At 32.2% G+C, this 72,089-nt stretch overlaps 2 protein-coding genes across 2 annotated transcripts; one reads left to right on the forward strand and one right to left on the reverse strand.

Annotated features, from left to right (window-relative positions):
* Positions 1-12,498: 12,498 nt before the first annotated feature.
* LOC123205579 (histone deacetylase 14-like) lies at positions 12,499-18,667 on the reverse strand. The gene is made up of 9 exons (XM_044622565.1): positions 18,536-18,667; positions 17,686-17,930; positions 16,481-16,555; positions 15,405-15,506; positions 15,108-15,179; positions 14,362-14,418; positions 13,781-14,032; positions 13,228-13,409; positions 12,499-12,984 (listed from the first exon to the last, which is right to left on the reverse strand). Exons 1-9 carry the CDS (start codon positions 18,570-18,572, stop codon positions 12,684-12,686), a joined length of 1,323 nt encoding a protein of 440 aa, XP_044478500.1. The 5' UTR covers positions 18,573-18,667; the 3' UTR covers positions 12,499-12,683.
* Positions 18,668-36,317: 17,650 nt separating this feature from the next.
* LOC123205580 (ABC transporter G family member 5-like) lies at positions 36,318-38,595 on the forward strand. Its single transcript, XM_044622566.1, has one exon. The coding sequence runs from the start codon at positions 36,514-36,516 to the stop codon at positions 38,437-38,439; it is 1,926 nt and encodes a 641-aa protein (XP_044478501.1). The 5' UTR covers positions 36,318-36,513; the 3' UTR covers positions 38,440-38,595.
* Positions 38,596-72,089: the final 33,494 nt, after the last annotated feature.

Here is a 72,089-nt window from a genome sequence, read left to right on the forward strand (position 1 = left end):
CCCAAAAAAAAAGTGTTATTATTACCATGAAAGTAATCTAAACTTCAATTTAATATGTGGAAAATACATATAATATTACAAATAATAAGCATTAAGTTAGATGATTATATTTATGTTCTGTTATTGGATATATTATTCTTGAGTAATATCTACACTTAGAAAGTGTTAGGAAAAATTGAATGAATTTTAATTAATAATAAAATTATGTGTACACATTTTTTGTACAAAATTTATGTATATAATTGATGTGTTATCATGTGATTGATTAATTTTAAATTAAAGATAAAGTAACATCCAATCACATGATGACATATCATTTATATACCCAAATTGTGTATCAAAAGTATGCATATATAATATTATTCTTTAATTAAAACAAAGGTTAAAGAGTTGAAAGATGATAGGTTAAAGAGTTAAGAAGGTGAAAGGTTAATAATAATGGTGACATGCAATGTCTTATCCCCCTTTAAGCCTTTAAAAATGGGTTCTCCTCTCATTTGATCACATCAAAAAAATTTTGAGATCTCTCATTTTCTTTTTAATCTCCAAAAGTCTTAAAGTCCTCTAAACAAAATGTTATAACTAGATCCGTTATGAAATATGAGTTTATTCCTTTATATAAGTGTGGTGAAGATGTTGAATGGGTACGTTAACTCTTATAGGATATTCCATTGTATCAATAATGTACATTCACTATGATAGTCAATCTACAATTGAAAGAGCATATAACAATATGTATAGTGGTAAGTCTAGATATAACTATTAGATAACTACTCTCAAATGAAGTTATCCCTATTGATAATGTGAAGTCAAAAGATAATTTAGTGAATCAACCAACCAAAGGGTTAAAAAGAGAGTTTATTGAAAAATCATTATAGGGAGTGAGACTAAAACCCATGAAATAATAAGTTGATATAATGGAAAACCAATTTGTTTTTTTCACTAGAAATCCCAAGATTTAGATTCAGAAAGACAACATAATTATAAAGACTTAGATAGATCACCATAAGAACTACCTTCAATTCATTTATAAATATAATTAAATGAAACAATGATGCCCCTAAGAAAAAAGGTTAAGCAAAAGGCTTTCAATAATATTTATGTGTCAAGATTTTGAGTAGAATAATGTGGGTTACTCTTAAAGAGATCACCTATGCGAGAAAGAAGTAGGGCTGCTTCTAAAGGAATTACTAAGGGTTCAATTCTTGTTAAATTCTTGCAAAACTAAGGATATGTTTATGGCCAAAACGAATATAATTATGAGAACTGAGAATGTTAGGAAAGATTCATGTGCGAAGTATGTCATTATTTACACTAATGACTATTTAGTTTAAAGACATCTTATCTACTAATCAGTAAGTAAAGTAACAATCCTTTTTATAAGGGACAGTTCAAAGGGTAATGTCAACCTATTCTATGTAGGTTTTGATTGTTAAACTCCATCATCGATCATGTTATTTGAATCTATTAAATGAATTTATGTGGGGGATTATTAGGAAAATTTGAACGAATTTTATTTATGATAATGTTAAAAAGTTGAAAGGTAAAAGGTTAAGAAGTTAAAAAGGTGAAAGGTTTAGAATAAATGTTAATATTTAATGTCTTGTTCTCCTCTGGGTAGTGAAAAAATAAGGTTTCTCCTCTCATTTGATCATACAAAAAAAGTTTCTGAAATCTCTTAAATTCTCTTTAATCTCCAAAGTTGTTTCTCTTCAAGACTAAAATTTGTTGAAGTTCTAATTCATTTGAATAAAAAAGTAGTGTTTCTCTTGCTATTAATTCATTGTTGTATCCTAGGAAATAGACATTGTTCAAATTCTTATGTACCCAAGTTAGGGAGATGAATTTGATTTAAAGAAACTATATGTTGCATAGGTGTTGAATTTCAATCTAAGTTTGTTGTATATAATTTTTCTTTATTGGGTTGTTGTCTGTCATATTGAAGGTTCTCTAAAATCTTTTTCTCAAGATAAATTTTGTTGAGTTTTGATTTTTTTTCCTTAACAAAAAACCATTGTCACTTAACATATACATATACAATTGCTAGAAATTTCCTTATGTGGGCTAATATTAATTTTTTTTTTTTTTGCTTTAACAAAACTAAGTAATTGAATAGTTTAATATCAGTTTATATATACACTTAAGTAATCCATAAAAATAAGTCCAATACATTTAAATGTTATGATCTGGGTAGACAACATAAGTATGAGTCTTTAGATTTATAAGTCTCTGCTCCAAAACCTAATGTAATATGAATGCAGTATAGTTTATCCATTCAAAGTTGTCATTCAGGGAGGTTTTTGGAATACAAGACCAAGTCACATCGAAAGGTAATCTTAACACGTAATTACAAAAACTTTGCAGAATCAAATTGCGTGATGATACAAGTATTCCTAAAACCCTAAAGTTTAATTTAGCATTTTGTAATCTATGCGTAGATCATATAGATTAGGATTACATGATTTTATTTATTTGTTCAAGCATAGTAAATCTTACGTGTGGTATCAGAGTAGGACGTGACAAGTTATAAAATCTAAAAATTTTTAGAATTAAAATTAGGATAAACATTATGAAATTAGGATTTGAAAATCCAATTAAGGTATAATTTCAAATTTAAGTTTTTCAATTCAAAAATCAAACAATAGAACTAAGGATCAATAATATGAAATTATATGAATTATAGATTGTAATTCAATCTGGATGTTGTATTTCAAAATAATCATGAAATTTTTGCATAAAAAAGGGGTTTTTCTGGAACTTGAAACCTTGCAATTTACAATGATTTTCGGTGAAATTAGACGATGCTAAACTACCGAAGGTATCCATGTACTCACCCTGATTCTTTGTCAATTGGAAATCTTAGATTCTCAATTTAGCAATCACCAACAGTCTAAAATCATACAAACTTTAACACTACAAGCCATAATTTTGTGGCATTGTTTCACCAAAATTTTGTTGAAATATGACAATTGAATCTGTAATAAAGCCACCACCGTAAGTCGTCCTTTATTTTTCCTTGCAGATTAAATCACTAAGATGGATGAAATATATGAATTCCATCATGTGTATTGCTAAAATTAAGGTTAGAGTTTAAGTAGTTCACAGGTCAAATACGGGTTGGGAAAACCCGAGATCCTACCTATAATCTAATAGGATAGTTTGAACCGGTCAAAAGTCAAATGGGTCAAGTAAAACCTAAATCTGAACCAGGTAGCAACTAGATAACCCGAACCAATTGAATTGGAGCATGAGAACCACAAACATAAAAGGATGTTGAAGGCGTGTCCTACATGTGCAGGAATGTGTTAAGTTTCCTTCTCGGATGAAGGCATGTGGTAAAGAATTTGGAGCACATGAAAGTATGTTCAATGATGTAATAACGCATAAAATTAATCTAAAAGTGTGTTTGGGTGTGTGACATCATTCTGATTGTGCATGTGGCACAAGACTCATTCCAATTTATGCATAACTCAGTGTTGGCAGTTGTTAAAGGTGTCCACAGGCTTATGGTGTGTGCATGTAACATGTAGAGTCTTCTAAAGGCATGTTAATGCATATAAATATTGAATTATATCTAGTTGTTGCATATAATAGTGTGTAATCGATTTTTAATAGGTTTGTCTGCATACATAAAGGATTATTTGGACATATTAGTTTGTGTGAAAAAGGTTTTAAAGTTTTTCTTCTAGGTCACATTATTGCACACAATAAGGTTTCAAAGTTTTCCTAGGCCACACAAGTGCGTGTTAAAAGTTTTATAAGGTGCATGTGAGGGTATAAAGGTTAATTAAGCATGTTAGAGTGTGTAAAAGTCTATAGTAGCATGTGAATGGCTTATAGTGGCATGTAAAGGCATATGAGGTACTTGTAGGTCTCTATTTGAAGTAGAATTTAATTTTAAAATTAATATTGCGGCATAAAGAAACCTTCTCTTATTAGGATTGATGAATTTAAGTATAATATCAACTTTGTCATGTGTGGTTGAGTTACGACATAAGGTTAAAATTATTGTTCGCTAGGTTAGATGTAACAATTTTTAAGGAAGATTGTCAGAGACAATAAGGTATTTTGTCTCATGAAATTTTGATTAAGACAATATTGTATAATTATCATTGGAATATTTTGTGAGTTTTCATAATATTAATCACCAAAGTGGTACATTATTGAGACTTACAAAATTTTTCCTTTGGTAATGATATATTCTTCATTTTTTTTATACATGAGGTTTATTTTAAAAATACACCGGTTTTGGAGAACTCAATATACCTAAAGGTGGTTGCGCTTATTCAATTGACATGCGTTTTCCTATTAAATAGAGGATGAATAGTAGTCTAAGAAGTGTATCTGGCCAAAGGTAATATTTCTTTTGTGTTTAGGATCATAATAATAACTCATTTTTTCTGCCCAAGAGTGATTTAATGATAATGCACCAGGAATCCCTATAAAGTGTGACTTATACGATTTTTAAAGCTACTTTGATTATTGTCTAATATGGTTTTGTTACAAAACTTAAGTAAGATTGTTAGAGATAATTTGGTATAGTATCTCATGAAATCTTAATTTTTGCAATATTATTTAGTCGCAATAGAAGTTATTGTAAGTTGTTAGAATGTTTAATTGGTAAAACAGTGCATTCATTAAAGTTTGCAAAATTCCTATATTCGGTAAAAGAGACATTCTTCAATTTAATACATGTAATTTCTTGTGCAAAAGTGGTTATTATGTGTGTAAAAAATTGATGGTTGCATGAGGTGACTGAGGATTAACATTAGTCGTGAAGATTTCTATTTACCAAAGATGATTGTGATTTTCAATTGACATATGTTTTTCTTTTGGTATAAAAGAGAGCAGTAACTTAGGGGGTTTATCTGCCCAAAAGTGATAGACTTTTCAAAAGTCATTTGTTTTCTTTATTTATAACCTTATGCTTGAGGACTTTAATTGCATGTTGTATTCTCTACTCAAAGGTGATTGTATGATAATGTGCCTAAAACCCTTGTAAATAATAGCTTAGAAGGTTTTGAAGTTATTTATTGTCAATGATATTATTTATTGCATCCCATCTTTAATATAATCGATTATTGTGAATAATAATAATAATAATAATGCAACAATAGAGGTTTTGACTTGTTCTAACTTTAAGATTTAGAGATAAGATTTGAATTTGCACTGTTGATTAAAGATATAGATTTGGCCTAGCAAATAGATGAACCACCCAAGCCCAATATAATAGCGTAATTGAATAAAGAGATCTATATATTGAGTGAGAGAAATCTATCAGATTAAACCATAAATGTTAAGAAGTTCGTCATTAAATTTGATTAAACATCTCATGATATTAGAGATATTGTGACTGGTATGACTCTGATAAGATATGATAGTAATAAAGAAATCAAAGATTAATGAGTATATTTTAAGTTTAAAAGGCACCGTAAAACTCTCATTTGACTTTAGTCAAATCAAAATTAGTATATGGTTAAGAATTAGATATAGGGTATTATTAATCTGGTTTCTAAATGTTATTGACTAAGCGAATGAGAAAAGAATAAATCTCTTGTAATAGATTTAGTTGCTCATTAAGGCCCAATTATAAAAGAAATAGCAACAATAAGAAATACTAGTCTTGTTGCATGAATAAAGTTAAGAGTTTTGAATTTGAAGTTGGTAAATAGATAAAGGCTAAGTGTAATACCCTTGGGTATGTTCCAGGGGTAATTACATCTTTTGACCCTATTTGAAAATATTTCTAATTTTAAATATAGATATATATAGTAACATGTATGTGTGTGTTTTTAGATATATATATAAATATATAGACATATAGAAAGAAAACAAAAAAAAGAAAAAAAAAAGAGATAAAACTTAGGTATATAGAGAAAAAAGTAAAAAAAAAGGCATCTCATACCATTTTTCCATCATTTCCTCTGCCTTCCAGAAAAATCAGCCCCTTCATGCTTGTTTTCTTCATTTTTAGAAGGAAATTGGATGCTTGGAAGAGTTTGAAAAAATAGTAAGGAAAAAAAAGAAGAGGAAAAACTTTTGGAGCTTGGTAACCAAAAGATCTCTTTCTTTTTCCCTTTTCCTATGTTTATATATATATTGGATGCATGTTATATGAATATGTTAGCATGTTTTGGTGTTGATTTAAGGTGATTTTGGTGTTAAAGGAAACAAAACAAAGAGAAAGAAGCCAACTTGCAAAGATTTGGCTTGAAACAAGGTAAGGGGTATCATTTTTGATATGTTGCATGTTTTAGGATTTTGGTTCCTTAGATCTATGTTATAATTGATGATTTTGAAGTTGAGAAATGTTGTTTTGCCATTTGGGACATCTATGTGTGTGATTTTGTTCATGGCAGAGAGTTGCATAATATTTACAGTTTTACCACTAAGTTCGTCCTATGTTTTGGCTGACTTATCTTATGAATCATGGGTGCTATTATAGCTTGTTGGAAATCTCTTTGAATCCTCTTTTCAATGATATATAGCTTGTTTGAATTGGGGATAATTTGGACTATTAAATATTGTATGAACCACAAGGACTGCTTTACCAAATAAATAGAGGAGGCAGTTTTTGCCACTGATTTCATCTCACTTTTTAACTATCTTATCTAATGAATTATGAGTGCTATTATAGCTTGTTGGAAAACTCTTTGAATACTCTTTTCAACTATATATAGCTTATATGAATTAGAAACCGTTTGGACTGTGAAATTGTATGAAAAAGAGGGCTGCCCTGTCAAATGAACAGGGTTGTGAACAATATTTCACAGTTTTGGAAAGGAAAAGAAAGGAAAGGAAAGGAAAGGAAAGAAAGAAGAGAAAAAGAAAAGGAAAAGAAAAGAAAGAAAAGCAAGAAAATGAATTTGGGGCTCAAGATTCAAGGGTCGTCCCAAGAGTAATGTCTGGTGAGTTATGAATAGATTTAGATGGAAGCAAAATTAGTAAGATATAAGGCCGCATGCATGTTATGAACTATGAGGGGACACTTTACACTATACTGCCCGCAGTAGGGCACGTCTGTAGTAGGACACGTCCGTAGTAGAATATAGACCCACGGTAGGGTTTGCTCGCAGTAGAGCATGCTCGTAGTAGAGCACAAGTCAGATTCAAAAATGGTGTAGTGAGAGAAAGGAAAAGAGCTCGAGCTTAGAAAAGTGTCAATCCCTATAGTTAGCTTCCAAAAAGTATCAAATAGACATCATATGGGACAAAGTATGACCCAAATAGTAAAGCATGAACTAAATTATCCCCTCAATTTCTTATAGGGGTTATGAGTAAGGTTGAGTCCCGAGATGAGTTAGAACAGGAAAGGAAATAGTTTACTTAATTCTTTTCTCTTACTGAGTGTTCTTATCACTCACTTCTTTTTCTGTCATGATTGTAGGTATAAGTGATCGAGGTAGCTGCGAGACAGGGTTAGGTCAGCGAAGATAGATCCGATTGGAGCAATTTATCTTTGGTTTGTATTACATGCATATAGTCATATGTTCTTGTTGCTTTTGGACCTTTTTGAGATGATGGTACAATTGTATATGATTACTCCACGTTTTCAGATGCTTTTAGATGAGTTTTCATATGAGTATATACATCTTTTGTTCGCTTCAACACTTTCAGTTTTCTTAGAATAATTTCTAAATATTTTTAGTGATGTGTTTATTTTAAAGTATTTTAAAAGAAAAAAAATATAAATGCTCCGGATATTAATTCGTAACATTTCTCCTTCGGTGGGTAGTATTTCTAAGGAGGGGTGTTACACTAAGTAAGTGGGAGCCCATATTTAGGATTGAAAATCATGTAGATGTTAAAGTTATCAATGTAGGCATAATGAATATTTTGCCAAGATTTTTGGACTCCAAAATGGTGTTGCTGTAAAACTCGATCATGTCCATTAAGTTATGATAATAAGCAAACGTGACTAAGTATCCATGGGGTAAAACAATCAATCAAGGTGGCATAGTATTTTCTTAATGAATTTCTTTGTAAACGTATTTCAAAGATTTCTTTTAGGGCTTTGGACATGAAGAAACCTAACCTAATACCTTCCTTGAGTTTAGGAATGCTCTATATAAGTAAAGATCCATAGGCATGTTGAGAAGAGACTAGATCCAAGAATAGACTGTTGCCAAGTCATTAGTCATAGAAAGTATTCCAAATGACATAATAACTATTGTCCAATCAAGGTACTAAAGTATTTGACTCCTATATAGTATTGTTGTCGAGCTTGAGATTCTCGAAAGTAAATTAGTGAAATAGATCTATCCAATTTTTGAAATGTTCATAAGGTTGGATAGTGCTATAGCCAAATCAATAGTGAAAGTCAATTAAGTTTACAAAGTCTAATGGAATTTAAGATCGCCTTAAAGGATGCTCCCACTAAAAAAATAATAGCTAATCTCATAGTAAATGAGCCAAATACGATGATGTAGTAGTGGAAACTTTGATGAAAAGATTACTATAAAAGGACGTTCCCATAATAAGAATTTTTTTGTGTATCTTAGTAAGGGAGATTATGTTATTGAAAACCTTCTTGAATTATCAATCTAACAAACACCTATAGTCATGTGAGAAAGGATAAAGTTTATAATTTATAATAAAGTATGAAATCTCATGACATTGAAAGCTTATTTGGATTAAATCTACGTAAGAGGGATGCCAAAGTTGTCTCTTTGAATGAGAGTTTTAGTATAGAAGTCTATATGGTGCAACAAAGTTTATTAAAAGCATAAGGAATGAAGCTTTTGGTATACAATCCTAAAAAGTTTATTTATGGTTGAAATAGACTTATTGATAGTGGTGTCTCAGATTTAATAAAGTGCAATTGCTTGTGACTTCATATAAAACAAATTGGACCACTATAAGAATATAAAAATCAGTGAAAGCATATATGTCCTTCATGGTGTGGTTCAATATGTTAGTACTAGAGATATCAATATGTTTCATGAGATCAAATCACTTTCATCCAATAGTTATGATGTGAAAGATCTTGGAAGTGCATTACTTGATTTTAGTATTGAGATCTATTGAAATAGTACTTATAGACTTTTGACTATCTCAACATGCATACATGGAACATGTGCATAAAAGGCTCAACATGCAAGATTGTACGGTAAGCAATGTGCTTGTTATGAAATGATATAAGTTTGACATCAAACATTGAGTAAATGATAGGGCAGAAAGGAAATTCGTGTGAAATGTCCTTTATGATAGTATGATTTGAAGCTTAATGAATGCATAAGTAAATTTTGCATTTAAAGTTTTTAACCCATACCTCTCAAATCAAAGTTTTAATTATTGGTTTATGGTTTAAGAGGTAATGAGATACTTGTGAAAGATTAAGTTTTTTTATGGTTGTAAAGATAATCTAAAGTCTATTTTCGGATATATTATTATATTGGTTGAATGAGCTATATTTGAAAAAGTATTAAGTAGTTGCTAGTAGCAGTTTTAATCATAGACGTTGAAGTCGTAGTTTACCACAGGGTAGGTTTTCAAATTATGTGGTTGAAAGATCACTTTTTGGATTACTTAGTGTCGGTTTTATCTACTATGATAATAGTACAATTAGGTAAAAGACCACCGATAGATTGAGATATATAAAATAAAATATTTTACAGTCAGAAACCTCATAAAGAAAAGAGAGATTAGGATAAAGTAAAAAAAATACAAAGTTGATAAAGGTTAAATCCCTCATCAAAGGAATAACATCTGTAGCCCATAAAATCATGTTGAAAATATGAAGGTGTTTAAGGTATATTATCATGATCATATTGGCATATTTACTTGCCTATGTATGTATGCGTATACATATAGTTAAGATACAGCATGCGTCTCAAGATAAGGTTTCTCTTGAGTATGATTATATGTGTATGTTTCATAAGTCTTGAGCAAGGTTGAAACATACGAGTTTCATTGAAAGCAAAAAAATTTCTCTTGTTTCTTTTAAAACATAATGTTAAAGAGAAATTATAAAAAAGATTGACAAAAACATAATACTGCGTATAATCACCTTATTGGGTGCTATTTCTGCCACACTCTCATATTTTATCCGTGTTGATTTGATTATTAGTAATTGTGATTAAAGACAATCTTATGTTGATAGAGAACATAAGTAATACTTTGATTCGTTATTAGTGTCATATTAACTAATTGTTTATTAAAATGTAATTTTTTTGGACTATTTTGTTTTCTAAAATAATGGTCACTTAAAGTTAAAAATGTTGATTACTCGATAGTCAAAAATTGTTTTCTTTTTCTTAAAATAAAATAAATATAATCAATGTTGCACAAATAAGAGAATATTAGAAATTTTCTAATGTGAGCTAACATTAATTATGCTTTTGGTTTAACAAAACCAAGTAATTGAATAGTCCAATGTCATTTTACAGATAGACTTAAATGATCCATAAAAATAAACCTAATATACTTAAATATTATAATCTAGGAAGACAGTATAAGTGTAGATCTTGGGGTTTATTCGACCTGGACAGGACGTTAATTAACTTACTATATATTGGCTAGATCTCTACTCTAAAATTTAATATAGTATCAGTGCAGTATAACTTATCCATTCAAAATTGTCATTCAAAAAGGTTTCTTAAGTAAAAGACTAAGTCATGTTGAGAGTTAATCTTGATAGATAATTTTAAAAGCTTTGTAGAATCAGATTGTATGATAATTTAGGTATTCTTAAAACCCTAAAGTTCAATTTAGTATTTTATAATTTATGCGTAGATCTTGTGGATTAGGAGTACATTATTTTATTTGTTTGTTTATGCATATTAAATCTTACACAATAGCATACTTGAGACAAAGGAAATTAGAATTCAAGAACAAAGCATTTTCGATAATTTATATTTAAATTATTTTTAATAAAAATAATTTTATTTTTTGATATATGGTATAAAAATAAATTAATTTGTCAGTATAAAAATCACAATAAATCAAAATCAATGTAGTTTTTATTATAATTTTTTTACATATAACTACACATACTAGAAATATATTTCTTTGAAAAAATCATAACAAATAAGCTATTATTAGTTTTTTTTTTCTTCAATTTATAAATTTTCTAACTACTTTATTTAAGGGTGAAATAGTATGATAGTTAAAATTAATACAAAGCCAATTGTGAGGTAACTGGATGCCCGCACTAAAGAAGACATTAAAAACGTAACACAATTATTTCTTTGCCATGAGCTAAGGCATCATATAGAAGTAGTTGGTCCATCCATAAAAAGGATACATTAATAATCATAATGTATTAATCTTTCTCTGGCTTTTTGTTGAAAGACTTATTAATTAAAGCACGCAATAATTAATTTTTTGGTCCCATTTGTTCCTATTTAAGCGCACATAATATTTAAATCTCATCGGCCTTTAGAGATGCCATTGCCTCTATAGAAATTCGCCTGTTGTGGTCGATTTTCCTGTGATGAAAATAATGTTTGATGGAACATTGAGTTTGCCTACAATAAGATTTGGTAATCTCCCAAGAACCCAAATGTTGCTTTTCAAAACCGGCCAAAGGACTTTTTCTCATCCAAGTTTTGGTTCAATTTCAAAAACACACTTGCAATAGATGAAAAGTTCAAACATGCATCTATGAGCTAACTCCTGTTACAATTTTCCGTTAAAGACAAAAGTAAAATCATCATTTTATCTCTAAATCTTAATATCTTAAAAATATATATCATTTCTCCTTTTTAATTTAGAAAACAAACAATTTCCCCATGTAGTTAAACTTTGAAAAGTTGCAATTCCCTCCTAGAGTTTCTCTTTTCTTCTTCTCTAGTGACAAAGTTCCTCTCCGACCGACTTCCTCTTCCCATCCATCTTCTCTAGTGGCAAAGTTCCTTCTCTAGCTGAAGAGTAGCTACACTCAATCGACAATTCGTCTTCGTTGAATCTAGATCTTTAAATCTCTAATCGAGATTCGTGCTCCCTACTGCATCTTCACTCTCTACTATAAATTCAGATCTCTTTTTCTGGATGATGATGTGTCTAGATGAAATTTGTCTAGATTTTTAGACAAAATTCATTAGTTTGTGGTCGAAGAGGTGAGAAGACTGCGATGACAGTGGTTTAAGGTGGATTTGACAAGTCGCCAGAGATGTATATGGCAACTGGAGAAGGGAAACAAATCTTAAGAATGAAATCTAAACTTTTTAAACTTTGAGAATGGGTGAAGTGTTAGTTTTTAAAACCTGGGATAGAATGATATTAATTTTTAAAATTTTATAGTTTAGTGATAAAATGACAATTTAACCTATACCTCTAATTGAAAATTTAAGTAATTAGTGCATTAACGAGATTCAAATTTTTTATTTATTGTAGGTATGCTTTTGATATTGGATTAAAGCTTAGGTGAAAAATAGTCCTTTAGCCTTCAAAACCACAACCCGTCAAAAGAGGATCCCGATTTGCTAGTTCACTTAGTAGGAAAGAAAACGTTTTCATAATAAAGTTGTTTATAATTCATTTCCCATAAAATATCAGTTCCTAAATAAAAGAGACAAATTCTGTTGTTTATTGCACAAATAATACAGATGCTGTTAATCCAGGATTTTTATCTGTGCTTCACCAAATTTGGATGCACTGGGAATATCAAGATCTGCTTATAATTGTTATCTACATTAAGGAAATGATTTACAACTCAAATTTAGCTGAGGGTTTCGAAATCCTCACAGGGAGTGTATGTGTTTAACTCTTTGAATCGCCTGCTTCACTTTTGCAGTGGGTTCTTCAAACAGGATGGCAGGGTTGTCAAACTTGGAGGCCACACTGGATTCGCCAAGAAAAGCTCGAAATGAATCTGCAACTGAATATGAAAGAGACTTGAGGTTGTAACCTCCTTCCAAGAAGAACACACAGCGGCCTCCACAGAGCTCTTTGGCAAGCTGCTTAATATTTGCCGCAAGCATATAGTATGTTCCTGTTGTAAACTGTAGACTAGCAAGTGGATCCAATATGTGACCATCGTATCTGGACAAAGTTCAGTAGCAAGGAATGCAAGCTTTAGTACAAACGATTTTCAGACTTAAGAGAGTTTGGATGTGTATGCAGTATAATTGAAATCATCAAATCACCAAGTTATATCTTTCTGGAACCCTATTTTCAAGTGATCTCATGTGAACATAACTACTCTATACAGATAGTTTTAAAGAAAAATTAGAATGCAGAGTGCAAAAAAATTAGTCTTACACATACGGGGAAAGGGCAACTCACCCAGCAGAGACAAGAATTATATCTGGCTTAAACCTTTGAGCACATGGAACAATGACCTCATCAAAAACAGTTCTCATGGCTACGTCACCAGAGCCTCCTGGTAAAGGCAGATTTAGAGTCGTTCCTTCACCATCTCCATGACCTGCCTCATCAATTTTACCAGTGCCTGGATAGCTTCCATCCTGTATTCATAAGGATTTTATTAGCATTTGATTAGACAATAGGCATAAACTGAAACACTATTATCGACATCTGCCCATCGTCAACATAACACCTAGGTGTTTTAATTTAGGTCAGTGTGCTTAATAGGTAATTTTGAGCATGATTCAGTCCGTGTAATTGACAAAGTTATGATTCAAGCCATTGTATTCTCCATCCCCAGACACAGTGATCTCAATTAAAAGCATGTTATCTTCAGCTTGGGCAACAGATGCGATTTCATTGCCAGTAGGAAAGGGAGAAGGGAATATCATACAGCAAAGCAAGGAATTTACTTCTTTAAATTTGCACATGACAAAAAAAAGGACAAAAGTATGACAATGTCATTGCTTACTTGGTGTGTTGAAAGGAAGAATATGTCTGGATCATCATAGAAGGCATCGTTTGTCCCATTCCCATGGTGAACATCGAAATCAATGATAAATACACGCTTCAATCCATGCACACGTTGAGCATAACGAGCTGCTATGGCCACATTCCCAAAAACACAAAAGCCCATAGGCCCCTTTGGTATAGCATGATGTCCTGGAGGTCTTATCAAAGCAAAACCCATAGGTGGATCTACACTGCTCTTTGATGTAGAAACCTGATATACGAAAATTGTTTTAGGCTGATGTATTCCATATAAGAAGTCTGATATCTGACTGTCATCAAAAAGTCAAATGGTACTATCCAGTTTGAAAACCTTTGAACATCGGGACACATTTCAGATAAGAACTGTGTTTTCTTACAACCACAATGTAGACATCGGTACAATCTGGTTCAAAAATCAATTTGGTGCACATAAAAATATGAGTTTTCTGCATTAAGAAATAAAAAACTTGAATTCCATGTTGTGAAAAATGACATAATTTCCAAATACCTAACAAAAAAAGATTTGTATAAAGAGACTAACATTCTAGATAGGTACATCACCACTGAATCAACAAGGGCAATGCCAGCTCCAGCTGCAATCAGTGATTCCTGGAATGTCTGCAAGAACAATACCAGTAAGAGATAGAAGGGAAGGAAAGAATGTTCTGTTTTCATACTTAGCATCAACATTGAGAATACATAATTTGCAGCTAAAATAATGATGTGGTCTAGAACAACAAACTCTGTACAGAAATTGCATTTTCAAACACCAATCAACAAATTATCACATTACCTAAAATAAGAGTCATTCCACTACTAATAACAAGACAAACCAGAAAGCCTTTTCACCATTACAAATAAGTAATTGATCGATTTAGAAAGTACTTCTGAGACTATAGCACACATTTTATCCTAATTAAACTTAAGTATAGTGCTGCAGAAAATGGATTTTCAAACACCAATCAATAAATTATCATGTTACCATAAAATAAGAGCATTACAAGAACTGCTTGGGCAATAATTCCCCATATTTTATTGAACATAAAATGTTTGTTTATCTTTGATTTGAATGTTTAAGGATAAGAAGAAACAGAAATTATTACATTATACTGGTAAAATTTATGAGAAGCATCAACCAAGATGGTTCTTTATTAATCCACAAAAATTATATTATTCTTACTCAAATTCGTTTTGCTAGATTTTCTTAACAGTGAAAGCTGTATTGTATACATAGTACTTCATAGCAAGTGTACACATTCACAAACACCAAAATCAAAAATTGAGAACGCCTAATGAAATGCACTTACTGTGGCAGTAGCGTATGTTGGTCCAGAGCCTTCAATGACTACAATGCCACGTTGTGATGCCCAATCCATAGCCTTAAATACATTTAACAAGTTAGCCTTTGGTATGTAATCCTAATGCGCCATGTTTGCACATAAAATGATTTATCTTGGGCAAAAACAGATGGGATCTCCCAAGAAAGGGCATTAGTGATACAGAACTGATTCCACCATCAAGAAATTTTCTCTTAGATATGACCAGAACAAGAAATGAAAAAAATAAAACTAAAGGGAAAATGTAGTATGCAAATAGTAAGCTACCTTCTCAAGTCCTGATACATAGGCTCTTGCATGAATACTTGCAATGTCATCTACTGTAGCAGGGTTAAAATTTTGAAGTTCAATGATCTCTGAGCCACGAAACTGAGATATACAGGAAATGACAAAAGTATAAATGGCAGTAAGAAATTGTTTCACCTAAAATTACCATTGTTGAAGGATTCTTTTAAACATTGATCTTATCACAGATCAATTCAACTTATTTTTGGTATAAAATAGGATGTATACTTCTCAATTTAATGAAATCCCTTGGTATCTAGTAATTAATGAAAAGCTTCATTAGGGAGGAATGTTCTATCCTCAGTGTTGCAGCATTTCTAATATATTGTTATTATCATTGCTTATGTTTTAGCCTTTTATTATATATTATTACACAGTTAATGTGAAGCTGAAGCCAATTAATTGAAATAGTAATATCTTTGTCCACTCCTTGCAAAATATGACTGTTTATCAAATTTTGTACTAATCTTTTGTACACATTGAAATAATAACGTAAAGATAATAGTTTTTTTAAAAAAGAATAATCTTAGACAATAATTATGGCTGTCAAATCTTTTCATTTTATTCCCAAGTCAATTATTTTCCTTCCCAAAGGTCTTAATTATTTTGACCTATACAATAAAGACAAACACTTAATATCTAACTACATTATTTGTCCACTTGATGGAATAATTTAATTTGAAGAAAAAAATGATAAAAACAAGAGCACCACATACCTCATTAGTTCATTCTTTAATCGATATTGTCCATAGACAACAAATAGTCTAAACAAGTACCTAGACAATTCTTTAAACTGATATTTGCATGAGATACTTACCATCCAGAGATTTAGATTAATCTAATATACAATATACAATTCGAGAACACATCCAACTTGGGGCAGTGCTATATATTGTGATTATATTATAATCTAGCTCTCATTAGTTTCCAAGAAATTACAGGTGTCGCATTTTGTCAATAACTAAGATAGATGAGAAAAGTTCCAAGTATATAGTCAAATATAATGAGGCAAGAGAAAAAGGTGAGCATATGTTAGAAGACACGTGTGCAGTGAATACCTTTGAGGTGAGTTCCATCTCTTCAAGAGCAGTCACAATTGCAGGGACTCTAAAATGGGATTCTGGATGTGACTCCTGTTAGCAAAAGCAATCCAAACAACAATTAGAGGAACATGCAAACTTTGAACTTGTAATGACAGGGGACATATTAATTGAAGAGGAGAAAAAATGTAGTAGAAATAACTGAATTTTTGGGTTGTCCATGGAAAAACATGAATAAGTGTTATTGCTGCACATAGATTCTTATGATTATGCTATTGATTATGTGAAAATTATGAGCACAAGATATTTCCTTCTAGTTAAAAGCAATCAGCTTTTTCTTTTGGGTAATTAAAAAAAAAAAAAAGCTTGACCTCTTCAGTCTGTTTAATAAACCCCTCAGTGGTTCTTATGTGTATAGAGAGAGAAGTAGAATTTCATTAGCCCCATAAAACAACCCCCACCCCCATGCTTTCTCCTGTCTCTATGATATGCAATCATGCATTATAATTAAAAAGCAGTGCACGCCAACAAATTCAGGAGGATTAAAAAAAAAGCCAATGAACTGAAAAATGAGTTTAATTTTTAGAATGAAAAAGCGACTGACAAATAATCAAGCCAGATGAACCAAATTAATCAATCATATCTCACCCATTACATATCTTTCTTTTTGACCTATCTTTAAGTTTAAGTAAAATCTGAACAGATCCCCCTGCTTCCAAAATTTATATAAATCTCCACTGAAGTTTAAAAAAAAAAAAAAAACCCTCCTTAGAAACTTCTTTTAAGTTTCATAATATTTGAAGTGCAAGGGAGGTCACTTAAAAAAAAAAAAGAAGAATAAGAAGAAAAAAGGTGGAAACTGTACATCTCAACCAAATTACATGAGAAATCATTGAAATCATCCCTCTTCAAAGTTTAAAACTACTCATTCATCACTGTAGCATCTTGCACAATGAAAAACATGCAATGTGAAGAGAAGAGATTATCAAGTCCTGCATAGGTAGCAGAAAAGGTAAAACTTCAAATGTTGTATTTGCCAATATATAAAAAAAAAAAAGTAATTAAAGACTAATGTCTTAGAAATGAGACATGATCAATTAGCCCCAATAACAAAAACCTTGGATTGATAATACACTAAAATACTTCATAACGAGCTCTGTTTATCAATATTCTGTAACACAGTCATTCATCTATATTAAAGTGAAGGAGACAATTTAATATACCTGATTATGGCCCATAGCAGGAGCTACACTGTAAATCACCCGTGCATCACTTAGCTGTACATCTTGAGTATTTCTTTCAATAAACGAACAAGAAACAGAACCTCCATTACTTTTTGTCAAGTATTTCCTTTTGAGTGCTGAATGCTTCCCCGATCGTCTATGCCTCAAAAAAGTGAAATCTATGCCAGACTGATTACAACTTTTCCGCTTACATACATGATGTTTCATCAAAGAGAACACACTTCCTAACATAAGCAAAAGAAATATCTTTGTTAGAATCTATGCATCGACATTAAAATAAAATGTCACAGAAGCCTTGACAGTCAAGCTAATATCAACAATTTAAATTTTCTTCCCTTCACTTCCAAATATAAATAGAACAAAATCTCAACTAAGTCTTTCAGCTAATTTCATCTTCAAATACATATCCTTCGGTTCTAATCTTTGAGTTCATTTCAATTTTCCTTTTCTTCTCGATCAAAAAAAAAAAAAAAAAAGACAGAATTTAGACTACCCAAAAGTAAGTTTAAACATAACCTACCCACAGAAACTACAATGAATAAAAGAAAATTCAACTTTGTTTAATGATATATTCACTGAGTATGTGTATGAATAGTTACTAGTAAAACTACTTTTATTCTGCTCCAAAGAAATTACTAGTATATTGATTGAACTCAACTTATAAAACCAATAATTCAAGAAGATAATCACTAGAATACCATAAGAATATAATAGAGTTTTTTACAAGTTTGTGAAGGGTAATATGATTGAAATGCTACCCACTAAAATTTTTCATCAGAAAGCTTGAAATATTCAAAATTTACACTGAAAGAGAGAGGGAGAGAGGTACCCGCTAAAGATGAAGGGCGTAAAGTTTGAAGCTCCATTGAGAAAATGAGTATAGTAGGCAAAGCGGAAGCCAAACAAAGATGTAGTGGCCACCCGTTTATATCTTTTGTTTTATTTATTTATTTATTTTGGATAATTTTGTTCGTAATTAATATTATATGGGTTATTAAAAAATAGCCATATTTTGAGAGACCAACTCTTCAATGACTAAACCTATATAACCACCGGATTGCATTATGACAAACGCTCATCTCTCCCATTTTCCCTTCTTCTCCAATTTGTCCCAATCACACAAGTCAAAATTCGGCCAAAAGCCATCAGTCTCAACCTGATGTGGACTGAACTAATTGAAGAAGAGACGATAAAGGAAGAAGGAAAAACCAGAAAGAAGAAATTCACAATCAAGAAAGAAGAGAGGAATTAGAGAGAACCAAGAATACACAGAGAGAAAAACAGAGAGCAAAGTTGATTGTATTTTCCAATTCTCCCAATCTGTACAATCAGCCTCTATTATATAGTGGCATGTTTTACGTTTTATTACAACTAAACGACGTCGTCTATTTGGATGGAATTTCAAAACAAAAGTCCAAGACGCTGCCTCTTGATTTATTTATTTCCTTTATTTTGGTCCGCAACAATGCCCTTCCCTTAAGATTCCTTGTCCTCAAGGAAGGATAGTGGGATGTAAACTTCGGTGCTGCATCATTTATTAGCAGTTGCTTCAACCATCTTTGATGTGAATCCAAGGTGTTTCCCATGGTTGTCCAAGCATCATCTCTCTCCAGTCTTTGAACATCTGAATTTTATACAAAGCATTTGATGGAAAGGGGTTTGAGTGCTTCTTTAGTTGGGCAACATCATAACAATTATGTACTTGCTTCCCTTTGTCACCCTTGTAAAGAGGTGGAACACCAACATAAATGCATCTTTTTTCAATCATTTTCAAAGTAGCATTTGTCATACTCTTCACAGTCATGGTCATGGCAGAAAATCGATTAAGAAAAGCACCAACAATCAAACCACTAAGGACCATTAAGGTTGTTGCTTGACTGACAAAAGCATCAAATAAAGTCAAGAACATTAGGATGATTGATTCCATGGCAATTCCATTCCCAATGGTAGTAGTGGTAGTCCTAATAGTATCAATGGCACCGCTTCTCTCACAATTGCAGTGGCTTATTTCACCCATCTCAGCAATACCCATAACAATGTCACCATGGGAACCATAAGCTCCAATGACCAAACCAAAGGCTATAGTGTTGAATATTAGAACTGCAGCCACAGATATACCATACATGGCAGCAAAGCTAAAACAAACAAAAATGTTGGATGTAAGGACAAGATTTGGATTAACTATGGATTTGCATCCCAAAGCAAAGCCAATGATAACATTGGTGGCAGTTCCTATCCTTACACACAAGAAAAGTTTCCCATTTCCTACGACCTTCTGAACTTCATCATTGTTGCTTGTGAATAAAAACGACAAACTAATCCAGTAGACAATTGCAAATACAGTAGCCATGATAAAAGTGGAGATTATAAGTTTCTGCTTCATTTTTCTTTCAATTTCCTTAATAGCCTTGATTTCATACCATTCAATAGCAACCGTAATGGTGAACAAACGTACAGTAATATCTGTAGTAACTTCAGGAAAAAGTGTACTGCCAATTCCATCTTTAGAAGGAACTTGGTGAGCAAGACTATTTTGTTGCTCCAAGACTGCCTTCATCAACTTATCAGTCTCCATTATGTGATGCTCGTTCTCTTTCACCACATCAGTTGACACAATGATTTGCCGAGCCATCTTTGTAAGTTCCTGTTGAATAAATTTCACTTTCCTTTTCTTTTTTCTTACCTTTACTTTTAATAGGTCACCCGAAGCCTTCCGCCGAACCACCAAGTCACCACCATTATGCACTATAGTCTCGTTCTCTTGGACTGAACTACTTCGCATATTTCGCTGTCTCAATGAGTTATCACAATTATGCACCACATACTCGCTCTCTTGGATTGATACCTGTTCCGCATTTGTCCCCAATTCATCTTGCCTAGCTGAATCTTCCACCAAAACTGACACTAAAGCAGGAACAACAAAACCATGTATTGGTACCTGCAAATAACCATAATTCGTTGCCACAACAATTTCTGCAGGCGTTTTCATCTCCGGCAGTTGAATCCTATCTTCCAGATATTCCATGACAGTTTCCTCTTCATTTAACTCAATTTTATGTTCAAGATTTTCTGTAACTTCTTTTGTGTCAACCCTATCTTTCAGATATTCCATAACAGTTTCCTCTTTAGTTAACTCAATTTTATGTTCAAGATTTTCAGCAACTTCTTCTGCGTCTGCTTCTGCTAGGTTAAATTTCTGTTCAAAATTTTCAATTTGTGGCAGAATCGAACCTCTAATCAAGTTGTTGATCTCATCAAAGGACTTCATTAGCAACCTCTGAAAACGTATCTCTGATTCTTGCAACGCCTCTTGCAACGCCTCACGTACATACTGTAACATTTCTTGCTCAAACTCTTGGTCTGTTTCTTCAACCATGGCGGAGGATCACTGCTCTGATACCAATTGATGTGGACTGAACTAATTGAAGAAGAGACGATAAAGGAAGAAGGAAAAACCAGAAAGAAGAAATTCACAATCAAGAAAGAAGAGAGGAATTAGAGAGAACCAAGAATACACAGAGAGAAAAACAGAGAGCAAAGTTGATTGTATTTTCCAATTCTCCCAATCTGTACAATCAGCCTCTATTATATAGTGGCATGTTTTACGTTTTATTACAACTAAACGACGTCGTCTATTTGGATGGAATTTCAAAACAAAAGTCCAAGACGCTGCCTCTTGATTTATTTATTTCCTTTATTTTGGTCCGCAACACAACCACTATCATGTTGCATATTGAACTGGCACGAAATGGTTTCAAACTGGAAGCAGAGGAACTGTGAAGTGGAGACAATTTATTTGAAAGACGTTCGTTCTTACAACACTGTTTGTAGTTTAATTACACGGGTGCGTTTAGCGTTTTATGATTTGCATCTAGAAACGTTGTCGTTTTGGTTGTTGTTTTCTGTTTTTACTATCATCCATACACTATCGTTTGTTAGTAGAAAATAAAGACTTCGACCGTTATACAGGATTGTTTTTAAAGGACGGTGGGAAGAGTAATGAATTTTCAATTTTGAAGAGCCAAAATACTGTGCCAACTTATCTTCCTCTCTAATTCAAATTCTTCTCTATTCTTCTTACTTGCTCTTCTTCTTTGCCAGTACAGTGTTCTAGAAACATCCACAACATTGGTATCAAAGCTCCGACCTAGCCATGGTAGATGGAATACGAGTGCAGGAGTTATGATGTGATCTCATGCAGCTAGTTACTCAACCTGTATCGAATTTTGAAAAGCGATGATAAGAGTTCATCCAAGAATTTGAAAAATAGCAGCAAGAGTTCATCCAATATTCAATTGTTGAGATTCGTAAGTTGACCGGAGGTTTGAGCCTTCAACAAACAAAGGTCCTTTTGCAATCACAATTAGCTAGCAACAAGGAACAAGGAAGTAGTTCCAGAGGGGTGCACGAATTTCAATCACCATGGGAAAAGGTAACTCAGTTAGACTTTTCTCAATTTAATGGTGAGCATTTAGATAGTTGGATCACCAAAGCAAAAGATTATTTCAAAACTTGATAAAGAAACTTACGTGAAACAACGTGTAGATCTCGTTGTCATAGGTTTAAAGCGAAGAGTGTGCAAACTTCAAGAATGTTGTAAGAACTAAAACTATCATTTAGATAATGGTACTTAAAATTTCATGAGACTTTAATATCCTATAATTCTAAGATGATTAATTAAGACTACTATGTCTATGTGACGAAGTCTGATGACAAATTTGTAATTCTATTTCTGTATGTGATGATATATAGATAGTTGAAAATGGTTTGAAGTAAATGATACTCATAAAAGGATGATTGTCGATACTTTTGACTTGAAGGATGTAAGTAAGCATGTTACATATTAGGAATTAAAATCCAGAGAAATTATTCAAAAAAATGTTAGACTCTGTCACATGAGTATAATATTCAAAAGATTTTAGAACGATTTAATATGGTAAACTGCAAACCCATTGATACTCTTGTATCAAATGACAAATTATTGAGCTAAGAGATATGTCTCAAAACTTAAGATGAAAGCAGAAAAATGTCAATCATTATATATTCAAATGTCATTAGATGCATTATGTCTGCGATGGTGCACATATGTCTAGTCATTTGTTTTTGTTGTTAGACTAGTTAGTCAATATGAGTCAATATTGAAAAAGAGCATTGAAAGGCTATTAAGAGGATATTGATATATTTAAAATCTCTATGGATTATTGTTTATGTGATTAAGGATCGAATTTGCATTTGATTTGTTATTGAGATGCCAATTAGGGAGGTAATTTATACCAGCGTAAAAAAATTTTTGCTTATGTTTTCTTACTCCAAAAAAGCTCATTTCTTGGAGTGGTAAGAAACAAACATGCGTAACCTTATCCACAATAGAGGTTGAGTATATAGCCGATTCAATGATTGTGCAAGAAACAATTCGGTTAAAAAGATTCTTCATGAATCTGGATAAACAAGACGATATTGTTAGAGTAATAGTTGTCTGTTTATATAATCAAGATAAGATAACTTTCATAAAAGATTTAAATTTTTATAGGATAACCAAACATATCGACAGTAGACACAATGTTTTTCAGAGACATCATTTCCAAAAAGGAAATGAATGTACAATATAATTTTATGCATTACATAGTTATTGATCCTTTGACCAAGATTGTTCTAAGAAATGTATATTTTACACATGTAAAATCTCTTGGATTGCATAAACTGTGATTGATAAGTTGTTGAACATATATATTGTACTAGTGACACAATGACGAAAACTATGAATTCAAGTTAATTTTATTTTGAACTTGCATCCTAAAATTCTTAGCTTTTCACTGTATACACATCTTTGTTACCTCAATAAAATTACAATATCACACAAGTTAGAGATTGGCGCACTCACACGAGCAATCTCCTTTGACGCTGAAAGAACGAGTAAAGATGTGATATTATTTTTGAGAAAGTGACACTAAAAGGGCATGCCAATGGGAGATAAATTTCTTAAGAAAAGATTTATCAAAGTTAAAATGTCACCTTGATAATCAATTAAGATGAGGTTATGGATAAATACATAATGCGGACCTTAATGATATACACAAGAGCTAATGTTTAAGAAGATATTTTTCCCAAGATTGAATCAGTTTCATCACTTAAATAATCCTTGACTCGAATCGATATAGAATCGAATGAACCTTCGTATTATTAATGGTAAATACCACAAGATGAATCTTGATAAGTTCAAAAGGTCGGTAATTCAATAGTAGGCAAAACTATGCAAAAAGTCATCCAAAAGTTTTTATTCATGATAAAAATTTAGTTTATATAGTGCTAACTTAACCCTAAAGGTACCCATGACTCAATGGACTTCCAAATTTCTCAAGCCCATTACCTAATTAAGTACCCAAAACTCTAATTAAAATGTAATATGACAATTGGGCTCATTAAAGTCATAAGAAAGACTAAAATTCATGAAAACTCGAAAATCCTAAATTTGGTAAAATAAAAATTGCATAATACACATTGAAACGACCGTTATTCAGGCCTGCAAATTAGGAGCAACCAACAAACTAGTTGTTGATATAGAGCTCGAAACGAGCTTCATGTTGATAGGTTATAGGGCTCGTAACTCTTCCTTGATCAAAAGTTATGGGTATTCAAAGTCTGTCTATGTGTTTTGGATTTAGATTTCTCTATGGGCTTATGCATAAATCAGGTTGATTTCTCTGTTAGCTCCTTCAAGCATTCAATCGTCCTTGAGTGAGTTGGTTTTAGTCTCTAAACCCTCCACGAGTCTTATTAAGGCTTGTTGTACTTTCTTAGCTTTACTTCTCGTAATTGGCCCAACCGGAATGTGTAGTAGATCTCCTTAATGGCTTGATGGTCTCATGATGCCTCCATCAATACATTTGAAAATGACTAATTTGGATTCCCTACATCTAAGTAACTTGTAAATGTCAATATGAGTTCTTAATGTGAATAAATACTTGCAAGTGTGAATATAATTAAGAGCTCAGGTTAGGCATTGGGTACAATGAATGAATTAAGACCTGTATAGTGTTGGTAATGATATTTTTGAAGAATACACACTATAGCACATACTCATACCATTGTGCATAAGTAAAATGACCAGTTGAAATAGTGAGAGAATGAATCCATGCTCCCTCACTGTGTGAGACTTTATGAGGATTACCTTATATTGGTACCCTTTGGCTCTTTACTATTGTCTGATGTTTGCTCTTAATGTTGTAATCTTAGCTTAACACCTATGACCACATATTATTCGATCTATGGAACATGATTAGAAAAACAATTAAGTCTAAATTGAGGATTACCTTATGGAAGACTTATATATTACGTATGTTTGTTGGTCGACCGATCATATCATTCATATAGGAGAGTGGACTTGATCATGGATGCATAGAAAAATAATATAATAATAAATGAGAGATTAAAGAGAACTGATGTTATCAAGTAAGTATGGGGTATTGTGAGTCTAATGTTTTATTTTTTATTTTGTTGAAACAATTATGTTATTCTTGAGAGATGTATAACATTTAGCTCCGAAGTATAGGTTGTTTGTGAGGCCATATAACATATTTGTGAGTATAAAACATACAACCGTATGATATTTTTATGGATAAGTATTTAGTTCGGGGCTTTGGCCATGTGTGAGTAAGAGATATTGGGTTTGAGTGCACCTAAAACAAATTGATCCAATCCAGTTTGTTTAACTACCAAAGGGCAATTGTTGTGGAAGTTATTAGCAGTTAAACTCTAATTTAAATGTTCAAACTATCTCTCTTTCAAATTGGCCAACGTAGTTTTTATAGAAGAAAAATTGTAGCACTTAGACAAATAGGGTTGTGAAAATTGATTGTAGTACTTGGACAATAGAGTCGTGAAAATTGACTCACGTCTAATACCTCATATCATATTCGAATCAATAACATGAACAGAATTGGAATCCAAGTATGCATTTATATTTACTTAATTTTACATAATGTTAATTTTGATATATTTAAATGTTTCCAACTGTTTGATGGTTTACCCAAGTAAGCGTTATGAAATGGATCTTCTTCTCTTTTTAATTCCACAACAAGATACCTCCTAGCTAGACATAAAATAAAATAACAACTAAAATATCAAATGGGAAAAAGGATTACAACACCCAGAAGTTGTTTCTCCGTTGTCATCAACTTTGTTTTGTTTTATTAGAGCCAAGGGAACTGATCTCGTGAACAATTGTAGCAACCAGAGAGAAAAGGGAAGTACAGACCTGTGTACGATTGTTTTTTAGCCAGAAGACCAACGATTTTACAAGTTTATATCGAAAATCAAGAGATTACCACTGTATTTCTTGGTTTTATAAATCACAGAGAACATGGTTTCTTTCGTTATTTTATTTTTAATTTTTCGGGTTAATATGTTCTCACGTTTGAGGTGTTCTAGTTGTGATTTCATAATTATCTTATTTGGTGTTTTGGAAGACAATTTTGTCTGTTTATATGCATGAAAGATGTTTTTTGAAAATAAAATGAAATTCTCCAATCATTAGTATTCATTTTGGGAAGTATCAAGGTGCATTTAGGGTTCTAAGGCTCTTCAACAAGAAAATAATAGAATCCAAATTTTAAACCAATAAGCCAAAGGGATTTTATATATATTGTATTCGATCTGGCTTCTCTTTGCTAGCCAGGCTATATTATAACAATAATTAATAAAAGTAAGTGTAAAAGGGCCTTTCATATATTTCATTTGATCTGTAATGTATAAATTAACAAAACTTGAAACCTAATTAAAAGACAAAAACTTATTAAATAAATACAAACTTAATTAGCTCTCATAATGATAATCCACAACTATTTGAGATCATATTCGGCAGATAAGTAGACAAAACCAACACTTAACTTACTTGATAACAGCTAAGAAATTCAGAAGATGACCCACATCGAAACATAATTGAAGTATTGTATTTATATATTGTGGCACTTAGGTCTAGCCATTTGCTTCTTTCCAGAGCCTATAAATAATTTCTCTCAACTAATTTATAAACTAAGGGCCAAGTTTAATTTGTCTCTGCATGTAGCATAGTATGTGTTCATATATATATAATATTCTTTTAATTAATGGAAAAGCATCATAATATACTCTTTAATATTAGCCACATCTTGGATTGATATTGAAGAACTTGATAACTTGAAATTGTTTTTAAATTTTATGCATTAAACTTATCATAAATTACATATAGTTTTTGTTTGTATTTCTAAAGGATAGTGACATAGTTGACAAATTGGCAAAACATGAAATACCTTATTATTGGGACACATGTTGTACTCATATTATAATATCATCAACTATAGAATTGTAATACTCAAAATAAATCTTATTCTTGAGATACATATTGTATAAAATAATATATACAAATATATACATATATATTTAATATATTTATATCAATCCATAAATATCATACAAGAAGTATATATGAGTGTTCAATCACAATAAACTTTATTAAAGTAATAAAAAATATATTAATGATTCCTCCCACTAACCTAGGATATCAAAAGACTCTAGAACACCCATAATCTCTACATATTGTTTAAAAACAATGAGTCTCAGTCCTTTGGTCAAGGGATCTCCAATATAGAGTTTGTATTGATGTATTTTACAATAATGTCACTTTTCCTGACTAGTTTCTTAATTGTTAAATATTTTATTTCCATATATTTTGATTAATTTCTAATTTTGTTATTTTTTGAAAAAAAACACAGTTGCATTATTATTGTAGTAAATCAACAAAGACCCCGAGATGGAATCAGCTACTTGAAGTTTAGTAATAAAATTCTTTAGCCACATTTCTTGTATGACTGCTCCATAGCAAGTAACAAATTCTATATACATGGTTGAAGATGCTATCAATGTTTGTTTTGCATTTTTCCACAACATGACCCTAGTAGCGAGCATGAAAATGAATCTTGAAATAAATTTGTGATCATCCACACAGCTACCAAAGTTTGAATCATAATACCCCACTATTTTAAGATTTTCAACCCTTTTGTATACTAACTTGAAGTCTTTTATCCTTTATAAATATCTTATGACTTTCTTAGCTATAATCCAATGATTAGTACTTAGATTAGAAAGATAGCAACCAAACATATTCACAATGAATGTAATGTCTAGCCTAGTATAGACTTAAGCATACAACAAACTCCCAATTGCACTAGCATAAAGAACATGAGACATATATCCCCTCTGAACATCATTATAAGCATAGTGTTTAATACTTGAGGCATGTATGAAATACACACAAATAGGGTTTATAATAGTATGTTTTTAAAGTGAATTTTCGGTTTATTTTGTCGAATTCTTTAAGTTTCATTTATTTTTAAAGGTTTGATCTTATTTTGTACTTTGAATCATATTTTTAGATGTTTTGGAGACATTTAAGGTTTTTCAAAGCAAAATTGGAAGCTTAAATAATCAAAAAGAAGAGTATATAAGAGAAGGTAGTGTTCAATTATAGGCACTTTTATGGTCATAATAGTGCCCATAATTACTGAGTATAAATAAAATTAAACAAAAAAAGAAAATAAGATTAGGTGGATAGTATAAAAAGAAAGTCACGTCCTCTCCACTTCCCCATCACCAAAATACAACAACCCTAAAAACTCATATGAAGTTATTACCTCATCAAATTTCAAATACCATTGTCAATAAATGTGTTTCAATCCATATATTTATTTCTTTAGCCTGCCTAACATATGTCCTTTTTCTTTAACTTTAAAACTTTCTGGTAGCTTTATATAGACTCTTTTATAAAGATTTTCACTTAAAAAGTCTATTTTCACATCCATTTGGTGAAGCTCTAAATCAAAATAATTCACTAAAGTCATAATAATTTTGAATGAATCCTTAATAGACACAGGGGCAAAAGTCTCATTGAAGTTTATACTTTCTCTTTGGGTGAAACTCTTAGTAACCATTTTGGCTTTAAAGTGTTTTTTGGTCTTAAATTCACAACCAGTAGATTTAACCTCATCAAGTAACTCTACAAGATCCTATACACCATTATCACTCATAGGCTACATTTATTTCTTTATAGCCTTAAACCATTTATCTAAAGGCAAGAAATTGCTTCTTTAAAATTCACAAGATCTACAATTTGACTTTTATCATAATCAGACTCACCAAGATAGACATAATAATTATCAAGGATAATTGGTCATCTATGTCTAAATGATCTTCTAATTGGAATTACGATTATGGACTCATCAGGTACAATATCAGACACAGATAACTAGACTAATGAGGGATCCAAAATAGTATCACTAGTAGTGGCTTCATTCTGAATAGGATAGGATTCTTTAAATCTTGTTGTTTGGGCTCCTTAATAGGAGCAAGTAAAATACCACTATAGATATCAGTCAATGACTCTAATCCAAATGAACCTTTTTCAAATTCATTTAATGTTGAAAATTACTACCTTTTGTTGAATCTAGCTCAAGAAATTTATCAGTCATTGACTTAATCACTATGGTGCTATGAGATGGATAATAAAATTTATATCCTTTGGAATGTTTAAGATAACCAATGAAGTATCCTTGAACAGTCCTAAAATCCAATTTTTTATCATTAGGATTATAAACCCTTCAACTAGACAACCCTAAACTCGAACATGACTTAAACTAGGTTTTCTTTTTGTCTAAAGCTTAAAAAGAGTCTTAGATATTGATTATGAAGGAATCTTATTTAGAATATATAATGCAGTCTTGATAGTTTCACCTTATCAATACTCTGGCAAATTAGATTTGCACATCATATCTTTAAGGGTGTGATTATGCCTCTTAGTTACACCATTTTGTTCAAAAGTCTCTAACATAATGTATTGAGGAACAATTCCACAATCCTGCAAATACTTGGCAAAAAGACCCATTTGCTATCTTGAATCATTATATTTGTCATATATTCTCCATCTCGATTAGACCTCACAACCTTGATAACTTTTCAAGTCTTGTTCTTTGATTTTGTCTTAAAAATCTTGAACTTCTAAAGAGCACTAGATTTCTATTTAATTAGAAAAAGATATCCATATTTGGAATAATAAGGTAATGAAATATCTATTACCACATAAGGTGGACAAATAAAGCCTACTAATATATGTATGAATAAGCTTTAGAAGTTTTTGACTATTGGTTGAACCACATTTCTTGGTCTTTGTAAAATTTTCCCTTATACAATCAACATAAGTCCTTAGATCTTGAAAATTTAGAGGTAGAAGAATTTTATCTTTAATCAATATTTATCAACCCTTTCTTTAGAGATATCTCCCAACCTTCTATGTCATAACACAAATGACTTTTCTCTAATTAAAAGTCTTTTATTACCAACATTTTGAATATTCAATGAATAATCAACACTATTAGGAGTCAAACAAAATCTATATAAATTATTAGAAAGAAAATGATTAACAACAGACTATAAATTAAACTATAATCAATTTTTTCATTTCCAAACATAAGTCTATAACTAGATTTATCCAACACTGAAACATAAATTAAATTCCTCCTAAAAGAGGGTACTTAAAAACAGTCCTCTAAACATAATTCAAAACTAGTCTCTAATAATAATTTGATAGTTCCAACGTAAATGACTTCAAAATCAACATTATATCCCACTTTGATTTTGGCCTCCTTATTAGTTGGCCAACTAATGAGACCTTATAAAAAAGTAATCAAAGGTTTTTTAATACCAACATTTTCAGTTTTCAAAGAATAATCAAATTATTAGGAGTCAAACAAAGTCTATATAAATTATCAGAAAGAAGACAATTGACAATAGACTGTAAATTAAAATATAAATCAACTTTTCCATTTCCAAACATAAAGTCTGTAACTAGATTTATCCAACAATGAAACATAGATTAAATTCCTCTTAAAAGAGGGCACATAAAAATAGTCATCTAAACATAGTTCAAAATTAGTCTCTAATAATAATTTGATAGTCCTACTTTGAGTTTGGCTTCCCTATTAGTTGGTTTGTGCTAACTAATTAGACCTTATAAAGAAGTAGTCACATGAACAACAACAACATTGTCAAGCCATTAACTATCCTTAGACACATCAATAAGATTAGATTCATGACACATAGGTTAGGGCATTACTTTGCTCTTTCTTCCTATTTTCCAACCAATTCTCGAACTTCTTACAATTTGCCTTTATATGACCTCTTTTCTTCCAAAAAGAAAAAATATCCTTGATCCTTATTTCCATTTAAGACTGATTTGAATCTGATGTGGATTCAACTTATGCTCCCCAATCAAGCTCCACCAACAACATATAAACTTAAGCCCCATTCTCATACCACCTAACCCTTCAAGCATCAATAGGTTCAAGCCACTCAATTGGGTGCAACGTGGTCACTTGGGTCTAAGAATAGCAAGTAAGCCCAATGGAATGTCATTTTGTTTATTATTGTTTAAACAAGCATGTGCTAGTTTAATTGTGTGCTTAATTATGTTAAATCCTATTATTAATATGTCAACTATCATGGGAGAATGCAAAGGCAAGGTCAAATAAAGCATTAATGGAGGAGACAAGGTAGACAAGTAGGTGGCTCTAAACTTCCCATTTTCGACAAAGACAAGAATACAAGGCGATGAAAGCTCTTTGTCCCTTACTTCTTTTGGCATATCTTATAAACTAATATTTAGTTTGGTTGGGATCACTAGAAACACTTTTTAAATATATTTTGAATTCAAATTCAACTAAGTTTATTGTTTTTTGAAGCCTATATAAAGGCTTGAAACTACCATGTAAAGTTTTTAGACTTGATTAATGAAAATGCTTCTTAGTGCTTAGCAAACAAATTCCTTTATCCAATATTTTCTTTGACAAGAGTTTAGTGGTGGAACCCCATGGCCAGTGTCCTTTAAGCCTTGGATCCTTCTTGGTCAATTATCTTGTTAGTTCTTGCATTATAACTTGTTTTCCCTAAGTGTTGAGTTAGCCAAACTTGTGCACGCTGCTAGGAGATTGTAATTGCTTAACTCACCTAGAACTTGATTAATACTTGAACTTAAGATGCATTAGAATCCTTTCTTTTAAAACTGCTTGTATTCTTAGAGCATAAGACTTGAATTTCTTCTTCTGCCATTTCCCTTTAGATTGACTTTTAGATGAACTAATTATATTTATAGTTTCTAGCTTTTTTTATTTCAATTTCTCCTCTTCAACCACACATTTGGTAATCAAGTCATTAATAGTCTAACTCTCTCTTAAAGTATTGTAAACTATTTTAATCTGATTGAACTTTACATGTAAGAAATTGAAGGTATGATATACAATGTTATTAATGGAAATATCATGATTCTTTAGTTTTGATTGTATCCCTACAATCTTCAAAATGAATCCTGAAAACCCTTTCGAGTTGTCATATCTTGCACTTAACAACTTACTCATCAAATAAGCAACCTCAACATGATCAAAAACCCAAAATCTCTTCCTAATGATGTCAAGAAACTCTCAAACATTTATGGACTTTTACAAACTACTCAAAAAATACTCAACAATGGTAATTTTTATAGCAATAATGTTGAGCCTTTAGATTTTTCACATTTGGTATAATATTCTTTCTTAACTATGAAACTCTCATTAGTGCGTTTTGGAGGTTTATCAACTCATAGAACTATATCAATATTAGCAATGTATAGTTTAAATTCAATATCAAACCTCAATCTCTTTAAATTATTACTAGTTAGAAGCTCAATAGTGGTATTATTGTTGTTCACTGTAATAGAAACCGAATTCATAAGTAAATAATGCAACTAATTAGTAATATAGAAAATTAACCAATTAGAGTAGTCGTAAAATCTTATAAACTATTTTAAATTGAGATCATTATTGCATCACTATTAACTCTCTTTTGGGTAAAGAAAATGACATACTATTAGAATCCCAAAGCATAAGGTTATAATGCCATATGAGGATTTTGTGAACAAATGAGTTTCAAAAGAAATTTCCTTTTTGACGAGATAAACTTTTACGACCAATGCTCATCATCTCTCTAAAAGAAAACACGTCAATTGAATAAATACAACCACCTTAGGGTATATTGGATCAATTCATGACCATGAATAATCATCACTAGATGGAATATTTCATGAGTCTTGATGAATGTACTATTTTGACAGTTAAACATTTTGACAACCAACTAATTTATTCTTATGATACTGAGCAAAATTCTGCCAGCAAAGATTGTTAGAAAGATTTCATGAGATGTCAACCTTTATTATCTCTGACAATCTTTTAAAGTAAAGTTGCATCAAATATAGTGAACAAACAACCATTTATTGAACTTTAATACTCTAATTCAAGCAATTTTATAGCAGAATAAAGTTGTATATGTGTTAAAAATGAAACATAACACAATAAAACAAGTATGTACACTTCTAGAAAACAAATAGACACTCTCATGCATTGGAAAACCGCCATCATGCGTCAAGAATTGTCGTCACAGGCTGATGATGCATCTCCATGCACCATCTACACTGTTCACGTGCCATCCACGCATTGGTGCAGTTCAAGTTAACTCGATTTTCTGCTCAAAGAACCTATTGATTAAACTTGGGTTGGCTCGTTGACTAGTCACCGTTGACTAATTGGGTTGGGTAATTGGGTTTTTCCAATCCTAACTCATAGTCAACACCATCAACTCCTAACTTAGACATTTCGATCATTAATCGGTCCGTCAACCTCGGGGGAAATGATGCCCACATGCTGGTGACAATGAGCAAATCGGTTGAAATTAAGGCAGAACCTGTGACATTTACATGATGGTTCCAACCCCAATTTCAATTGATTTTTGAACGATTTTGGGTTCAAAAATGTGTTTAAAAACATGTACAATTTATAAGAAACGCAAGAACATGATTTACATGCCTAATTACCAATTAATTTAGCGAAATTCTCTAAACTCTGATTCAGGAATTAAGCCAGAATTAATCAAATTTCATGAAATATTACAAATTTATTGTCTAAATATGTTATAACCCTGATACCAAATGATAGAAAAATCACTATTATACAATTCAATTGTAGAATTATAAATCTTGATTTTTCTACCCAATTTCAATTCAAACACAACAAACTATAAGACATTGTAATTTGTAGATTATGGATATAGATAAATCTATTTGTGTCATTTTGTTATCGAAAATTGATGAAAAAGGCTTGATTATCAGTCCTCGAGCAAATCTTTCGTTCTAGTTACAAGAATGCGATATGTAGAAGGAATGCCTAAATGTTTTTCAGCATAAATGGGAGAAGAGGACTTGACCCTTTCTTATATTTTAAATTAAAAGGTTAATTGAGCTCTTTCATTAAAAGCCAATAACCCATATCACACACACTTATAACTCAAATTTAATAATCATAATATGAAGTGTATTGATCCGATTTTAAATGATTACATTAGATCTACAAAATAAATTATATTTGAATTATATATTCATTTGATTTTATTAAACAATAAAAAAATTTAGTCAATGTTAACCCATAATATTCTAACAGTAAACTCCTAAAATAATTAAACTTAAAAACAATACACTAATTTTTTCACTTATTTTTTGGGTTAAATCATTTTCTGAGACAAGGGTAATTGATAGAGATGTGATGTGAAATATTCAATAATTGAAGGATTGGGTTCACGGGTTTATCTGTATTAAGGGCGTGAGGTCAAGCAAACTTGATGAAAGTGGAAGAGCTGACGCTCACAGAGGACAATAAAACTTCACGGGTGCTACATTAATTGTCTCACTAAATAACTAACATGTCCAAACAAAATTAACTCACCTAATTCCAGAAACAAGATTCATCTACACGGCAAACTCATTGAAAGAGAGTAAAATATGGTCCACCAATCTAAAAAAAGATCCTCTATTTTGCTCTCAACCACACAAAAGATTCAACCCCTTTGTCATTATTTTCATTTTCCCTTCCACCCGATTTTTCATCAATAATATTTATTAAAAGTAACTATTTACAAAAGTTATTAGGTTTTTATGTCTGCAAGTTTTTAACAGGTGGATTAAAAAATATAAGTAATTGATCGATATCCTAAAATTTTTCATGTGTAAATCAAAGCAGGTTAGTATTAGTTGATTTCCTAAAATATATATTTCGTGATTAGAATCGATGATTTTGATTTTACCATTGATGAATTTACTAGTGATCCCTCTTAATTTTGTTAACTTTTTCCATGAATCACTTTTTGTATTTTAGGTTTAACCCTATTCATATGAATAAAAACTTGTACTTACCAATACTTATTTGTTTTATGCTAAGTTTTAACTTTTTCTATATTGGACTTGCCTAGTTTTTCTACATTCATAAAGAGAAGGATTAATATTTATGTAAACCAAGTAAAATGAGTCACATTCTCAGTTGATGAGACTTTAAAACTTATAAGGATCAAGGTTACCATATATACTAGAATGATAATATTTACTATATATATATATATATATATATATATATATATATATATATATATTTCAACAAAATGTTCATACCAATTATTAGGTCAAGTATTGATTATTATATTTGGATCAGGAGGTCACAATCAGTTTGAGGTGCTGTAGTTGTTTATGGAAATTAGATTATTATTTTGGTGGCATGAATTTGTAGAAAGAGACGGGCACAAGAGATAGGTAGGGTTTGAAAAAAGTGAAAGGAGGATAATGGGATAAAATTACAAAGATTTGGTTAGTTTGAAAAGTTGGGGCTTAAATTGATTACAGCCACAAATAAAAGGGCATTAGGGTCCACTTGCTTCTCTTTGGGACAATTCTACCCACAAATCCAAATCAGGAGGTTTACTGGAATTAATTATAAATAATAAGAGCCTAGGTTCTTCAACTATATTAATTTTTTTAATGTATTTAGTTTTATTTATTTGGTCTATTTCTAAGTGTATTGAATCAGATATAATCTCAGTTATTAAGAGGCAAAAATGTCAATAACATTTGTAATTTAAAAGAGATACCCTGCATGTTTTTATCTTTGCACAACCTTTTCTCTAAATATTCTTTGATTGCGATGTACAGTTGTATATTGGTATATGTATATCCTAAATAACTTATTTAAAAAATGCTGTAAATAATCTTTTGTCTTACACTGTTTGTTTAGAAGATTTGTAAAAACATTTTCTTATATAAATTGGTTGATTTGTTTTGACACCGAGTAACTACTAAGGATTCAATAATTATTTTCTCATAGTTTTGCGATTCTTTTCCATTGAAAAATCATATTGACATATTTGTGTGTTTTCTTTCTAATTAGTTCATAAGACTAAGAAGACATAAATCTTCATTTAGGTATAGAACATTTGCATCAAATTGAAAATTAAATCCTATAGGTAAGACTGGAATCAGGATATTATCGTCAATTAGTGTTGGCATCTTCCAAAAACTTATTAAATCCAGCGAGCCATGTCAGCTTTACAACAAGAATGTCCACGTGAAAGTATGCACATATCCATGGCAGAAATTAATATATATATATATATATATATATATATATATATATATTGAATGAAATAGCAAGAACAATAGCACGTGAACAAACCAAGTAGCATTAACCAGGACTTACATGTCAATACCACACCACACACACATTCAATATTATTAAATAAAAACCACTGGCCACTACACCACAGTCAATTTCCATTTTCTTATTCTAATTTCACCACTGCAAGCATACAAACACTGGAAATAATCTCTAGTCTAGCTTTACAAACTTGAACACACAAAAAGAGAGCAACATTTCTTCAATGAAGAAACAAGGGTGTGAGATTCAAGCCTTCGGACTCAATTACAACATCTACACACAAAAGGGAGAAAACCCTTTAAAATTATTTACCAAAAACAAGCTAAATGACTGTGATCATGGACCTGAAACTTCTCCATCCAAGCTTGAAGCTGCTGCAACAAGTCCTGGAGCCAGGCAGGTTCTCAAGAACATAAACTGCAAGGCTAAACCGTGGGAACTCCTTGCGATTGTTGGTCCAAGTGGGGCTGGAAAGTCTTCTTTGCTTGAGATTCTTGCAGGGAAACTCACTCCTCAAAGTGGTTCCATTTTTGTGAATGATAGTCCCATTGATAAGGCTCGGTTCAAAAAGATTTCTGGGTATGTTACTCAAAAGGATACACTATTTCCTCTCCTTACGGTTGAAGAAACGCTCATGTTTAGTGCCAAGCTGAGGTTGAGGCTTCCACAAGCTGAGCTGATGGCTAGAGTAAAGTCTCTCATTCAGGAGCTTGGCCTCGGGCCTGTGGCCGCTGCCAGAGTTGGTGATGACAGGGTTCGGGGGATTTCTGGAGGTGAAAGGCGAAGGGTTTCAATTGGTGTTGATGTGATTCATGACCCCAAAGTGTTGATTCTTGATGAGCCAACTTCCGGTCTTGACAGCACCAGTGCACTGCAGATTATAGACATGCTTAAGGTGATGGCAGAAACTAGAGGAAGAACCATAATTTTGAGTATACATCAACCTGGTTTTCGCATTGTAAAGATGTTTAATTCGATACTTATGCTGGCTAATGGCTTGGTTTTGTATCACGGCACGGTGGATCAGCTCGGTGTTAGTTTGAGAACAATGGGGTTGCCGCTTCCTCTTCATGTCAATGTTGTTGAATATGCAATAGAATCAATTGAATTGATTCAGGAACAGAGAAAAACGCAGCCAGAAATGCAGCCACAAATGGTGTTAACACCGCAGCAAAAGAAAGGAGAAGAGGGAGAGAGTAGAAGTGGAAAGTTTACTCTGCAACAACTTTTTCAGCAATCAAAAGTTGCCGATGAGGAAACTATCAATGTTGGAATTGATTTTCCTAAAGATTTCGCAAATTCAAGATTGCAAGAGACTATAATTCTCACTCACAGATTCTCGAAAAACATATTTCGAACCAGAGAGTTATTCGCCTGCCGAACAATTCAAATGCTGATTTCTGGGTTTGTTTTGGGATCAATATTTCACAACGTCAAAGACGATTTACGTGGAGCCGAAGAAAAGGTTGGTCTCTTTGCATTCATATTGACATTTTTGTTATCTTCCACAACCGAGGCTCTACCAGTGTTTCTACAAGAGAGGGATATTTTGATGAAGGAGACATCCTGTGGAAGCTACAGAGTGTCATCATATGCCATAGCCAATGGACTAGTTTACTTGCCATTTCTACTCATCCTGGCTATATTATTCTCCATTCCTCTATACTGGCTTGTGGGATTAAATCCTAATTTCATGGCTTTTATGCACTTCTTACTGCTAATCTGGTTGATTCTGTACACAGCAAATTCAGTTGTAGTGTGTTGCAGTGCTCTAGTCCCTAATTTCATAATAGGAAACTCAGTAATTTCCGGCGTTATGGGATCTTTCTTTCTGTTCTCCGGTTACTTCATATCAAACAATGGAATCCCAAGTTACTGGATTTTCATGCATTATATATCACTGTTTAAGTATCCGTTTGAAGAGTTTCTGATAAATGAGTTCTCTACTTCAAGCAAGTGCTTGCAGTATATTTTCGGGAGATGTATGGTGACTGGGGAAGATGTGCTGAGAGAAGCAGGATATGAAGAAGAGAGTAGGTGGAGAAATTTGGTGATAATGGTATGTTTCATTTTGGTTTACAGGTTCATTTCGTATGTAATTCTCAGGTTCAGATGCTCTCAGAGAAGTCTAAAGGAAGCTATAGTTTAAAGAACTGATGAAACTCCTCTCTCTGTCACGAGTGTTGGGATTTTTCACATGTTTTTGGAATTTACTTGAGACAGCTTCGAAAGGAGCACATATATTATCTACCAAACATTGTATTATTAATGTTAAATAAAAGAAAGAAAACAGAGTCTACAAATATATATGCTATAATTGCTCTCCAATGTCTCTCCCTTTCGTCAAATTACCGTGGTAATATTTGTTCTTCAATCATTATACTGTAGGCATAGATATTCTACCATATTTCATAGCAGCAATGGTAAGGTAAGGAATAGGCTAACATATATCAAAGAAAATCACACTTGCAAATGGATATTTCTCTAAAACTAAAACTATGCAGAACTTGAAGCACATTTACATTACTGTTTCTGTTGCATGCTACTTTAAAAGAGAAGTACCAAAGAGTATCTGGTAATTCTGCTGTTAAGCGAAATCAAAAGAATCAGGAGCAAGATCATGCAACTTTAAAATCAAGTGAGGTCATTTCTCATGTGGCAATGCCACATGAGAAGTGGCATTGCTGTGTTTTGTCGTTTTCCAGGACAAGTCTATAGGACCTATGATCTGCAAATAATACAAGTTGGCATGTTTATCAGATGCAATACGCTAAAGGCAAGGTTTTTACCTTCATTTTGAGGTCCCAAGTCCATATGGAAGCCAGGATATGCAATATAATAAAATTGGTTCAAAGGATAACAATTATGAGAAAGGTCACTCATATAAGATTTATTTAAATGAACTTGGATAAATAAATTAGTCAATTATATACCACAAGATTTATGCACAAATTATAAAACATTGAATTAAACTTTAGGGTTTTAGAATTACCTGGATCACCATGTAATCTGAATACATAAAACCTTTATGAATCATCTAAAATTACTTGTCGAGTTTACCTCTCGATGTGACTTGGCCTTCTGCTCCGAAAACCTCCCTGAATAATAGCTTTGTATGGGTAAACAATACTGCAGTCATACTGTATTAGGTTTTGGAGCAAGGACCTAGCCAATTTATAGCAAGTTAATTAACCTCTCATCAAGGTCTAATAAGCTTGAAGGCCCATACTTAAACTGTTCACTCAAATTATAACCTTGGACTTATTTTTATTGATCACTCAAGCCTATCTGTAAGCTGACATTGGACTATTCAATTGACCAAAACCATAATTAATGTTAGCCCACATTAGAAAATTTCTAACATTCTCCCACTTGAGCAACTTAATTATTTTATTTTATTTTAAGAAAAGAAAACAATTTTTGATTCTTGGGTAATTAATATTTTTAACTTTAAATTGTTACTATTTTAGAAAACAAAATAGTCTAAAGATAAATTACACTTTAATATGACTATCAATAACGAAGCAAGACATTACCTATGTCTTCTATCAATATAAGATTATCCTTGATCAAAATTACTAATAATTAAATCAATATGGATCAAATCTGGGAGTGTGATAAAAATATCACCTAATAAAGTGATCACAAATATGTGTTTTATCTTTGTCAGTTCTCTTTATGATTTCTCTTTAACCTTATGTTTCAGATAACACAAGAGAAATTTCTTTACTTCCAATGAAGTCTGTATGTTTCAACCTTACTCAAGACTCATGAAACATACACATATAACTATCGTGCTTAAGAGAAATTTTATCTTGAGACACATGTTGTACCTTACCCATAATATGCACATACATTCATAGACAAATAAACATGTCAATATGATCATGATTAATAAATAAATAAATAATAAGTAACAAAACATATTAATATAAACAATGATAATAAAAACTCCCACTAACCCTAGATATCAAAAGACTTTAAATACTCTAATATTTTCAACATGATTTTAAGGGTTACAGGTCATATTCTTTTGGTTAGGGGTTTAAACTTTATCAACTTTGCATTTTATATTTTAGCCTAATGTCTCATTTCTTTATGAGGTTCCTAGCTATAATATATTTTATTTTATATGCCCCAATCTACCAATTGTCTTTTACCTAATTGCACTACTATATAGTCCACACCAAGTAGTTTAATCAAATAATCCTTCAATCACACACCTGATAAGTTGCCTCATAGTAAACTACAAATCCAATATCTATAATTGATGCTACTACTAATGACTCTTTAGTGCTTTTCCAAATATAGCCCATTCATCGAGTATAATACTCTATCTAAAATGAACTTTAGCTTATCTTTACAACCACCAAAATCTTAATCTTTTGCAAACATCTCATTATCTCTTAAACCACAACCCAATAATCAAACTTGGATTTGAGAGGTATAAATTGAAAACCTTAAATGCAAAAGTCACTTGTATATTCATCAAGCTTTAAATAGTACCATTTAAGGGACATTTCATATAGATTCCTTTTTTAGCCTTATTCTTTACTCAATGTTAATGTCGAGCTTATCTCATTTCACAATAGGAACATCGTTTGCCCTACAATTCTTCATGTTAAGCATTTTAACCACATGCTTCAAGTATGCATTTGAGATAAGTCACTAAATCCATAAGTCTTATCACAGTGTGTCTCAACACCAAGAACAAAAGATATATCTTCAAGTTCCTTCGTATCAAAATCTTGAATAAAACTAACTTGATATTGAAAACAAGTTGACATCATTACTACAATCATATTGAACTATACCATGATGGAAAAATATGCTCCCATTAATCTTCATACTTTTATATTGATCAAATTCATTCCATATGAAGTTATGAACAATTGCACTTTATTAAATCTAAGATACTATTGCCAATACGTTTATTTTAACCACAGATAGGCTTATCAAGATCACACACTAAAAGCTTCATTCTTTATGCTTTTGATAAATCTGATTGCCCCATATAGACTCTTTCACTAAAGCTTTCATTCAAAAAGACAACTTTGACATTCATCTTTTTATAACTCTAATTCAAATGAGCTTTCAATAACATAATCTTCTTTACTGAGATATATATGAAAATTCTTAACAATAGAAAATCTTCCTTTTACGATAACCTTTTCATCAAGGTTTCCACCATTTTATCAATCGCATTTAACTAATCTATTATGTGATTAGCTATCAATCCTTTGGTAGGAACATCCTCTAAGGTAATCTCAGATTTCATAAGTCTTTGTAAACCTCATTTACTCCCACTATTATATTAGCCATGACATTATCTAACCTTATGAATATTTCAGGAATTGGATGTTAATCACTTTGGTACCTTAATTGGGGTAATAACTTTGACATATATATAAAGAAATCCATTAAGAAAATACTATGTTATTTTGACAACTTTACCCTATGAAAACTTAATCACGTTTACTTCTCTTCATAACTTTAAGTCTAAGACCGAGTTTTATAGCAACATCATTTTGAAGTCCCAAGGTCTTGAAAATTTTGGCAAAATACCCATTATGCCCATGTTTCTAACCTTAATGCCCATACAATTTTCAACTTAAATGTGGGCTCCCACTTATTGAGCCTTTATCTATTGACCAACTTCACATCCAAAACCTTATCCTTATTTGGGCAATCAAAACTAGTACTTTTTATTAGGGAAATTTTAAAAAATGGCCAAAATGCCCTCCCATTAAGCAAAAATGCCCAAAATCACTATTTCCAAGCCAAAATGCCCAAATTCACTATTCCTAAGCAAAAATGCCCATGACTTTGTTTAGAATACCAAAATTACCCTTCCCCTCATATTTATATAACTCTTCTCACTCATTATGGGGGTTAAATATAATTTTAGATAAATATGGGGGGTTTTTGGATATTTTACATTGTAAAGGCATTTTGATATTTATTTATTTATTTCAAATTTTTTCTAAAATGTCAAAATTACCATTCCCCTCATCTATATAAACCCTCCTCACTCACTTTATTTACACACACTTCTCATATCACTCAAACACTCACTCTCACTTTCATTTTTATTCAAGATCAATTAGTAGGGATTCGTTCGGACGCAAGAAGGTCGTATTTCTAAATTCAATTTGAAAAAATACTATTCATCAAAAAAAGGTATTTATGCCAATCTTAACCTAAAACTTAATTTTATTTGTTAAGTCTAGTTTTTATGTCATAATATGGGGGTTAAATGCAATGTTTGATAAGTATAGGGGTTTAAATGTAATTTAGGGTAAATATGGGGGGGTTTTGGATATTTTCATTGTAAAGGCATTTTGATATTTATTTATTTATTTCATTACTTTTTTTAAAATGTCAAAATTGCCCTTCCTCTCATCTATATAAACCCTCCTCACTCATTTTATTTACACACATTTCTCATATCACTCAAACACTCACTCTCACTTTCATTTTTATTCAACATCAATTAGTAGGGATTCGTTCGGATAAAAGAAGTTCGTATTTTTGAATTCGACTCGAAAAAATACTATTAATCAAAAAAAGGTATTTATGCCAATCTTAGCCTAAAACTTAATTTTATTTGTTAAGTCTAGTTTTTATGTCATAATATGGGGGTTAAATGCAATATTTGACAAGTATGGGGGTTAAAATAATTTAGGGTAAATATGGGGGGTTTTTGGATACTTTACATTAATATAGGGGTTTTGGATATTTTACAATATATACAGGATTTATATAACATGTTAAAAATAGATAGGTATTGCTTTGATACAAGATAACATACAAGGGTGTTAAATAAAGTAAGAGATAATTGAGGGGTCAAATAAAATGTTATTAAAATTAGGGCACATTTTCATATTAAACATTGTAGGTGCAGTATAATTGAAATTATAGGTTTTTTCGAGTTTCACCGCTTTAGGATATATCAATGCACATTTTCCAAATTTCTGAAGAATTTTTCGATTGTTGTCATACTAGGGTATTTCAACTTTTAGATTCTGAATTTCAGTTCCGTTATTTCAAATTTCATCGCTTTAGGATATATCGATTCATATTTTTCAGATTTCTAAAAAATTTTTCGATTGTTGTCATTCTATGGTATTTCAACTTTTAGGATTCAAATTTCAGTTCTGTTTTTTTGAATTTCACTATTTTAGGATATATCAACTCGTATTTTTTAGATTTTCGTAGAATTGTTTGATTATTATCATTATAGGGTATTTCAACTTTTAGAATTCGAATTTCAGTTCTGTTTTTTTGAATTTTATCGTTTTAGGATATATCCAATAGTATTTTCCAGATTTCTGAAGAAATTTTTTATTATTGACATTTTAAAGTATTTCAAAGTATAGAATTTGAATATCTATTTCAAAGTATAGATATTATAAAAATGTTTTAAATGGAACGTTACAAACAGATAGATGCATTTTGATATAAGATAACATACGAAAGTGTTATATAAATTGTTATACAAATTGTTAAATAATTATAGGGGATAAATAAAATATTAGAAAAATATGAGGAGTTTTTTTTAATTATTAATAATTGTACTACTGTTTTACATAGTCATTATTGATTTTTTTATTATAAATGAATAATTATCTTCAAAAACTTGTCATTGCAGGATTGATAATTAAAGTGGATGGTTATGCATCGGTTCGTTACCAGGGAGAATGGATTCAAGGTCGCAACAACACAATGAAATATGTTGGAGAAGCCAAACAATTGATTAAAATCCCTTATGGAACAACATTCGAGGGATTTATTGGGCTTTTGACGGAGTCTTGCAGTATTGATCCAATGAAAAACTACATTCAAATATCAATGAAGCCAAGAAAAATTGACCTCGACTGCCCCATCCAAATCCAAAATGATGAAGATGTCCAGGGTCTTTTTGATATGTCTCAGTACTTTCAGGAATGTATTCCTGTTTTTGTTACATGTACCCCAATTGAAGGGCAGAAGGAAAAAGATGAAGATGAAAAAGAAAGTAGTTGGGTCAAAAAAGAATACGATTTGAAAAAGTTGATTGATTTCAGTAATAACCCATTGTATATTGCAAACTCATTGGCTCATGGAGAAAAAGATATAGTTCCCTATTGGGGTGACTTTGATGGAAATGATATGCCCGACATTCCTTCAGAAGATGTAGAGTCTGAGTATATGGCATCAGTTACCGAGGGTATGGATAGTTTACAGTTTGAAGATCCTATTTCAGGTGGTGGAAATTATTCTAGGCCATTTTTTGACAATGTCCCCACTGATCTATTTAGATGGCTTCCTGATTTTCCTCCATAGCCATCAGCATCATCAAGTTGTTCCAAATTGATCAGAGAGGAGAATGGTGTCAAGATTGGTGATATTTTTCATAATAAAGTCCAATTGAAAGACACCGTGACACAATTCGCCTTACTTCGAGGATTTCAATTTGGTGTCAAAACGTCTGACAAGAAACGGTGGGAAATTAAGTGCAAGGCTGAAAATTGTAAATGGTATATACATGCAACCAAGTCCACTATCGGTGATGTGTGGGGGATCAACTCTATGAATCCTACCCACATATGTTTAGTTGATCAAATCATGCCACATCACAGACAAGCTTGGGCCCGAGCTTTAGGTCAATTAATGAGATCAAAGTTTGTGATGATTGATCGAATTTATCAACCTAAAGAAATAATTGTAGACATCACCGATCGATATAAAATTGATATTTCCTACTCACAGGCTTGACGGGCAAGAAATTGGGCTATCAATTCATTGAGGGGTTCACCGGAGGAATCATTTATGTTTTTACCAGATTATTACTACAATCTACAATGAACTAATCCGGGCACCGTTACTGCTATTGAAACAGATGATGACCATCGGTTTACGAATTTTTTCATGGCGTTAGGATGTTCCGTTCGTGCATTCAGAGAATATCTTCGCCCTGTTATTTGCATTGACGCTGCTTTCCTTAAAGGTCGATATCTAGGGAATTTATTTATTGCGGTGGCTCTTGATGGTAATAATCAGATATATCCTATTGGTTTCGGTGTCGGCAAAAAAGAAGATCACGGCACGTGGTGTTGGTTTCTTATGAGAATTAAAGAATGCATCCCTGACCTCTCTGAGCTTGTAATAATCTCAGATCGACATCATGCTATCTACTCGGCAATGGCTAAAGTCTTTCCAGATGTCCACCATGGATGTTGTTGTCATCATCTTCTGTGTAACATGCAGGCAAAGTATAAACGAGACTCAAAGGTATAGTGTAAATAAGTATTTAAATTTTTAACAGTTTATCCTTTTCATACATTTTGCTTATACTGAGTTTTCATATTTTTTACCATTTTACAGGTTGCGGATGCATATTGGAAAGCCGCAAAATCATACACAGAATCTGAATTTGGTTCGATGATGCAATCCCTTGACTCAATGAACCCCTAAGCTGGAGCTTATCTACGGGATGTCAGATTTGAGCGTTAGAGTACAGCATACTTTCCTGGACATTGATACAACATCATGACCACAAATATTGCTAAGTCATTTAATGCCCTTGTCAGACATGCACGGGGCCTACCTATAACCATGCTCTTGGAGTTTATTCGTGGTACCATGCAACGATGGTTTTACTAGAGGAGAACCCATGCAAGTAAGTATCAAATTGATATTAATTAAAAGTTGTCTCATGTACTTTTTTCCACTTTGTTAATCATATTACTAAATGTGTTCATAATATTTTTTTCAAATTACAAATGAATGTCATAACTTTCTCACCCCTTGGGCGGAAGATAAGATCAGCAATCGTCTATCAAAGTCTGTAAGTCTGGATGTTCGATCGATTACACCTACTCGGTATCAGGTTATTGGATTTGGTGGATTCATGGGTATTGTGGACTTTGGTGACATGTCTTGCACGTGTAGAAAGTTTTAGCTTTCACGTATTCCGTGTAAGCATGCCATTGCCGTTGCACGACATATGAGACTCACGAATGTGCACGCATGGGTTCATCCATTCTTTCGCACCGACATTCACTGTGTAATATATTAGGAACCGATCAATCCTCTTGGAAATCAATGTGATTGGTTACACTCACTAGAAGACAGAGTTATATTGCCCCCCATCCTCGATAGTCGTCATCCAAGTCGTCCATCCAACAGAAATCGACATCCATCGCAAGGAGAAATTGTTACACTGAGGATTTGTAGTTGTTGCCATGAACCGGGGCCTACACGAACCCAATGTAAATCCCCAGCACAGGTCCCGAGCTCTGCCCCGTAGCGTTCATCCACAAAAGGCAAAGGAATGAGATCTTGACATGCTTATACTCAATTTTGTTTGTTATATGATTCTTCATTGTTGTACTTCAGTTTTATGTAACCGATGTATTTTTATTATTATTTCAAACGTGTAATTGTATTGTCATTTGATGTAATAAATTTAGTGTTTCGTATGAGTTATTTCAGTATTACTTTATTTCCTATAATTGTTTCAAGTGAGTAAATGTTTGAGTAATCATACGTTTTTATTATTTTTTCATGACAAGATTATTTAAAAAATGAAATCAAATACGATACATATCCATATATAATCACAAATAAAGTATATCATACACATATGCACATACAATAAATATATACATCTAAACATAAGAATATTGATAAATATACATTCGTGAGCTACTCGATACAGTGAAAATACAACTGCGTCGCTAATCGTCGACGCATAGTGGTAGACGACTCTCGGGGAAAAGCGTAGCTCCGTGACAACGCCAAACACTCAAAAAATTATAACATAAACACGCCACAGTCACCAGAGCCCAATCCCTGCTGAGGGACATCCGACGCTCGATGCAAAGTGAGGGGATCACGTCGTGGAGTCCTCCCAGAAGCTGTCCAAAAACTTGTCACCTCTAATAACGTGGGAATAAAGGTCATGTACGGTCGCATTCACTACTTCAGAGTCCCTATATTCCTTGAATATGAAACCTCTGAATCGTATACCGTAATCGACCACTCACAGAAATCTATAACTCCAACAACCCAATGTGCGTTCTCGAAGTTTATAGGGATGAAAACCTATAAACAGTGAGACATTTTAGTTACTTATCGTTGTTGTTAAACAATTGAATGTAATAGAAATATATATAAACTCTACCTGATCGACTATCCCTCATGGTTTGTACAACAATCCTAGAGTGTACGCTGCATCAACCATCCTCGTGAAGAGCTCTAAAAACTCAAACTCGTCAATCGGTGTGGTCTGCATTCGTCTGGAATAGACTCTCTCACTCGCCTGTGACATAGAGTCGTATGTCATCTGCCACACAACAACGCCCCAGGGGTAGAAATTAAACCCGTCTAAATGATCAACTAACTGTAAGTAATCCGTGGGCATCTTCTTTCGTTGATCATTCCCCAACAAAACCATGTGAAGAATATACAACAAGGCCATCTTGACAGCATCAATATCGTCATCCCCCCATGGCTTCGACAAGAAGACACGCTCTATGTCGTGATACTGCACCTTCGGACAACTGTGAAAGTACGTATCCCTGATACTATATCTAGAGGAGTGAGGAATATATGAAGAAACATCAGTCCGTCGGCTAAACGAAAGCCCTGTCACCAACGCAAACTCAAACGGGCTAAATCTCACATCAACCCCGCTAACCCTAAACCAAAACTCGTCTCTGACAAAGGGTGGATGTAGCTGTCATAGTAGAAATGCATGAACCAATATCTCGACGAATTTGGTTTCGGGTAAACGAAAGAGAGACCCAAACATGTCCTCTCAAAAAGTCGTAGCTGACCCGGGGTCAATGTAGAAGAAATCGGAGATAATGCGGTATGCTGTGCATGAGATATCATATCTGTTCGAAAGTTTCTGGACTCGTTAGGAATGCACAGCTCACTGTCAACCCATCTTCTTTTGCGAGAAATATCCTGTAACAATTTTAAAAATTTGTTAGACATTCATAAAAATAAATATGTAAACAAATGTATTAGTGGAAAAAACATAAAAAGATGAGAAATACCAAATAATCAAAAAAGAAATGACAAAACTTAACAAATAAGAACTGAAATGCGAGTTCTATACGTTCAAATACCCTAGAATGTTAACAATAAAAAAATTGATCGAAAATAACAAAATATGAATCAAGTTATCCTGAAATGACAAAAAATAGAAAAAGCCAAACTGAAATTCGAAATTTATACATTGAAATACCTTAAAGTGACGATACTCAAAAAATCATTCGAAAATTTTGAAAATACGAATCGATATATCCTAAAATGGTGAAATTTGAAAAAACGGAACTGAAATTCTAATTCTATATGTTGAAATACCTTAAAGTGACAATAATCAAAAAATCGTTCAGAAATCTTGAAAATACGAATTGATATATCCTGAAATGGTGAAATTCAGAAAAACGAAATTGAAATTCGAATTCTATACGTTGAAATACCTTAAAGTCATGATAATTGAAAAATCATTCAGAAATCTTGAAAATACGAATCGATATATCCTAAAATGGTGAAATTCAAAAAAAGGGAACTGAAATTTGAATTCTATACGTTGAAATACCTTAAAGTGACGATAATTAAAAAATCGTTAGGAGATCTTGAAAATACAAATCGATATATCCTAAAATGGTGAAATTCGAAAAAATGGAACTGAAATTCGAATTCTATACATTGAAATACCTTAAAGTGACGATAATCGAAAAATTATTCAGAAATCTTGAAAATACGAATCGATATATCCAAAAATGGTGAAATTCGAAAAAACAGAACTGAAATTCGAATTCTATATGTTGAAATACCTTTAAGTGACGATAATCAAAAAATCAAATGGAAATCTTGAAAATACGAATCGATATATCCTGAAATGGTGAATTTCAGAAAAATTGAATTGAAATTCGAATTCTATACGTTGAAATACCTTAAAGTGACGATAATCGGAAAATCGTTCAAAAATCTTAAAAATACGAATCGATATATCCTAAAATAGTGAAATTCAGAAAAACGAAACTGAAATTCGAATTCTATACGTTGAAATACCTTAAAGTGATGATAATCGAAAAATCGTTCGGAAATCATAAAAATACGATTTGATATATCTTAAAATGGTGAAATTCGGAAAAACGGAACTGAAATTTGAATTCTATACGTTGAAATACCTTAAAGTGACGTTAATAGAAAAATCGATCAAAAATCTTGAAAATGCGAATCGATATATCCTGAAATTGTGAAATTCGAAAAAACGAAACTGAAATTCGAATTCTACAAGTTGAAATACCTTAAAGTGACGATAATCAGAAAATCATTTGGAAATCTTAAAAATACAAATCGATATACCCTAAAATGGTGAAATTCGGAAAAATGGAACTGAAATTCGAATTTTATATGTTGAAATACCTTAAAGTGACGATAATCGAAAATCTTGAAAATACGAATCGATATATCCTGAAATTGTGAAATTCGAAAAAAAGGAACTGAAATTCGAATTCTAGAAGTTGAAACGGCGAAATTTGATAAAACGAAAATGAAATTCGAAATCTATACGATAAAATAACATAGAATGTGAACAATCGAAAAATCGTTAGATAATTTGAAAAGAAGACTCGATTTATCCTAACACGGGAAAAAAATGAAAAAATGGATTTAAAATTCGAACTCTATCAGTTGAAATACCTATGAATGTCGCTAACCGAAAAATCATTTGAAAATTAGAAAAAACGAATCAATATATCATCAAAAGAAAAAATATGGAAAAACGCAATTGAAATTCAAAAACACGAATCAATATATCCTATAAACGAAAAAATCGAAATATTAAGTTGAAATTACATCATTACATCGTAAATTGTGTCAAAAAGTATCAAAATTCGAAAACTCGAATTTCAAATTTGAAAAATACATATGGAAAAACCCTAAAACAGAAAAAACAGATATAAAATTCGAAAACTACACAGTCAGAAACCCTAGATAAGAAAATTCTCAATTTACCCCCTCATCAATATTCCTTAATTGAAAAGGTCCACTGTCATATGACAAATTTCCAAAAAAACCGCTGTGTTCTAACGAATCTCATCCGGCTCCCCAACATTTTAAAAAAGCCACTTTACCCCCCCACTAACCCATGCTCAATACGCTGCTGTGGGATAAATCGTTTGGTGTGGGAAACGCTGTTCCCACGGCAAGACTGCCGATCCATTCGGCAGCCATTTTCGATCAAATTTTGGTCGTTTCGACCTCCGATTTTCACATAAATCAAATCTACACGTTGTATAACACAAAACCCCTCAATCAATTCAACGAAAACAACCAAAAATTGAAACATTTTAAGCATTGTTCAAACCGTAAACCCTAAAATTTCAAACCCAAAAATCTCAACCAAATCTCAATAATATGAGCAATAACTTGATCCAAATAAGATTACGGGAGATATACTAACCTTCTTTGCCATTTGCAGTTGCTGGAAAGCAAGAAAATCGGTGGAAATGACGTTTGTCATGGGATTGACGTAGGAGGTGGGAAACTTTGGAATTTTCAGTAGAAATGCACAGTGAAAACGAAAGATTGTCGTGGGAAGAAATGATTTTTTTGCTGTGCTTATAAAGAGGGGCAGTTTCGTAATTTCGCCTTTCCCACGACCACGTGGGAAATTTCATAAAAACCTGATGTGGGCTAATGATTTCCCCGACACCCCAATATTTTAAAAAAGCCACTTTACCCCCCCTCCCAACTTATGGTCAATGCAGCTGCCGTGGGATAAATCGTTTGCCGTGGGAAACGCTGTTCCCACGGCAAGACTGCTGATCCTTTCGGCAGCCATTTTAGGCCAAATTTTGGTCGTTTCGGCCTCCGATTTTCACAAAAATCAAATCTACACGTTGTATAACACAAAACCCCTCAATCAATTCAATGAAAACAACCAAAAATCAAAACATTTTAAGCATTATTCAAACTGTAACCCTGAAATTTCAAACCCAAAAATCTCAATCAAATCTCAATAATATGAGCAATAACTTGATCCAAACAAGATTATAGGAGATATACTAACCTTCTTTGCCATTTTCGGTTGCCGGAAAGCAAGAAAATCGGCTGAAATGACGTTTGTCGTGGGATTGCCGTGGGAGGTAGGGTTTTCTTTGAATTGCACAGTAAAAATTTGCTGTGTTTATATATGGGGGCAGTTTCGTCATTTCACAAAACCTGGACATTTTTGCTTAAACCTGAATTTTTTGGGCAATTTCGCTTAGACCCCTTTAATTTTGCCTATTTTTAATAATTTCCCATATTATTGCTATTTACTTTACAATTGAGTACCAATTGAACAACAAAGCCTACCATTAAGGCTCCTTCACTTTATGCTTCATTTATTTAGGAGCATTTAAAAGTCAGATCGATAAAATACCTCAAGTATGATTCTAAAGCATATACAAGTCTTAATTTGACTGAAGTCAAATGGGCCTTATGGTAACTTTTAAAAACCCAATATATATTCATCAATCTTTGACTCCTTCATGACCATTATACCTTGTCCAAGTCATATCATTTACTAAACTAGTAATTTCGATATTTTCATATGTCTAGCTAATCTTAATGAGAACCTTCTTAACACTTGTGATTTAAGGTAAACCTCTAATGAGATTGTTAGTAAGAGATTTTTTAGGACAAACAACCTTAATCTGATTGATTTCTCCCACTTAACATAGAAATCCTTTAGTTCAATTAAGTTATTATCTTGGGTTTAAGTGGTTCACCAACTTACTAGGCCAAAACTATATCTTTAATTAGTAGTGCAAATTCAACCTTTATCTCTAATATTTTAAAGTTAGAGCTAATCAAAACCTCAATTGTGACTTTATTATTATTATTCACAATAATTAAGTCTATTAGAGATGAGATGCAATAAATAAGCAATATCATTGACAATAAATAACTTCAAAACTTATAAGCTATTATTTTTTAGTGTTCCAAATGCATCATCATATAATCACCTTTGGGCAAAAAGTACAACACACAATTAGGACCTTCGAGCATAAGGTTAAAAATAAGAAGAACAAATAACTTTTTTGAAAATTTTATCACTCTTAGGTAGATAAACCCCTTAGGTTACTGCTCCCTTTCACACTAATAGGAAAAAAACATATATCAATTGAAAAATCATAACTACCTTTGGGTGATTTGAATTTTTCACAACTAATGTAATTCCACAAACACTTCATGCAACCATCAATTTTAACACACAATAACCACCTTTGAGAAAGAAATTGTATGTGTCAATTGAAAAATGTTTCTTTCACCAAATGTAGAAATTTCACAAGCTTCAATGAATGCATTGTTTTGGCGATTAAACATTTTAACAACTTACAATAACTTCTACCGAGACTAAATAATATTGTCAAAATTAAGATTTCATGAGATACTGCCCCAAATTATCTCTAACAATCTTAATTAGGTATTGTAATAAATTCATATTAGATAATAATCAAGGTAGCTTTAAAACCGTATAAGCTACAATTTATAAGGATTCTTGGTACATCATCATTCAGTCACCTTTGGGTAGAAAAAATAACATGTTATTAGGATCCCAAACATAAGGTTAAAGTCATATGAGGACCTTCAAAATATATGGTTTTCGAAAGAAATATCACCTTTGGGTAGATAAAACTTTCTAGACTATTTTTTTCTCCTTTATTTAATATGAAAGCACATGTCAATTAAATAAGCCCAACTACCTTTTGGTGTATTGAGTTCTTCATGACCAGTGCATTTTTTAAATTAACTTTATGCATTAAAAACAAAAAAAAATGTATCGTTACTGAAGAGAAAATTTTGTAGGCCTCACAATGTATTATCATGAAAACTCACTAAATATTCCAATAATACTAAATATTAGTCTTTAATAAGATTTCATGAGATAGGTTACCTTATTGTTTCTAACAATCTTTTCTTAAAACTATTGCATCTAACCCAGTGAACAATAATCTTAACCTAATGTGGTAACCTAACCACACACTACAGAGTTATATTTGAATTCATTAATCCTAACAATAGGGGGTACTTTACACTACAATATTTAATCAAAAATTCAATTTCTTTTCAAATTGAAACCTATAGAAGTCTATATGACTTTAATATGCTTAATACATTATCTAATACTCTTAACACACTTTAAAAACTTTTTACCTTCACTCGTATGTCCCAGAAACTTTAAAACCTTATCATGTGCAATAACATGACATAGAGGAAAAACTTTAAAACTTTATTACATGCTATCATAAGACATTCACGCACTAATATGTCTATATGATCCTTTATGCATGCACACACACACATATAAGAAACCAATTACACATTATTTACATGCATTAACACATTTTTGGAAAACCCTACATATTACATGCACCTACCGTAAGGCTATATTTGCATCTAGGGACTTCCAAGGTAGTAAATAAATTATCTCTTGCACCGAACACACCTCTAAAGCATATTCCTGTGCCTCACAGATCACCAAAATAGTTCAACATGCCTAAATATGTTCTAGAAGACTGTCACGTGCTAACACACACTTCCAACACCATTCACGCTCTTGCACGCCCTTTCGTATATGTTTTATGTGCTCTCACGTGCCATCAGGAAAGGTTCACATGCGTCAAGGTCTTCATCACGCCTTTCATGCATGATCACGAGCCTTCACATGCATCTTTCTTCATAGATGCGCTCACATGTGCATGACACAACATTCTCTAATTTCCATGTGCTCACCTTTTGGGTTGGTTTGGCTCAATACTTTGGCAGATTTGGCTTGACAGATCTCTATAACTTAGTTTGACTTTAACCAGGTTGAAACTATTCAATTATTGCCCAGGGTCGAGTTACCAGGTTTTCCCAACCTGATTTCAATCTACGAATAGAAAGAAACCTATGTTCAGTTCGGTAGCTCTAATGACATAAATTCCAAGTTTTTGATCAACTATTCCATCAAATCTTAGAGGGGTTTTGATATGCATAGATTAATTCATCGAATTTGTGCTAGTAAGTAGTGGTAGATTAAGGAAGAGCCAACGACATTGAAGGATTGTTTTGCTTCTTTTTTTGGCATCAATCAATAGCTTCGATTGAAGGAGTATGGGCATGAGGTCATGACTCATCTCGATAGTGGCTTATATGCCTTCAATTTCACTAGAAATCATAACAAGAATTTGGCCACACATGACGGCTATTCAAGTTTGGTTTTAGCAGGAAAAATGCTTTCGGTTCAAAAATTGTACATATTAGATTTAAATCCAATCTCAAATTATTGAAATCAAACAATCTATAACACCAATTTCAATGTTTCATGGATTAATTTGAATTCCCAATTTCGAAAGCAAACCAAAATAATTCCTAATTGGATTTTAATATACCTTAATTTCAGAATTTGTAATCCTAATTTCTAGGGTTTGATTTATATAGAAATTTAATGCACTAACCTAAAATTCGTTTTTCAATTTCTATAATCTAGGATTGTATAATCCTAAGTTCAAGATTTGATTCATCAATTAAAAACCCTAAAATTGAAATTGAATCAATCCTTGATTTAAAAAATTTAAGCCGTAACTTTGATTTAAGAACTGCAATTTCAAAATTAAAATTTTTGTTTTAAAATCATAAATATCCAAATTCTATAATATAACATCTCCTAACCAATAGGTGTGTTACAGAAAAACGATAAGAGTTCCCCTATTTTAGAGGGCCCGGGGAATTTTGTTTTTTTTTTTGCCCTGTAACACTCCTAATTAGCAATTCACACAAACCAATCCTATCAATCAACTAGATTTTCATCAACATAATCACAATTAACAAAATAAATACTTAATAGTAACCATCATAAAAATTAGCATCCACAGAAACTTTATAACCAATTTCAATGACTAGCCATATATATATATACATATATAGATATATATATACACAATCACATATATACATATAGGAAACAAAATATATACATATCCACTAATATCTATATCAGGTACACATATATATGCATATATTCACATATACATCAAAAACATATAAGTCAACAAAAATATGGTGTCTTCCTTCCTCAGCCTCATGTCTCACTAGTGCTCCCCGGGAACCTTTGCTGCAACTATTTATTTGTAAAATATTAAATTAAATAGAGTGAGCGACCATGGCTCAGTAAGAAAATCATACTCAATACTCAAAGCATTTTATACCAATACTAATCTCTTCCATACTCAGCGTGTCTGGGCTATTCACATACAAAATTATTGACATAGAACACGTATTAAACACATATCATAATTCTCTTCTTTCACCCATTTATTCATTTCCTTACTATATAAATATGATTCACTCGTTATGATTTATGCATGTATGAGTGCCATGACTTTTCTATTTTCTGATCGTATATCTTTCTCAACTCTTTATCAGCCACATAGGTTTGCATGCATGATTCTAATGCAAATGACTTTCATAAAATATTTACTAATTCTTTTTTTTTTTTGTCAAATATTTTCATTGATTGGTCTAGACTACATAGGACAGTACTCGTAGTCACCATACAAGGTATAATCCTCTCTTACATGCATATTTCTCTATTTTTTTTTCTTGGCTGTCCACACAGTACAACTCGCATGTAAGGATTTTAAGCATGCTTTCTGCTTTCTTGTATCATATGAGTCATTATAAAACCAAAAACACATGTTTTCCATTTTTCGAAAACATGCATAACTTAGAAAATGTTTTTCCTCTTTCTTTATTTTTCTGAAATCATGCATATGCTATGATGCCTCATGTATTTTTTTGTTTGTCAAATATTTTCATTGACCGGTCTAGACTTTATAGGATAGTACTCGTAGTCACCATACAAGGTACAATTGTGAGGCCCTTAGGGAAATCCCACATCAACAAGCTGATGGGTGGTCGTTGGGTAGATAAGCAGCAAGGCCCCATAACTTAATAGACGCGTTTTAAAGCTGTGCAGGCCAAGGGTTGCCCAAAGCGGACAATATCTACTGATGGGGCAAGGGCCCATAGTTTGGTATTAGAGCCCAACCCACAACCTCTGAGCGATAGTGAGGCAAACCTCAGCAAGGACGCTGAGTCCTGTAAGGTGGAGTGAATGTGAGACCCTTAGGCAAATCCCATATCGACAAGCTGATGGGTGGTCACTGGGTAGATAAGTAGCAAGCCCTCAGAACTCAGCAGGCGCATTTTAAAGCAGTGTGGGCCAAGGGTTGCCCAAAGCAGACAATATCTACTGATGGGGTAAGGGCCCATAGTTTGGTATCAGAGCCCAGCCCACCATCGCTCAGAGGCTATGGACTAGGCTTTGATACCAAACTATAGGCCCTTGCCCTATCACTAGATATTGTCCGCTTTAGGCAACCCTTGGCTCGCACGACTTTAAAATATGTCTACTGAGTTTAAGGGGCTTGCTACTTATCTACCCAGTGACCACCTATCAGCTTGTCGATGTGGGATTTGCCTAAGGGTCTCACATTCACCCCCCTTACGGGACTCAGCGTCTTCACTGAGGTTTGCCCCACCATCACTCAGAGGCTGTGGGCTGGGCTCTGATACCAAACTATGGGCCCTTGCCTCATCAGTAGATATTGTCTGTTTTGGGTAACCCTTGGCCCGTACAGCTTTAAAACGCATTTGCTGAGTTCTGGGAGCTTGCTGCTTATCTACCCAGCGACAACCCATCAGCTTGTCGATGTGGGATTTGCTTAAGGGTCTTACAACAATCCTCTCTTACACGCATATTTCTCTATTTTTTTTTATTTGTTGTCCACACAGTACAACTAATATATTTCTTTGCTGTAGGAACAATATAGCGAATATCTTTCCCACATTGATAAGCTGATGGGTGGTCATTGGATAGATAAGCAACAAGCCTCTAGAACTCAACAGACATGTTTTAAAGTCGTGCGGGCCAAACGTTGCCCAAAGCGGACAATATCTACTGATGGGGCAAGGGCCCATAGTTTGGTATCAGAGCCTAGCCCACAGCCTCTGAGCAATGGTGGGTTGGGCTCTGATACCAAACTATGGGCCCTTGCCCTATCAGTAGATATTGTCTGCTTTGGGTAACCTTTGGCTCACACGGCTTTAAAACGTGTCTGCTGAGTTCTGGGGGCTTGTTGTTTATCTACCCAACGACCACCCATCAACTTGTCGATGTGGGATTTACCTAAGGGTCTCTCATTCACCCCCCTTACGGGACTCAGTGTCCTCGCTGAGGTTTGCCCCACCATCACTCAAAGGCTATGGGCTGGGCTTTGATACCAAACTATGGGCCCTTGCCCCATCAATAGATATTATCCGCTTTGGGAAACGCTTGGCCCGCACGACTTTAAAATGCATCTGCTGAGTTCTGAGGGCTTGCTGCTTATCTACCCAGTGACCACCCATCAGCTTGTCGATGTGGGATTTGCCTAAGGGTCTCATAACAATCCTCTCTTACACGTATATTTCTCTATTTTTTTTCTTTGTTGTCCACACAACACAACTAATATATTTCTTTGCTGTAGGAACAGTATAGCTAATATCTTTCTTTGCTATCCACATAGTACAACTCACGTGTAAGGATTTTAAGCATGCTTTCTACTTTCCTATATCATATGAGTCATTATAAAACCAAAAACACTTGTTTTACATTTTCCAAAAACATACATAACTTAGAAAATGTTTTTCCTCTTTCTTTATTTTTCAGAAATCATGCATATGCTATGATTCCTCATGTATACACGTATAATCATAAGATGAAATATGCCCATTCATTATTTTAACTATTTAATATAAAACTAGGTGAATGTGTAGTCTATAAAAAATTATTTTATTGGTTCGATATGATTGTTCAAAAACGACCTGATACATTTTATATTGTGGTTATTAATTTAGATTATAAATGTGGGCCAATAAAGGTTAGTGGCTTTTAATGTGAGAGTCCAATTACCCTTTTAATATGAATATAAAAGAAAGGGCTAGGTCTCATTTCCAATATACACGATATATTTTTGGCACCCCTTCTACAAATTGCTTTTTTGGAACTTAAGAAGGAAAACTTGCTAAAAGATTGATAATAAATCCTTTCTGCATCAATTATCCGCAACAAAATAGTGCAAATAGGTTTATCTAAGTCCTTAATCTATGAATTTCAATGTTTTATAACCTACTGTGTTTGATGGAAATTGGAATAGAATAATTAAGATTTTTGATTCTGCAGATGTGTTGTGTAATAATTATTTTGCTAATATTTGGTATCAGAGCTAACACATTTAGGTTATAAAATTTGTATTTTTTTATGAAATTTGGATTAATTTTGCAATAATTCCCAAATTAGGGTTTAGGGAATTTTGCTAAATTAATTCCTAATTGAGCATTAAAATCATGTGTTTGCATTTTTTGAACATTATATATGATTTTAAACAAGTTGTTCAACCCTAAATTGATCAAAAATCAATCAAAATTAGGGTTAGAACTGTTATAGGTTCTGCCTCAATTCTGGTCAGTTTGCTTGTCATTGTCAACTAGGAGTGCACCACGTGAAGTCGCCTGCAAGTGGTCGTCATTTCCCCCACCAAGGTTACCAGACCAATTACTGACCAGAATAGGTGAATTTTGCATCAGCTTATGGAAAAGGAATTTGGGTTCTTAACAATTTTGTGTGAGTCAAAATTGAGTTGGGTAAACCTTATTACACGATTAGTTCAGTTAATAGGTTTACCAATTTAGGGGTCAGTGGTTAATTAATTGATTGGTCAAAGGGTCGACTCGAGTTTAGTTAATGGTTATTTAACCCACTAATCTAGTCAACCTGAATCGCACATCTTGTTGATATGTGAGGGCACGTGAATGTACTTGCCAATGTGTCGTCAACATCTGCAAGCATGTGACAACATTTCCTGACACATGCCAGTGCATGAACATGATTTTTTAATGCATAATGGCACGTGAGGGTGTTTGTATACTTGCAATAAGTGCATATGTTTGTTTTACGGTGTTTTATCTCATTTATAACATATATATGACTTTATTTTTCTATAAATTGTTGCATTTGAGTATTAAATTTCTGTACATGGTTGTTTATTCATTATGTTTGATGCAACTTTATTTTAAAAGATTATTAGAGATGTTAAAGGTTGATATCTCATGAACTCTTTGTTGGGACAAGTTTGCTTAGTATCATAAGAATAAATTAGTGGGTTGTCAAAATGTTTAACTACTAAGGTTGTGCATTTGTCAAGGCTTATGAAATATTCCATCTAGTAATGATACATTCTTTAGTTTTAATACATATCATTTCCTACACAGAAAGGGTTATTGTATGTATTAAGACTATTTGTTGCATAAGGTTGATTATATGAAATATATGGTCCATGGTCATGAATAGATCTAATACACCCAAAGGTGGTTGTATTTATTCAATCAACACATGTTTTATTTTAGAGTTAGGATGAACATTGGTTTAAAAAGTTTATCTACCTAAACGGTATATGTTTTTTTGAGAATCATTTGGTCGTAAGATCCTTATATGGTTTTATAACCTTATGCTTTGTGATTCTAACAACATGTCATTTTCTTTAATCAGATGAGAGTTAATGGTGATGCAACAGTGATCTTAATTTAGAATAAGTTATAAGGTTTTAAAGCTATTCTAATTAGATAATTGTCCATATTAGTAATCAGTTGAAATGTTTACTTTTGAATTCAGAAACTAGTACAGTGAACAACAACAATACTACTATTGAACTCCTAATCGATAGTAATTTTAAGAGATAAAGGTCTAATATTTAATTTGCACTAGGCATTACTGATATTGATATAATCTTGTAAGTTGATGAACCTTTTAAACTCACTTATCAAAATTCCATAGTTGAGAAAAAATATTATGCCAAATAGGAAAAATCTAACAAGTTCAACATTATTGCTTTGAATAGGACCATTGTTGAGTATCTATTGAATAGTCTATCATAGTCTACAAATACTAGAGATTTTCTTAATATCATTAGACAAAGATATCAGGTTTTCGATCATGCTTTAGTTGCCTATTTGATGACTTCAAGTTATGAAAGTTTTAAAAAGGTTTAAAATTTTATTTTAAAGATTGTAGGGATGCAATCAAAACTGAATAATGATAACATTCTTATTAATGACAATTATATTATTTATTATACCATAAATTCTTTTCCTACAGAGTTCACTCAGATTGAAACAGTTTACAATACTATAAGAGTGGATTGGATTGTTTATGACTTGATTACCAGATGTGTAGTTGAGAGGCGTAATCGCACCTTTAAAGATATGATGAGAAGCATGATGTGTAAGTCTAATTTGGTAGTGTTTATGAGGTGAACCTATCAAGACTGTATTATACAGTCTAAATAGGTTTCCTTTAAAATCAATACCTAAAACTTCTTTTGAGCTTTTGACCAAAAGAAAACCTAGTTTGAGATATGTTCGAGTTTAAGGTTGTCCAATTGAAGTAAGAATTTATAATCCTAATGAGAAGAAATTAGATCTTAGGACTACTCAGGAATACTTCATTGGTTACCTTGAATATTATTCTAAAGGATATAGATTTTATTGCCTTTCTTTCAGCACTTGAATGGTTGTGTCAATGATACCTAAATTTCTTAAGTTAGATTCAATAGAAGTTAGTAGCTCTAAACCTTTAAAGAAATTTGAAAGTTCATATGGATTAGAACTATTGACCGATATATATAGTGGTATTTTACCTATTTTTGTTAAGAAACCCAAACAACAGGTTTTAGAGAATCTTATAGAACATAAGCATTTCAAAATGAAGCCACTACTGATCATACTCTTTTTGATCCCTCATTAGCATAGTTGTATGTGTCAGATACTATACATGATAAGCTTACAAATGAAATTCCAGATAGAAGAAGATTTAGACAAAGATGACTAGTTATCCTTGATAATTATTATATCTATCTTGGTAAATTTGATTATGATATTGGTCTGATTGTAGATCTTGTGAATTTTAAAGAAGCCATTTCTTGCCCATGGTAAGATAAATGGTTTGAGGCTATAAAGGAAGACATGCAGTTTATGAGAAACAATAATGTATAAGATCTTGTAACGTTAGTTAATGGGGTTAGACTTATTGGATGTAAATAGGTTTTCAAAACCAAGAAAGACTCTAAAGCCAGATTGGTTGCTAAGAGTTTTACCCAAAGAAAAGGTATAGACTTTAATGAAACTTTTTTTCTTGTGTCTATTAAGGATTCATTCAGAATTATTATGACTTTGGTAGCTCATTTTGATTGAGAGTTTTACCATATGGATATGAAGACAACTTTTCTGAATATAAATCTTTATGAAAAAGTCTATATGACGTGGCCAGAAGGTTTTGAAATTGAAAGAAAAAGACATATGGTATGCAGGCTAAAGAAGTCTCTATATAGTTTGAAACAAGCTTCTTGGCAGTGGTATTTGAAATTTAATGAGGTAATAACTTTGTATGGGTTTGTTGAAAACAAATTTTTTTTGTAAGTAAACATATATATATTATGAAAACAAAAGACATTCAAAGGAGGACCCAAAGAAAACCAAAGCTCGATCAAACCCATAAAAGGTTAGTAAAAAAAACTATGAAATAGACAAACTAGAACAAACTAAACAAACCAAAAAACAACCTAGTAAAAGGCACAAAAAAATAACAATCAAACAAGAAACCCAACAAAACAACAGGAAACAACAAAAACAAAACATGTAAACACCCATACCAACTAGAAACACAAATAGAGCATAAGAGCTTTAAAAGGTAATGCATAAGACAGATACAAGAAGAAATGTTGCAATCAAGCAACAGTGATCATTAATAGAAATAGAAAAATCTAAACAACTGAATTAAAGCAAAAGGTAGCCCATAAAAAACAATAGAAATATGCAATAGAGGAGGAAAAGGCAACTCGATAAACCAGAAGAAACTGTTAGGGTAGAAAACATAAATCTGGTCCAAGATGACTGAAAGCAAGCAATGTAACCAAGAAAACCAGATTGAGGGCAACAAAAAAGGAAGCAAGTAGTTACAAGCTGAATGAAAGATTGTAAGGCAAGGCTTCATCATAATCCATATGCACAAACAAGGAGAGGCATAACAAATTAAGCAAAAAGTAAAGAACGGGCAAAGGATAACTCAAGGACATAAATAAGGTTAGGAAGTTAGGCTCGAAACTACACCAAAAATAAATAATAGAACATAACACCGATAGAGAAAAAAACAAAACAATAAGGCAATACCTACAAAAGAGAACACCAGTTAAAGGAAAAAACATGTGACCTAACACAATCATCTAAAGGAAAAAACTTACAAATTATGTTTAAAGATGCACATAGGTAATCTTCATCTCATAACTATTAACACATTACTAGTAGTTAGACCAATCTTAGAAAGCTTTGCATTCTTCTCTTGCATTATTCTCTTGACATTTTCAATAATCCTTTCTTTAGTTTGACTACCCTTAGCAAAAATTATGTTATTTCTTTCTCTCCAAAAGGCATAGATAATAGCTCCATAAGATTGAATCATTTCCTCTTGAAAGATTGCCATTCACTTGCTCTTTGATCTCAATCAACTAACTGGAGTTTGATACAGGCCAGTTTTAAGTTTCCTTATCAATTATCTTATTCACCTTAACATTTCTATCAAGGCCAAAATCATGAATTATACTATTACCGTACCTATCAAGAAGAGAACCATTATGGTGCCAATAATCCATCTAGATAAATGTGTTCTCATCATTCCCAACGTAGTACTTAATTTTCCTTTTCATATCGCCTTTTATGTGAAGTAACTTTTTTCCACCACCAAGGACTTTCATTAACAACTTTGATATCTCAAAAACTCTTACCTTTTAGACTGTTGATATAGATCCAGTTAACTTAAATAGAGTTAACCAAGTTCTAACAAATATCCCAAATATGTTTGGCCATCATAGCTTTGTTCCAATCTTTGCTTTTCAAAATCCCCAAACCCTTTTCCTTTTTAGACAAGCATATATCATCCCAAGCCACTTTTGCCTTATTATCATTAAGGTCCACTCCCACCAAAAAAGAAGCTTTTAAGCTTGACATGAATGATTAAATGTAACTTAGAAGGAAGAAGGAAGTGAGAACCTTAATAGACTTGAATACTGAAAAGAATAATTTTGATAAACATCAATCTCCCAACATATGGGAGAAACTTGCTCTTTTAGGATGTATTACTAGCCAAGATTTTGTTGATTAAAGGGTTACAATCAAGTAAGGAAAATATTATAGAGACCATGGGGACACGAAGGTACTTGAAAAGAATGAAACCCTTCTTAAAAAGCAAAATATCTTTAATGACAATTTTTTCATTGTAAGCAATCCTAAAGAGGAAGAAATTACTTTCAAAATTGTTAGCTCACAACCCCAACTACCTTTGAAATCTATCCGAAGCCTTTTCAACAAGCTAAACAAAATTTACCTTGGCCTTATAGAAAATAAGAAGGTTATCTGCAAAATAAAGGTGAGTGATTTTTCTTTTCGTACACTTCCAATAGTACTTAAACTCATTTTTAGTTGTTATATATTCAAGGATGTGAGAAAAAACCTCCATTGTGATGACAAAAAGATAAAGGGAAACAAGATCCCTTTGTCTAAGGCCGCTAGTGCTATTGAAGAAACCTATAAACTCCCTATTAATACTTAGAGAAAAAGAAAGGGAAGTGATACATTCATTTACCTAATTAATAAACATAGGATGCAATCCTAAGGACTTTTCTAATGAAATTCCAATTCACCATAAGTTTTCATTAAATTATCCTTAATAGCATACCTCTTTCTACTAGGCATCTTCTTATGTTATTTGTTGAATAGTTTATTACACATGAGATTATTATCCCTGATTCTTCTCACTCTACAAAAATAACCTACATTTTTTGATGAACCCAAGAATAATGGTTTTCAATCTATTGGCCATGATTTTAATTATACATTTGTAGATAATATGTAACATGAAGTAGGCTTACAGTCTTTATAGCTTGATAGTTTTTTACACTTCAGGACAAGAGTAATAATAATATAATTCATTTCTCTCAAGAAGGAACTAGTAATTAAGAAGTATTGAATAACCTTGATCACATTATTTCCCATAACCTCTCAAGCTTTCTTACAAAAATGGATGCTAAAACCATCCGACCCTAGAACTTTATTCCCATCCATATAAAAAAAGTTTGCTTAATTTCCTTACTGATCACTTTCGTGATAATGTCAAAAGCCATATCTTAGAACTTTGTGGTCACTCAAGTTATCCAAACTTTTATCAATTTACCATCATAATGGCCTTTAAGAATCTTCTTGAAATAATTCACTAACTTCATATTGATGTGCTATTTATCAAAAGTAAAGGAACCATCTTTAAGGAGGAGAGCTTTAATGGCATTTCTACTCTACCTCCCTTTGACACAATTGAAGAAATATCTCGTGTTTTGGTCCTTATCTTTAAGCTAAAAAATCGAGGATTTCTACCTCATAAAAGACTCTTTTATCCAACTAATCTTACAATACTTATTTGCCAAATGTATTTTGTCTTCTATAAGGTTAGCATTAAGAGAGTTTGTTAGTAATTTAGATTTGGCAATCTTAAGGTTTACCTCTTAAATACACCAAAATTCCTTTTTATTAAGGTCTTTAAGCCTTTGTTTCACATGCTTGAGCTTTATGACCAATCTGAACATCAAATTACCCAACACTTCTTCATCCTAAGCCTCTTTCACTAGAGGAATGAACTTCTCATGGTTGGCTAAGTAATTGAAAAAATTAAATAGGCATTTTCTCTTTACCACATTATTCCTACTTAACATATTATTAGGGCTATGATCAGAAAGACCATTTACATTGAAGATTCCTATAGAGTTGGGAAACATATCAAGCTAAGTTTTATTAACAAGGATCATGTAAAGCTTATAAGTAATATGTCTCATATTGTCACTCATATTGCTCCACATGTAAAATGACCCAAAATATCTTAGATCCTTTAGCAGAGCCATATTGTAGCAATTGTTCAAATTATTCTCATAAGAATATCATTTACTCATCCCCTAAACTTTTCTTCTTTTTTTCTAATCTCATTAAAGTTGCCAAGCACCACCCAAGGGTTCCTTTCAACAAAAGATTTAACTCTCATGATATCATCCCAATGGGATCTCTTCTTCATATAGTTATTAGATCTATAAAAAGAAGAAAGAAAGGTCATAGAATGGCCAATCACCTCCATTACTTCATAGTGGATCACATGCTCTTTTATTTTAATAATATTGAACTTAACTTTAGCTTTGCCCCAAATTACGCCCTATTGGGTTCAAATCATTATATTTATAAATCCCTAAAGACTTAAAGTATATCTACTTATCTTGTCAATATTACTTTAACTTAGTTTCAAAAATTGTAACTAAATCAAGTTTATTATACGAAATGAAGAGTCTAATCTCCTTCTATTTAAATAGATCATTGAGTCCCTTTATATTCCAAGCTCCGAAATTTAACATTGGAAGAGGCTAGAGTCACCTTCCCTTGGCTTTTCTTAACTTGTCGCTTATTTGCTCTGTTGGATTTTTTAAGTAAAAGGACCTGTGGGGAAATACCATCCATTGTAAATTCACACACCTACCCTCCTATAATATGAGTATTCCCTTAGGAGATAAATTAGCCAAAATCACTCATACCTAGCAAGAACTGCCTTACAAAGTTTTAGATACTTCTATCTTTTCACGCATCATAGCTCTCTCATCGAATATAGTCCTTTTATCTAAACATAAATGAAGCTTAACATATCACTACTTTCTTTAACCTTAAATAAAAACATGGCTTGGTCATTTAAGGTAATATCACAAAGCTTGAGATTTGACCACATTCAATCCATAAATTTTTTCAGAATAAAAAATAAGGGTTTCTTTCCCAAGAAAAAAACCATATAAAACAAGACTCCCACTTTTTTGCTCCATACTCCATAATCTCACCTAATGGCTTGGCCACAACCTTTCAAAGAGATGTGCATAGAGAATGAGGGAAATATTCAAAAGAAGAATAAGAAACCTTACTCCCAAAAAGCTTGCTTCAAGGTACACTCTTAAAATAAACCCCAATAACCTTAAAACCCATACCAGTCCCCATAAGGGCAATGCCTAAGTCCATAAGTGCAAAACTAAACAGAGAAGGATCAATTGAAAAGGTCATCACAAACTAACAAAAAACTAGCATTGCCAAGAACCAAACATTGATGAAATCTCAAGCACCTATAACTCAAGGAAAAAAAATACATGAAACAGAAGAACAAACATAAAATAAGAGAAGAACCGAAAACACCTTAAAGTAGGACATAACTAATAAAGAGACCACTTAAATGACCGATATCAACAACTGGAAATAGTCACCAAGGATACCCAATCACCTAATTCAAACCAAGGGAACCAGATAGAGCTGAAAAGTAGGAGAGAAAAAAACTAGTGAACTTGAAAAAAAATGAAAGGAAGCAATGATAAGAAAGACCTTGTAGAACTATCTTTTATATTGATGATATTTTGTTGGCCAACAATGATGGTAATTTTCTTTATAAGTCAAAGCAATTTTTATCAAAGCCTTTTGATATAAATGACCTCGAAGAAGCATATTTTGTCATTAGTATTGAGATTTACCATGATAGAGATCACAAGTTACAAGAATTATCACAAAAGTCTTATACTGAATGAGTGCTTAAGAGGTTTTGTAAGGGTGGTGAGGTATATATGGTGAAACTATCCTTCGAATGATGTGGAAAGGGCATTTATGTCTCACGTTCCTTTTGCCAGTGCAATTGGGAGCTTGATGTATGTTTAAGTTTGTACTAGGTTGAACATTGCATTCATTGTGAATGTGCTGGTTGTTATCTTTCTAATCTAGGAACTGATCACTATATTATAGCCAAAATGGTCATGAGATATTTACATAGGACAAAAGACTTTAAGCTGGTATATAAAAGGGTTAAGAATCTTGAAATAGTAGGGTATTCTGATTCAAACTTTGGTGGTTGTATGGATGATTACAAGTCCATTTCAGAAATCATTTTTTGCTTGCTGGTGGGCCTATATCATGGACAAGTACAAAATAGACTTTGATAGCATTTTTAACCATGTATACAGAGTTTGTTGCTCATTATGGAGCAACCATACAAGTAATTTGGTTGAAGAATTTTATTGCTAAGCTTTATGTAGTTGATTCCATCATAAGGCCTTTGATGATTTATTGTGATAATAATGCAATTGTGTTCTTTTCTAAGCATAACAAAATTATCAGTAAATAAAAATATTTGAAAATAAAATATTTGACATTTAGGGACCTACTAAAGAAAAGTAACATTATCGTAAAGACTCCATATGACTAATCCCCTAACTAAAGGACTAAGACCGATTATTTTTAAACAACATTTAGAAAATATGGGTGTCTTAGAGTCTTTTGATATTCTAAGTTAGTGAGAGGTGTCATTAATGTATTTCTTGTTACCTTAATAAAGTTTATTGTGATTAAACATTCATACATATTTCTTGCATGATGTTCATTGATTGATATAAATATATTAAATATATGCGAATAAATTTGTGCATATTATTTTATAGAACATGTATTGAAGAATAAGGTTTTTCTTGAGTATGACAATTGTATAAGCATTTCTTTTATATATCTCGAGATTATTAGTGAAATGTGTAGACCTCATTGAAAATTATTAATTTCATTTGAAGTTTGTAGGATTTCTCCAATTTTTTTGAAATATAAAGGTTAAAAAGAAATCATAAAGTGGACCGATAAGTAATACCACACACACACACACACACACACACACACACACATATATATATATATATATATATATATATATATATATATATTATAATCACATTTGGATGTTATTCCTGCCATATTTCCAAATTAAAGATTTATGTATAATTATAATTATAGACATATTGTGTTATTTTTTAGACATAAAGATTGAATACCACAAGAAATTACAAACTATAACCTTTATCAATGAACTTATATTATCATGGGGATTGGCTCTAGGGCATCACCCCTAACGCCTTAAGCATAATGGAATACGTTGTATTTTAATGAAAAGTAGAAAGCAAAACAACTATTTACCACCTATGTTTGTCTAAAGATGGTTCTCAACCTTGAACTCTAAAAATAACATTTTCCACCTTTTATCATGTGTTTTTTTTTCTATTAAATGTTAACTTTATTAATATAAACAATAAAACTATGTATACCCACTTTCAGTAAACAAATGATACACACATGATGCATGTGATCATATGATTAGATGATTTTGAATTAAGGATAAATTAACACTTAATCACGTTATGACATACATAAGTGTATATCCATTTATGTGCTTAAAGTGGATATGTATAGTATTATTATAATATAAAAGGATATAAAAGTGATTGAATAGAAACAAAAAATAAGCCTAAGTAAAAATAATTTCTAAGTAACAACCAATAAGTAAGGAAAATGTGGCTTTGTCTTTTTTTTCTTTTTTCCTTTCTAGCTTCATTCTTCTCGTTCCCCTTCATTCTTCTCATTTTTCTTCTTCTTCAATCCTTTTTATTCTTTCTTCTTTCTTCCTCTCTATGTACTCTATCATCTTTTTTCTTTATGACATGAACCCTGATAATTTGACATAAGACCCAACTTTCAAGAAGATATTTTCCCCAGGATTGAATTAGTTTCATTACTAAAATGAACCTTAACCTGAATCGATATCGAATTGAACGAATCTCAATATCATAATGGTGAATGCCATAAGATGAATCTTGATAAGTTCAAAGATTGGTAATGTAATAGTATGCAAAGTTGGCCAAAAGATCCTTTCATGATAAAAAAGTAAGTTTTATAGTACAATGCCAACTTAACCCTAAAACTATCTATGACTCAATAGACTTCCAAACTTTCCAAACCCGTTACCTAATTAACTACCAAAACACTAATTAAATTAAAAGAACATATGTCAATGGCTCAATAAAGTCAAGCCCAGTCACAAACAAGACCAAAATTCATAAAATCCAAAAATCCTAAATTTGGTAAACAAAAACTGCCTAATACACTCTGAAACAGTCTTTATTTAGGCCTACAAATCGGATGCAATCAGCAAAGTGGTTGTTTTATAGAGCTCAAAATGAGCTTCACATTGATATATTATATAGGCTTGTAACTCCTCCTAGATCAAAAGTTATGCCCGTTCAAAGTTCATCTGTGTGCTTAGATTAGATTTCCACATAAGCTTGGGCCTGAATTAGGGTGACCTCTCTATTGGCTCTTTTAAGCATCCAGTCTTCCTTGAGTGAGCTGGTTTTAGTCTCTAAGCCCTTCACAAGTCCTACCAAGGCCTATTGCACCTTCTTAGCTTGACTCCTCATAATTAGCCTTACTTGAATAAGTAGCAGATCTCCCTAATAGCTCGATGCTCTCATGATGCCTCTATTATTCCCCTCTCTTGAGAAACATTTGCCTTCAAATATGTATCATCTAAAGGAGATAGGTCAGAAACATTAAAAGTAGTACTTATATTATATTCACCCAGAAGATCTAATGTGTACGCATTATCGTTGATACGCTCAAAGACTTGAAATGGATCATCTCTCTTCGGGTGTAACTTAGATTTCCATTAGGATAGAAACTATTCTTTTCACATGTGTACCCAAACCCAATCACCCGATTGGAACACCACCTTGTGCCTTCCTTTGTTGGCTTGTTTGGTACATCATTTAGTTCTCTTTTTAATATTTTGCCTAACTTTCTTATAAAGTTGTCAAATTGACTCTTCTTTCCTTTTACCATCTAAACTAGTACGTTCTTCAATAGGTAAAGGTAACAAGTCCAAAGATGTAAGTGGGCAAAGAGTGCATAACTAGTAGATGTATGCATAACCTTATTATATGCAAATTCTATATATGACAAACTATCTTCCCAAGTTCTCAAGTTCTTTTCTAATACAACACGTAATAACTGAGATAAAGTTATATTGACTACCTCTATTTGTCCATTCGTCTATAGGTGACATGTTGTAGAAAATAGTAGTTTAGTACCTATCTAACCCCATAATACCTTCCAAAAGTAGGTTAAGAACTTTGCATCACAATCGGATACAATACTCCTTGGAACTCCATACAAACACATTATCTCCTTAAAAAACAAATCAACAGTGTAAGTTGCATCATTGTTTTTACAACATAGAATAAAGTGAGCCATTTTTGAAAACCTATCAACTACAACAAAAACTGAATCATTACCTTTCCTAGAACTAGGTAACCCTAAAACAAATCCATAAAAATATCCTCCTAAGGTACAATAGGAATAGGTAAAGGTGTATATAAACCATAGGGTAAGACTCTAGACTTGTCCTGTATACATTTAATACAACGAGTATAAATACATTTTATATCTCGTTTCATATGTGGCCAAAAGAAATGCTCTTATAATACATCTAAAGTCTTAGCTATACTGAAATGACTCATTAATCCACCCTCATGTGTTTCCCTCACTAGTAATTCATGCAAGGAACTCATAAGCACACATAATCTATTTTCTTAAAATAAATTACCATTATGCCTATAAAACTTTCTAAATGTAATTTTCTCACAAGCTTCATAAATACTAGAAAATTTAGAGTCATTCATATACAAATCCTTTATTTACTCAAAACTAAGTAACTTAGTATATAAAGTCAAGATTAGAGTACACCTCCATGATAACGCATCTGCCATAAATTTTCCTTACCTTGCTTGTAATGAATCATATAAGGAAAGTTTTGATATATTCAACTCACCTTGCATGTTATAATGAATCACATAAGGAAAAGTTTCGATATATTCAATTCACCTTGCATGTCTCTAGTTCAATTTACCTTGTCTCTTTAAATGTTTTAGGGACTTATGATCTGTCCTGATGATGAACTTGCATGGCCAAAGGTAATACTGCCACGTCTTCAACACTCTCATTAAAGCATACAACTCTTTGTCATAAGTAGGCTTCAAAGTAGGCCCATTGAGTTTTTCACTGACATACACTATAGGCCTATTTTCTTGCACCAAAATAGCTCTAATACATATTACTGAAACATCACACTCAAGTTCAAATGGTTTAGAAAAATCAGATAAAGCAAGTAAAGGTGTAAAACTTAACTTATCCTTAATTAATACAAATGCACTATCTTGTTCCTTACCCTACCTAATCCTTACATTCTTTTTAATAACTTTAGTTATTGGTGTCGCTAGTGTACTAAAGTCTTGTATAAATCTCCTATAAAAACTAGCTAAACCATGAAAACTTCTAATCTCAGTCTCAAAAGTAGGCTTTAGCCACTCTCGAATAGCCTTAACCTTCTCCACATCTACCTTAATCCCCTAGGATGAGACCATAAATCCTAGGAACACAACTTAGTTAGTGCAAAAGGAACATTTCTTAAGATTGCCAAATAATCTCTTTTTCCTAAATATAAGCAAAACATCACGCACGTGCCCTATATGCTTATCTAGACTACGACTATAAATGAGAATATCATCAAAATAAATGACTACAAACTTGCCTATAAATGCACGTAAGACATGGTTCATTAATCTCATAAACATACTAGGCACATTAGTAAGCCCAAATGGCATTACCAACTATTCATATAGTCAATGCTTAGTTTTAAATGTAGTTTTCCATTCATCACCCTTTTTCATCCTAATCTGATGATGCCCA

The sequence above is a fragment of the Mangifera indica genome, unplaced genomic scaffold (genome assembly GCF_011075055.1).
Source record: "Mangifera indica cultivar Alphonso unplaced genomic scaffold, CATAS_Mindica_2.1 Un_0009, whole genome shotgun sequence".
NCBI classification, from domain to species: Eukaryota; Viridiplantae; Streptophyta; class Magnoliopsida; order Sapindales; family Anacardiaceae; genus Mangifera; species Mangifera indica.

Coding starts and splice junctions, on each gene's coding strand:
- LOC123205579 (XM_044622565.1), bottom strand. CDS start 18,572: ATGGAGCTTCAAACTTTACGCCCTTCATCTTTAGCGG. Junction 16,556..17,685: donor CTGCTATGGGCCATAATCAG/GTATATTAAATT, acceptor TTTTGCTAACAG/GAGTCACATCCAGAATCCCA. Junction 15,507..16,480: donor AGATGGAACTCACCTCAAAG/GTATTCACTGCA, acceptor TGTATATCTCAG/TTTCGTGGCTCAGAGATCAT.
- LOC123205580 (XM_044622566.1), top strand. CDS start 36,514: ATGAAGAAACAAGGGTGTGAGATTCAAGCCTTCGGACTCAATTACAAC.